Source organism: Sorex fumeus, unplaced genomic scaffold (genome assembly GCF_029834395.1).
Source record: "Sorex fumeus unplaced genomic scaffold, SorFum_2.1 ptg000265l, whole genome shotgun sequence".
Taxonomy (NCBI): Eukaryota; Metazoa; Chordata; class Mammalia; order Eulipotyphla; family Soricidae; genus Sorex; species Sorex fumeus.
In genome coordinates, this window is record NW_026606322.1 from 577,141 (window position 1) to 649,229 (window position 72,089).

The 72,089-nt window shown below is 43.0% G+C and overlaps 2 protein-coding genes across 2 annotated transcripts; one reads left to right on the forward strand and one right to left on the reverse strand.

Annotated features, from left to right (window-relative positions):
- Positions 1–223: 223 nt before the first annotated feature.
- On the reverse strand, positions 224–29,217 carry FAM162A (family with sequence similarity 162 member A). The gene is made up of 5 exons (XM_056109434.1): positions 29,091–29,217; positions 8,371–8,496; positions 5,940–6,048; positions 2,736–2,844; positions 224–489 (listed from the first exon to the last, which is right to left on the reverse strand). Exons 1-5 carry the CDS (start codon positions 29,122–29,124, stop codon positions 397–399), a joined length of 471 nt encoding a protein of 156 aa, XP_055965409.1. The 5' UTR covers positions 29,125–29,217; the 3' UTR covers positions 224–396.
- Positions 29,218–29,586: 369 nt separating this feature from the next.
- Positions 29,587–56,315, forward strand: MIX23 (mitochondrial matrix import factor 23). The gene is made up of 5 exons (XM_056109436.1): positions 29,587–29,859; positions 39,624–39,749; positions 46,033–46,179; positions 53,276–53,335; positions 56,019–56,315. Exons 1-5 carry the CDS (start codon positions 29,809–29,811, stop codon positions 56,067–56,069), a joined length of 435 nt encoding a protein of 144 aa, XP_055965411.1. The 5' UTR covers positions 29,587–29,808; the 3' UTR covers positions 56,070–56,315.
- Positions 56,316–72,089: the final 15,774 nt, after the last annotated feature.

The window sequence follows — 72,089 nt, forward strand, 5'->3', positions numbered from 1 at the left end:
TCGAGAAGCCGACTTCACTGATGCAGCAAGGCAGTATATTCCACTGGCTTTCCTTCTCAGAAATGAGTACCAGAAGGGAAAAATAAAAAAGCTAAATGCTATTTTGGCTTTTGGGGAGAAATCACTTTAATATTAAAGTTGAACTCTTTTTTCATTTTTATTCTCTCCAAAAAACTGAGAGATTGCATTTTTCTTGAAGCAAAGCCACAAAATATACACAAGCCCCTTTTGAAAGAACATTTATTTATGCCTACAGAGCAGAAATAGAGTATTTGTGTAAGACTGCAAACCATATTTCCATGAAATGGATCTCGTACCACATTCTTTATAATACAGGCTTGACTCAGCAACGTTATCCTGAACTGTGAAAAATCCAGTCAACAGGGACACCTCTCCTTACTCGGTTTTGGCCTTCAAAGCTGCTTCCTCTCTCAGACGAGCTTTCTTTTCTAAGTTCAGGCTTGTTAGAGTCTCATGTCTTCTGGCAGCCTACGAGAAACATATTTGAACGGGTGATTCTAGAAGTTTGGGGAGGATGGTATTTCCTTGGCCTAGGTCAGCAGATTAACTAGGCAATATACACACCGAACAGTTTGCGCTTGCACGCTCCAGCTGTCTTGAATGCTTTGCAGTAGGGTTTCAGATCATCCCTACATTTCCTTCAAGAACAACAGAAAAATGCCTCTATTTTCTCTTCCTTTCTGGCCTCTAGGGAATGGGAGGAGATCCCAGGGGAGCAATTTATTCTTAGCTATTTAAACTCAATTAGTATACATACAATGCATACTGGACCAGAGAGATAGCACAGTAAGTAAAGTGCTTGCCTTACATGTGGCTAGATTCAATCTTTGGAACCCCATAGGGTTCCCAGAGCCCTGCTTGGAGTGATCTCTGAGTACTGAGCAGGGAGTAAGCTCTGAGTCCAGCCACATGTGCCCCAAAACAAAGCAACGCCTATTTCATAAAACTCTAGATATCTTTATGTTCTATCCACAGCTGCGTGTTTTACTCTGGGGGTGGGGGGTAAAAGCCTGCATAAGGTCGAAGGATGAGACAAAAGAGAAAATGAAGAGGGGCAGGAACAGAGCTGTTGTTACATGCCATGAGTCTCCCCAAAGGGCCAATTTTCCGTAGAGACGAAAGAAACCTGGGAGTTCATTTCCTTTTTTTCCTGGACCCTCCGGGGAAAATAAATTAGGTCATGACTGTATTCTAAAAGCACTCAACTCATCAATAATAATAACATCAAAAGACATTAAAAATGGGCAGGTGAAAAAAGAGGGGTGGGAGAAAGAGAGAGAGGAAAAGTGCCTGCCATAGGCAGGTGTGGGGGAAGTAGGAGGTGGAACAGAAACCAGGGACATCAGCAATGAAAAATGTGCACCAGTGAAGGGATGGGTGTTGGAACATTGAACTCCAATCATGAACAACTTTGTAACTGAATATCTCATGATGATTCGATTAAAAAAAAATAGGAGTAGGAAATTTGAATACCTCTTCAGAGGTTATACAGATGGTCAACAGGCAGATGAAAAGACGTAGCGCTCATTATCACTGACCATTAAGGAAATACAAATTAAAACTACAATGAGGGGGCCAGGGACATGGCTCGAAGAGGTGGAGCACATTCCTTGCATGTGAGACCACATTTAATTTCTAAGGCTGATTCTGGAACTATCATCCTCCCTGGCCCAGCAGAGCCAGCCCCAACTCTCTCCCAGCTCTGCTGAGTGTGGCCAAAAACCTTCTTTACTTACACACACACACACACACACACACGCACACACACACACACACACACAATTGAAATGAGTTTGACCTGTGTTGCTTCATATGAAGGTATCTTAATAAGTTTGGCAGCTTGCAAACTTGGCTCTTAAGTGTTATTTTGTCACTAATGAGGAGCTATGTGACTTTGGGAAAATTAGTTAACATTTCTGTTTTTTTGGGCCATACCCGACAGTACTCAGGAATCAATCCTGGGAGTACTCTAGGGACCATATGTGGTGCTGGGGATCAAACCCAGGTTAGCTGAGTGCAAGGCAAGCATTGTACAGCTAGCTGTCCTATTGCTTCAGCCCCCAAAGTAGGTAACATTTCTAAGCAGGTTCCACTTTGACAAAGCTAAGCTATAATTTCCTCATCTAAAAATAAATCCTCATCATCCCCTGACTCTTACAATGTTGTGTGAGGTTCAAATGAAACAAGAGTTTACATTCTGGGGGGGACAGAGTACTCTGGTGATAAGGGTTAATAATGATCTATTATCACCTATGCTCAAAAGATTGCAGGACTAAATTCCTATGTATCTCTTAGGAGGGATGATCCTCAGACATACAGCCAGTCTGGCAGAGCTTGCAGTAGAGAACAGTGGTAAGTGTGATCACCACGCAGTTACAGTGAAGCTAAAGAAGCACATGTATTAGAGCACTTAAGAGACATGAAAAAGTTGTCGCAGAATACTCCATGCCATTCTTGTTTCGCGTTATTTATGACATCTCCATAACGCTCTCCCCTCCCCTCCACTTTACATGCAGCGAGTTCAGTTCTTCACAACCAATTAGGACTTACTCCTTATCCCAGGTTTGATATCCCATAAGACTATGCCTTATTTTGTTCTTCATCGTTTGTCATGAAGAAAACAGCCTCCTTTTCTAATACAATAAACACAGTGCACAGCGATTTCTTTTAAGTGCTTTTTGGAAAACAGAGACAGAGAGGAAATGTGCTCTTACCTTCTTGCCCTCAACAACCATGAAGATGCATCCTACCACTGTCAGGGCCATCATTATATAGCTGATCTTCACCCGCATTCTGTTCTTCGCAGCATCAAGCATCTCAAACCTAATAATACAATGAGATCATGACAAAAGTTAACTCTTCCCTTAAGCTTCTGATCTGTGCATCACAAGCCAGAAGTGCAGTGGTGCCTATAAAAGAAAAAAAAAAAGATGTGGTACCTGGAGGGGCACAACTATGGTAGGATAACACACATTTAAAATAGGAAAAAGGACGACAAAAGTGTAAAGATAGGCTGCAGATATAGCACGACGGAGATAGTGTACATCCTGCACAAAGCTGGTCTGGGTTTGACTCTGGTACTGCAAGAGGTCCCCCAAGCACTGCCAGGAGTGATCCCTGGGAGCAGAGCCAGAAGTTTAGCCTTCAGCATTACCAGGTCTGACTCAAAAATAAACAAGAAGTGAGTGTTAAGTGTGAATGTATTTTATGGGGCCCGAGAGACCAAACGCTTTATAAACTGCCAAGTCCAAACTGATCCATGGCACCACAAGCTCCCCCAGGAACTGCTGGGGAATGACTCCTGAGTACAAGAATAGCCCCCGTGGCCCAAACCTCCTCCTGTCAAGAGAAGATACTTTGTGATATAAAAATTGAGCCACATCCTACCAATACACAATGGGCTTCATCAGTTTCAACACAAAGATCAAGTCAGAAATGAAAGCGGCTATGAGAGAGCTTAATCTTTTCTGTATACCTGGCTCATGCTCTTTGCCTTAAACCAGGAAAAGACGAGCATGTCTGAACTAGCAGAAAGACCCTTTAAAGGATGCTCCCTTGATGTTTTTAGTTTTACTGATGTTTTGCAAAAACTAAATGACAATGAAACAGAGATTGTATTACTTGGCTAAGTGTCTTCTAACTTGTCTTCTGAATGCAGAACCACATGCCTTAACTAAGGCTGAATCATTACTGTTCTCTCTCTCTTTTTTGCCAGGTGGTGGTGGTGGGGGGGGTGGAATCTGGGAGTCACACAGTGGTACTCAGGGGACCATAGCAAGTATCCTCCCCACTGAACTATCACTCCAGCACAGGGGAAGATATTTTTAAATGCTTGGAAGGAGGCACACAGTTTGGGACAGAGTAAATATAGGTACAAGACTTTGAAAGCATATAAGAGGCAATAGACAGGTCTGAAGAGATAGTACAGCTGGTAGGGTGCTTGCTTTGCATCCAGCCAATCAGAGTTCAATACCCGGCACTCAATATGGTCCCCCAAGCACTGCCAGGACTAATTCCTGAGTGCAGAGCCAGGAGTATCCCCTAAGCATCACCAGGTGTAGTACAAAAACAAAACCAATAAAAAGGCAATGTGAGAATAGGGACTCCGTGAAGAAGCAGTCTGGCCGGAGATCCTCAGGTACTGACCGTGGGTCTACAGGCAGGGCGGGCCATGGTACCACTGCTAAGATCAGTGACTTGCTCAGTTGAAAACATGTGCAATCCCACCAGTCACAAACTTACCACCCATGTAGACAGTATTTTAGATGAATTGGTGTTTATATGGAAAGTGACGGAAATCTTTAAAAAGAAAGAAAAAAGTAAAATGCACTGAAATAAGGGCATGAGGTTGTCCCATATTCTGTTGGGGACGAGAGTGGGCAAGTGAAGCAGAGCCTGGTCAGCTCCCTGGGGCCAGAGGCAAGCTCTCAGAATGGCACTGCAGGCAGGACTTGGTGGGGTGAGTGCCTCTTAGAAGCACCTCCCATGCTGACTGAGGAGGAATTCCCACGGCAAAGTCTACTTGGGATCTATCAGGATCCCAGGCATCTACCAATTTGTTTTCTTCTGCAATAGTTAAGAAAACAGGAGGGTACAAGCACAAACTTTCTGTCATTATTTTTTCATCATGCTCTTATTCTCTCTCTAGTACACTGTCACTTGAGCTATGAAGCAGGACAATTGAAGTGAAACTAAGCTAGTTGGACGGGAGAAGCAGAAGGGCTCTCTCTGTTGAATAAAAACAAATAGTTCCCAGGAAAAGAAACCCTGAATGAACCCAACTCTTTCCCAGTCATGACTGGAACTGGAAGCCAGAAGGTTGCAGGGGCAGTTTCTTGCTAGAAGGGAATGTCCAGCAGCTTTGTCCTGAGTTCCCGTCTCTGAAGAGGAAGCCCCACAGGAGAGAGAGCTTCCATTTCTCACACTCTCTTTTGGCCCAGATACAAGTCAATTCATCTTAACATTATGCCTAAGCAGGGGTTCTTAACTGGGGAAATTTTGTCCCAAGGGGACATTCGGCATCATCTGAAGACAACTGAGCACTACTGGCCTCTGGAGGTGGGGACGCTAGGAGTGCGGCTAAACATCTTTTAAAAAAATAAACAAACAAAAAATGATGTTCTTTTAGTTGATGTGCTGTGATTTTTACAAAGATATCCAAAGTAGGGAGGAGGTTCTTCTGTTGTTGTTTTATGGGGGGCCAGACCCAGTGTGCTCGGGGCTTACTCCTGGCTCTGAGCTCAGGGATCACTCCCGGCAGGACTTGGGAAATCATACGGGATGCTGGGGATCGAATCCAGGTTCCCATCAAGGCGAGTGCCTTACCACTGTACGATCTCTCTGGCCCCAAAACATCTTCTAAAGGCAGGGAGCAACTGTGAACTACCCACAACGTTCATGTGGGGCCTGAGACGCCTGGACGCTCATCCTCCACAGTTGCTGGGAAAATCCCAAGACCCTGGCTGGTGCTGGGACCAAGGAGGGCAGCAACGGGATGCACTGTACCAAATGCAGGAGCTGTCTGCTTTTATAAAGATACTGATGTCTACGCTCGAGCAGTTGGCTAGATTTTTTTAAGGGTACACATTATTATCAATATCTGACTAATTTACCTAGATTTAAAGCAAAGTCAGAACAGTTAGTGTCAGTATTTGGTCATACTTCTGGAGCTAAAGGAGAAAATCAAACTGGCTGTCTTGGGAGCAGCTCCACACAGCACTGGGTAACAAACCCAGGATGAGACATCGCAGCCCAGCCCAGCACTGTTCTCACTCCTGGTGTTTGCCGAAGAGGAGACACCCGGAGAAGGGAAAAGGACGTGGTGGAAAGGTGGTGGAAATTGACTCAGAGGAGCTGCCGTTCCTTTGAAACAGCCCAGGGAGAAATAAATCTGCTGCAACACGAAGTTCAGCACTCACGAGATCGTCTCTGGAATTTCCTCTTCCTTCTTGAAGCGACCTGACCAGATGAGGATCTTGCGCTCCCAATCCGTGGGCTTGTGCAGCGGGACTCGGTGCCTGGGCGCGGCTGCAAGCAGAGTGGACAAGAGACCTTACGTCACTCGCATCGTCACTCTGAATTCCACAATCAAAGCTGTTAACTGTGCTTCTTTCACACCAGAAAGGAAAAATGGAGAATTCGAATTTCAAGCTAATTAGAATTTGATTTAAATGGATTCTCTTCAAGATGCCTCATTTCTAAAAGGAGATTCTGATATTCTGTGAGGCTGAGGTGAAATAAAATCATATTTCCTAATATAGGACTGAGGTGTAGAAGCTGAAAGCACACCATGAACAAAAATAGGATGGTAAGGATTAACTAAGAAGAGAACGGAGAGAGGAGTTTGGTTTGACTTCAGTAGAGGAAGAAAAGGACTGTAAATGTAAAGTAAAATCAAATTATTATAGATCTTAAAGGCCAGACTAAGGTTTTTAGATCTTACTTGGGAACCATTATACACTATGACGGAAGGGAAAAGATAAGAAAATTAATCTTTACAACAGATTGACGAGAGAAAGGAAAGATACCATGGCAACAAGTCAAATGGGGCTGTAATGTAAGGACAACAGGAGATGACACACAGTACAAAACTGTAACACTGGAAAACAGGTAAAAAAAAACCCATCTCAGGGTGCCAAAGAATTTGATAATGATGAAATTAAAGGGCAGCCAGGGAGACAGGACATCAGGGAACCCCAGCACCACATGTCTCGCCAAGCAGGGTTGGGGGTGGCCCTGGTGGCTCCAGCACCAAAATGCAGGCTCACTGCACAGAGCTGAGTATTGTAGGGAGTGCCCTACCACACACACCCCACTTCTAAGCCAAGCATGAATAACACAGGACCTCAAATCACACTGTGAAGCAAAATAAAGAGACTGTGCAAGGAATCAGCAAGAAAGAAAGTGGGAAAAGTCATTTTCGATTCAGCGGGTCTAACAATCCAGTAACACACTGGGGCAAAGAGCCAGGGAGGAAGGAAGCGCACAAGGGATGCCCCGAGAAAAGAAGGGAGGAGGCGGCAGAGGGGCAAGAACGGCGCAGAACCACAGGCCGCAAGAAAGGCTCCCTGAAAAGGAAAATTAGAGGAAAAGGAAAAGAAACCCCCCAAGAAACCCCATCCAGTTCCCACGAACTGCCTTCCTCTCCCCTGCACACACACCAGCTCTTTCACTGTTCCTTCCAGTGTTGGCCCTGGCTGTTCCTTCACTTAGCCAGAAGGTTGCCACGTAATACTAAAAGCACTCAAAAAATATCCCAAGACTCAAAGGCGAGGGAAAGGGAGAGAGCTCAAGGGTAGAGAGTGCTGTAAGTCTGCAAGGCAGGCAGGAGATCCCTGGGACTGCAAGGACCCCGAACACCACTGGCCCTTGCCCCGCTGGTCCCCAGCTCCCCAGGTGCCCTTCTGCTCCTCAAAAGAATCAAAGTGCTTGAGAGACAGTACAGGAGGCAAGATTGCCTGAGCACCATCGGGGTTTACTCCTGCACAGAGCCAGGCACAGCACGTGTGGCATACAACAAAACAAATCAGAGGCGAGAAGAGATATTTAGAAACACAGAGCATTGCTGCAGGGACTTTTGGCTTTTTATTTAAAATTGTTTATTATTATTTTTTTCCCATTGTAGGTTTATCTTTTAACCTTTCTGGCATACAACTTTCTAAATACAATCCTCTAATTACATATTTGGTTTTTTTTTTAAGAATGATAATTAAAGACAATTCGGAAAGCATAGATGTAGAAAGAAAGAAAGAAAGAAAGAAAGAAAGAAAGAAAGAAAGAAAGAAAGAAAAAGAAAGAAAAAAGAGGCGCAGGAGAGACAGCTCCAAGGGCTGAGCATATGCATAGCAGGTGGAATCCGTGACACTCTGGCCCCCAGTACCAAGCCAGGAGGAACACTGGATCTAAACCACCTGTTACCCCTGCCCAAGGAAACCAAAAATCCACCTCCAATTCTCCTATTAAAGCATAATTTACTGTGCTTTTATCTTGGTGCTTTTCCTAAATCTTATCTCAATCAGTATATATGTACATGTAATTTAAATGATTCTTTTTGGGGTCATCACAGAATTTGGTATCCTGCATAAGCTCATCAGTATTATGCTTTGCTTCTGGTTCACATTGGCTATGTCTGGGTGCTACTCTCGAGCTTGGTTCTGGGGTTTGGAGGTGGGGGTGGGGAGCTCCCAGCAGTGCTAAGGGCACAGCTGACAGGTGCACAGCCAGACTGGGAGCTCTGAGCTAGGATAGGTCAGGAAGCAGGAAGCCCTGTTCTCATTTCTTTGATTCCAATGCTGTCCTGATCTTCGGGAGCTGCTTCATGGTCAGCTAGAAAAACAAATAAGAACTTACAGGATGGAGTTGTTTTCGGGCTTTCCTGTGGTTTGGTGCAAAATCCATTCATTATCTTCAAATCAGAGTTTCTGGAAAGCCGGGGAGATGAAGAAGCATCTCTTCCAGGTACCCTCAAACAGCTTCCTAGAAAAGAAGAAAATAGGCTCAGAGAAAGAGAACTTGGCACTGTTAAGTACACATTTCATTTTATCAAAATTAATCCATTTGAAAAATCATAGTACAGCAGTTACGGCACATGTCTGACACGCACCCAAGCCAGGTTCAATTGCCAGCACCACATGGTCTGCTGGGCACCACTGGGGTGGCCTGGGTGTCCCCGACCTGGTCCAAGCAGCATCACATTTTCAGGTCACTGCTCTGAAGTGATGACCAGGTTAGCCAACGACTACCACACTCACAAACACTTCTTGGGAAGCTTTCCGGTAAAACAGTAAATCAATAAATATTTTGCTGATTTAAAAAAAAAAGGAATTTATAACAAGCAGCCGTTTATAGCAATTTAGCAGTTGTAAAATTTCATAAAAGTCTAGTTCGTGTATCTTGTCCTATGGCAAAAATGGTTTTCTGGTGAAATTGTGTCTTAGGGCACCTGATGGTGGATTTATTTAAAAAAAAAATCTTACCCCTAACTGTGGTACATAATTGAGAATATGGTTGACAAACTGCACAGCTTTCTGTTCTTAGTCCCCCTCCACTACCCCCACCTTGTGTCACGTGTCTGTTAAAGACACTACATCACTTTTAGGATTTCTGGCTTTCTGGATTTTGCCTAATTTTTCTAACTCCTGTGTTTTCTACAGGCAGATTTTTGAGGATGACTGGATTCAAGTGAGTTTTTATTCTTTCCTTTTATTTAGCAATCCTCAAATTGGTTTCCAGGCAACCCATACAAACTATTTTTTGTTTAAGGTACTTTGGGGAACCTTTGGCTAAACGGTCCTATGTTCCGGATCATTTCAGTTATTCTTTCTCATCTTTAGACACTGAGAACTCTTCTAAGTCGGCACCTGAGTTCTTTAAGCACATCTGCTCATCAGAGTTTCCTTCCTTTCTGATGCGGTATTCCAGGCTCAGTGGGAAGCTTCCTGCTCCTGATCTGGAATCACACATTCCTCCAAGGGGTCCCTTTAAAGAGGGAAGGTTTTCAGGGAGGATCCTTGCTGCTGCGTTTGTCATTCTTTCCAGGCTTTTTAATGAGCTAAGCAAGGAAGGACATGATTTTTTTGTCCCTGTCTGTCATGCCTCTTCATCTATGAAAGAAATGCGGGGGTGGGGGAGGGAGAAGGGGACAGCGCTGTAAAGATAATACCGTAGTAAGGCAAGTACTTTACCCTGATCCAGTTATGTTCCATCACTATGTTCCCCCGGGCATCATCTGGAGTGTCACTGGGCAGAAACGGGAGTACACTCTGGCACTGCCGTCTGTGTTCCACTCCCTGATTCCAATTGTTTTTGAGTTCCTATCAGTTTCTTGCAAACATGTTTTAGGCTTCAGGTATATGGTTTTATGTCTCGACATCTTATAGACTACATTCTGATCACCAACAAGTCCAGTTTCCATCTTAAAACAGAAGGACGCTTTTAAGCTTAGTTTTGGATAAAGGTGGAGTCAAGACGCCAAATCTGGAGAACATATATTCATATCCTCCTGGACACCTGGCCAAGGAGACAGCACATTTTCAGCTGGAGTTTCAGCTATTCACCTTGTCCTGCTCCCATACCAAACTGTGAAATCAAAAAGTCCATCCTGGACCACTAAGTCTTAATGCCCTTCAAAATCTACCTGCCTTTCTGTGCACGCCAGTGACTTAAATTTATATTTTCAGGCACCAGGGATAAATCTGATGATGGTCCTGGTATTTCTGAGATAAAAAAAAAACGGCATTGGGGTGGAATAATAGTATAGCAAGTTAGGGTGCTTGCCTCGCATGTGGCCAACCCAGATTCCATCCCTGACACCCCATATAGTCCCCCAAGTTCTGCTAGGAGTAACTGATCCCTAAGCCCTCAGCACCACCAGGTGTGACCCCCACCCCCAAAGAAAATAGAAGAGAGGAACGCCCAAGACCGTGTTTGTTTATTTGTTTTTCCTTCATCAGTGCTGGATAGCAAACCCAGAGCCTCACACAAGCCAGCCAAGTGCTCTACCCCTCAGCCCCAACCCGCTCTAGGAGAAGAGTGCCCTCCGAGATTCAAAGCTCAGAAGAGAGTTCAAGTAATTTTAATAATATTTTTTAGAGACAATCTGCTTCTTTAATTCCAAATTCATACCTGAGTGTCATTGCAACTTCACATCTTGGAGCAATAAGGGAAGGCAAGAGAGTATAAGAGCAAAATACTGGTTATGGAGATGGGCTCCCAAAGTCAGTTAAAAATAGCAAGTCCTTACTTTTTCTCATGCTATTAAAAAAAACCTTTTTAAATATCACAATTTATATTTGTATAAAGATTTTTAAAATAACACTTAGCAATGGGGTTGGAAAGACTACCCAGTTCAATCCCTAGCACCACATATGATCACACTGAGGCCTGCCAGAAGCGATCTCTGAGCAGAGCCAGGAGTAAACACCGAGGACCATCAGGTATGGCCCAATCCTCCCATCCCCATGGAAAAAAAAATGAAACTTAGTAATGTTAAATAAACCTTATACTTAAATTTAAAACTTTTTGTATAATCTCATCATAAAATTCATTTTTTCTTTTTCTTTGCCGCTTCCCATTTTTATTGAGGTACCATGCTGTACAATGGAATTCTTTTTTTTTTTTTTGAATGTAATTAACTTCTGGAGCTAAAGACACCTGAAAGTCCTTAGCTATTCAGAATTTTATTTTTTTAATTTATTTATTGAATCACTGTGGGAAAAGTTACAAAGTTTTCAGGTTTAAGTCTTGGTCATGCAAATATCAAACACATTTCCCCTGACCAATACTTATTTTTCACCACGGAGAACCCCAATAAACACCCCCCCCAACCCTCCCAATGCCTGTGAGGCAGATGAATTCTAGTTAACACTCTATCTACTTTGACTCGATTCATTGTTTCGACAAAGGATGCACCATTACTATTTAGAGTTTACAACCCCAAATCAGACATGCTGAAAAGGCATTGTGAAATAATTAGTTTTCTAGAACTGGTCACAAGAATTAAATTATGTTGCACGGCCACAATAGCGGCTGCATGATTTTGGATTTCTGGTATTTTATTTATTAACCCTGGAAGTATTTCTGCTGAGAGTCAGATAATTATGAGATTGGTTTCTGTGCTCTGGAGCCATGGCCGTGCCGGAGAGCCGCTCGTGGGGGGCAACTCGTGATCTCAGTAGGGCGTGAAGGACGAGCCGGGAACGCCCCCCTTCCCATGAGGTTTCAGTTGCCCCATCACGACCAGCCAGCTCATACCTGGCTTTCCACAAAGCTCCCAAGTGGCTGCCATCTTTCTTTCCAGAGGGAAAAAGCATCCTTTTCATTTTAGATGCCTTTCAAAATCTGCCTGCCTTTCTGTGCATGCAAATTTAAAAACTACAATTCAGTGACTTATTGTTATATTTACAAAGTTGTGTATTGATCACCATCTGATCCCGGCAGATTTTTTTTTTTCCCCCTTTATTTTATTTTATTTAAAGTTGTAGATTTACAATTTTTTGTGCTTTGGTTTCAATTATACAATGATCAGATACCCATCCCTCCACCAGTGCCCATTTTCCACCACCATGGATAATATCCCTCCCACCCCCATCCCCCCATCCCCCCATCTCTGTGGCAGGGCAATCCCCTGTGTTCTCTCTCTCCTTTTGGGTGTTGTGGTCTGCAAAAGAGGCATTGAGTGGCAAACATGTTCAGTCCATAGTCTACTTTCGACATGCATCTCCCCTCCTGGGAGGATCCTCCAAACATCCTTTATTTGGTGCTCCCTTCTCTATCTGAATAGCCCTTTCCTCTAGGATACCCGGCTGGCCTCTAAGTTATGGAGTAATCCTCCTGGTGCTGATCTCAGCTATTCTTGGGTATTAATCTTATACTTTGTTACTTTATATCCCCCAGATGAATGCAATCTTTCTATGTCTATCCCTCTCTTTCTGACTCATTTCGCTTAGCATGATACTTTCCATATTGTACCACTTGTATGTAAATTTCATGACTTCATCTTTTCTAACAGCTACATAGTACTCCATTGTGTAGATGTACCAAAGTTTCTTTAACCAGTCATCTGTTCTTGGGCATTCAGGTTTCTTCCAGTTTCTGGCTATTGTAAAGAGGGCTGCAATGAACAAACAAGTGCAGATGTCACTTCGACTATACATTTTTGCCTCTCTGGGATATATTCCCAGGAGTGGTATTGCTGGGTCAAATGGGAGCTCAATTTCTAATTTTTTGAGAATCGTCCATACTGTTTTCCAGAAGGGCTGAACCAGTGGACATTCCCACCAACAGTGAAGGAGTGTCCCTTTCTCGCCACATCCACGCCAGCATCGGTTGCTTTTGTTCTTTTGAATTTGGGCCAGTCTCTGAGGTGTGAGATGGTATCTCATTGTGGTTTTGATCTCCGGCAGATTTTTATCACTATCAATCACTACCTACTAGTTCCCTGCCCACATCCTAGGAAACCATGAATCAACCTTGCTCCATGGATTTGCATATTATGAATATTTTATATAAATGCCAGCTTTTGACTGACTTTTCCCCCTTGGACAGGTTTTCAATATTTATACAGTTAGTGATTATCAGTATTTCTTCCACGGACAAATTTCATTCCATTGCATGAATACTGCAGTTCTTGTTCATGCATTAATCAATGGATAAAATTTGGATGATTTCTTTTGTGGGGAGGGGGTACAGCCCCTTTTGGCTATCCTTTCTTCTTTCCTTGGCAATTCCCAGTCACATCTGGAGGTGCTGAGGGGAAGGCAGTAGTGGGATCATCCTCAGGGCTATGTGAATGCTAGGCATGTCCTCTACCAGCTGTTTCGCCAGCCCTCAGTTGCACTGCTGACTCACTGAACTCTACCCAGTCAGTCAAGGAACTGCTAGACTGTCTTCAAGGAGCTAAAACGTTTTTCTCTTCTACTAACAATGTATGAGAATTCCAATTTCTCTACATCTTGAACCACATCTTTTTCATCTTTAAGGCCATGCTTTAACTTCCGTGAAGGATGCCATCATCTTATTCTTGGCCTGTAGTTCTCCTCTAATCAACATTATGAATCCCTTGTGTGGTTAATGGCTGTTTGTAAGTTTCTCTAGAGAAACGTACATGCTGTTCCTTGCCCATATTTTATTATGGAATTTTGCTTTGCTTTTTGGTTGCTGGGAATTAAACCCAGGTCCTCATACATGCAAGGCATGCACTCAGTGCTGAGCCACCTTCCGGACCTCCTCTACTCATTTTTAACTGCATTGTTTTTATTACTCTTGAATAGTAAGAATTCTTTATATACTCTGTATATAAATTCCTTCTCTGAGAGCCAATACGCAGATATTTCTTCCCATTTCATAGGGCATTCTTTCATGTACTGATACTCTTCACAATTAAGTTTGAATGAAGTCCCAATATTTCCCTTTCCTTTTGCCGCTTGAGCCTGTGATCACAGGCTTGATCACCACTGCCTGGCACAGGGCTTTCCAGGCGGTGTTCGGAGGCACAGGGTCCCTTCCAGCAATTCTCCGCCAATCTGCAGTGGTTGAATGCACTCGGTTAAATGCCAAGGGAGTGGTACTGGGGGGTTCCCCAGGCCACCCTAGAGGTACTCAGGGTCCTCTGGGCTATGCCCATCAGTGTTCTGGGAACCATGTGTGGTGCAAGGGATGTAGCCAAGGTCAGCTGCATGCAAGGCATATGCTTTAACCTCTGAACCATCTCTCTGCCTCCAACTTGATCATTTTTCTTGGATAAATCTTATTCAGATGTCGCAAGTCTCTGCTTATTTTCTAGAGCTCTTAAAAAAAGCAGACTTAAATTTTTTGGAAATTTTTTTTTTCACATAGAAATGGATTTTCAGAGGTCTTTACTATAATATACCAATAAAATTTGGGGGTGACCCGCACCCCCAAATTTTCTAGGTTGCTGGGAATTAAACCCAGGTCCTCAGTTTTCTAGGTCTACAATGCCAATTTTGCCTGTTTGGGGATGTGCACTAACAGTGCCACCTAGTGGCAGAAGTGCTCACTATCAGGAAAGCAGATTTATTATGCTCTATTTCCACATTTTAAATGCTAAAATGTAGTGTTCACCAGTCAGATTTGATGATTTAAATAGAAAAACAAGGGCTGGAGAGGTAAGGGCTGAGTACATGTGCTTCCCACAAGAGGCCCCTGTCAATCACAACACCACATGGACCCCCAGCAATGCTAGGGGCTGCCAGGGAGTACTTGTAGGCGTGGTCTCCGACCAAAACCAAGTGGTCTGGAGGATGTTTGTCTTGCATGAGCCAGACCCGGGTTTGATCCCCAGCACCAATTATGGCCCCCGAACCCACCAGGAGTGATTCATGAACACTGAGCTAGGTGGGAGCCCTAAGCACTTCCAGTGTGGCATTAAAAAAAAAGAAGAAAAAGAAAAAAAAATATGAGAGCTTTTGATAAAACCCTTGGAACACAGATTTGGAATTTGTTTTAGTTTGGGGGCCACTTCTGGCAGTGCTCAGGGCCTACTTTGGGTTCTGTTCTCAGGAGTGACCCCTGCAGTGCTCAGAGGACCACGGCAGGGATTCAAATCAGGGTAATGCAAAGCAAGTGATTCTCTTGTACTACCTCTCTGATCCCATTAAACATTGATTTAGTGTGGTTTTTTCTTCTTTTTATAGAATCACTGTGATAGAATGTTACAAAATTGTTCACGATTGAGTTTCAGTCATACGATGTTCCAACGCCCATCTCTCCAGTGTGATTTTCCAACACCAGTGTTCCCAGTTTCTCTCCCACCCCTTCAAGCCACTCCCCACCCCAAGGTGTTTTTCAACATGATAGAAAACATACATCTTCAAAAATATTTCTTAAGCACTTCTCAACTTTACCTCTAGGATAGTCAGAATTTCTGACAAAGGTAATTATGGAGTTCCCAGAAGAAAGGAAAGCCTTTGAACCCCTCCAAGAGTATTGCATAGCATGCTAGACAAAAACAAAATTACTTACGGCTGGGATTCTCAAAATCCCTTGGCAGCAGAACCATCCCAACCCAGCCCATCGGGGTGCTCCAACTCTGATTTCAAGTCCCTCAGTGGGTGCTGGGATCCACGTTTCCTTCTGAGATTTTTTTTTAAATTAGTGAACTCTGATTTACAAAGTTATTGATAGCTGAGTTTTAGAAATATATTTCAACATCAATCCCACCACCAGCCTCAACCTCCCTCCACCAGTGCTCCCACAGTCCATCTCCTGATGCCATGCACCACCCCATGCCCCATCAGGCAACTTGACAGGAACAATACAAAGTTGATAGGAACAGTACAAAGTTCAGATCTCAGAGTCACTTGGATATAGGCTACACCACTCACCCATATCACCAGTATAACTGAAGCCCTGATGCATGTTCACCATTACTTCCCATTCTCTTCTTCCTCCCTTGACTTCTTTCCTTCTTTGTCTGTCTCCTTTCTACTGGGGCCCAAGGTTATCTAGGCATCCCTCCTTTACTACAATACACTTCCTCATTTTTAAATTGTAAAATACACATAACACAAGGCTTCCCACTTAACTATTTCTTAAGTGCCACTATCACCATCACCCATCTATCTCTGGGACTTTTCCCTCTTCTCCAGAGAACAGTGGTAAGATGTGACCTGAAAGGTCCCAATTTCATGCCACCCTGTCCCCTCTCCTTCTGCCAGGGGCTAAGACAAAATGATCAATAGGCAGTCAGATAAGACCCTGATCCTTCAATTCCTTAAATAGGATAAGTAAAAGTAAAGTAAAGGCCCTCCCGTTGATCATCGATTTGCTCGAGCGGGCCCAGTAACGTCTCCATTGGAGACTTTGTTGTTACTGTGGATGGAGAAAATAAATCAACCAGCAGGCGCCAGATAGTACTGCAGGTAAGGCGCCTCCCTTCTTTCTACTCAGCTGCCCCAGTTTGATCCCTGGGACCTCTCATGGTTCCGAGTCCCTCCAGGACCCACCCCTGAGCACAGAGCCAGGAGTAAGCCCTGAACACTGCCAGGTGTGGCCATAAAATAAAACAAAAAAGTAAATAATTTCTGTAGGTAGTTTTCCTTCCCTGTTCTCCAAGTAGTTTAGAGGAACAGTTTAGTTCAGAAGAGAGAGCTTCAACCAGAAGACAGGGGCCTCTCAGCTCAGGCTGAATAATAAAAATCAAAAATGGCAACACATACACCTAATTTCAGAAATGCTAGAGAAATGCATGTTTAATTGAGTATCTATTATGTGTCAGCATTTTACAAAACAAAAACCCTAAACCAACAGAACTTAGTCTATGGAGAGCCAAGTGTGTGGGGGCATAGTTTAGGCACCAAATGCCAGTGAGAAAAATCAATAATGTGGGGCTGGAGCAATAGCACAGTGGGTAGGGCATTTGCCTTGCACTTAGCCAACCCGGGTTCGATTCCCAGCATACCATGTGGTCCCCTGAGCACTGCCAGGAGCAAAGTCAGGAGCAACCCCTGAGCATCGCCGGGTATGACCCCCCAAAAAAAGCAAAAAAAAAAAAAATCAATAACGTGGACAGGAAGTGTCCCTGTGCTCAGAATGGGGATTGAATGAAATTGTAAGGTAAGCAGAGGAGTTATCCTTGAGAGTTCCACATCTGACGAAAGTGAAGGAGATACCCCAATGAAACAGAACAGAAGAGATAGCACAGGGGTTGAAGGCCGCATGCAGCTGACACTTGTTCAACCCCCAGCATGGCATGATCCCCTGAGCATCTCCCGCAGTGACCCTGAGCAGAGTAGGGAGCAGACCCCAAGCATCAGTGTACTGTTCAACCCATCCCCACCCACCTCCCAAAACAGTAAGTGCAAAGGCCCTCAACAGTTTAAGAACTGCAGACAGGAAGCCATGTGGCTGCAACAGATGGAATGATGGTTGGAAAAGAAGCAGGACCGGGTCACAGATGGACTTGAGCAGTGGCAGAGGCCAGAGACTCAAAGGCACGAGAGGGTTACCTCAATTCGAAAAGTCCTCACACCTTTCCTCACACCTTTATCACTAAAAAACATGAAGTATTTGACGTGATCTCTGTTTCTATTTTGTAATTACCAAAAATTAAAGCCGAAGAATGTTTCCGTATCATAAAGATCTTCTACTCAAAGAGGTAGAATACACTGTATACACTGTGCCAGGTACCTAACTCGGAAATGTTCCAGTCTCTCCTGGATCACAATTATTTTATTTTATTCTTGCTTTTTGGGTCACACCTGGCAATGCACAGGGGTTACTCATGGCTCTGCGCTCAGGAATTACCCCTGGCGGTGCTCAGGGAACCATATGGGATGCTGGGAATCGAACCCGGGATGGCCGTGTGCAAGGCAAACGCCCTACCCACTGTGCTATTGCTCCAGCCCCTCCTGGATCACAATTTAAGGCCCACAAATCAAAAGGAGACTGGCCCTTGAATATCTGGCTGTGCGTGCAAACTGTCCAGGCCCTCTGCGTCCCCAGGGTCCTAGCAGGAAGTCAGGATGAAGCCTCACAGCTGCTGCTAAACTCTGAGCAGTAAAGCAGAGATTCTCAACTTGAATGTGCACCAGGCAACCTAAAACCCTAGAATATAGAACCTAATTTCCAGAATGTGAAACATTATTTCCATACTGATTACATACAGATGGAGCTTAAGAAATTGCATTTCTAACCCCTTCACAAGTAATGGGGGGTGGTGGGGATTTTCTGTGGGGGGGGAGGGGCTCAGACCACACCCAGTGGTGGTCAGGGCTTATTTTGGGCTCTGTGCCCAGAAGATCCCTCTCCATGTGGTGCCAGGGATGAACTTGGGTTGGATCCCAACTGAAAGCCAGGCTTGGGAGCCAGATCAGCTGGGAGGAGGCCGGTCCAGACACTGGCTTCAGCACTTTTGTCCAGTACTTTGCATACAAAGTAAAAGTCTAACCAATCCCATGATGGCAGAGAGGTGGGAGATGGGATGTCAAGTCTCAACCTTTCCATGCCCCAGGGATAACCATCAGTGATACAGCAGGGCGCTTAACAATTCAAAGGTCTAATGAATGCTGCAGGAGAAAGGGCTTTATTAAGATCTATCTAACTTGTTTTAGTTTGGAGGTCACATCAAGTTGTGCTCGGGCTTACTCCTGGCTCTGCACTAAGTGATCACTTATGACAGGTTTGGGAAGAGTTTGGGGGTCTAACCCAAGTTGTCACATGCAAAGCAAGTGCCCTGCCCGCTGTATTATCTCACAGGCCCCTAACTTGTGTTTCTTAATCTGGGTCAAGATCAGTTGTCAAGAGTGTGGCAAGTACGCTGCCAGCATGAAAGTTTACCAATGTTTTGTTTAAAAATAAAGCCATGACATGTCAAAAGCTATAAACTGCATTTCACAGAGTTTTAATATAAGCAAAGCTTGTGCCGAGAGATAATACTGGGATTAAGTTACTTGCTGTTTATGTGGCCGGACGCACTTCCATCCCCAACACCTCATGGTCCCCTGAGCACTGCCCAAACCTCCTCGCCCAAATATAAACACATTTTGTTTTGTTTTAGGGCCACATCCAGCAGTGCTCAGGGCTGATTTGGGTTCTGTGCTCAGGGATCACTCCTGGCGGGTTTCAGGGACCATGTGGGATGCTGGGAATTGAACCTGGGTTGGCTGTGTGCAATGCAAGAGCCCTACCTACTGTACTATTGCTTCAGCCCCCAGAAGTAGATTTTAAAATATCAAACAGGAAAATTATTACAAAACAATTGCTTAAGGAGGTGGGAAACTTGAGTATTCATCATATCTCAGTTTTACTTTATACATATATCAAACATTTTAAATATTTTAAACATGAAATAATTTGCGATTATCAAGGTAAGAGTGACTAGAAAAGTGAGCAGGAGTGATAGTCCAGTGAGGGGGGCATTTGTTTTGGATGTGGCCCACCTGGGTTTGTTCCCTGGCACCTCTATGGAACCCTGAGCCCTACCAGGAGTGATCCTTGAGCACCAAGCCATGTGTAAGTAAGTCCTGAGCACTGCGGGGGGGGGGGAGGGGGGGGGGAGAAGAACCCAATACAAAAACAAGAGTGACTAGAAAAGAGAATGACTAAAACTATCACTGATTTGTATTTCAATTTGCTTTTGGAATGGACTACAAAAAGAATGGCATGGGGTGTAGCAGGAAGTATGCTGGGTTCTGACAGAACAAAGATGTGAAGGGGAAGGCAGTCAACTTGAGTTCCCTGGGGCAAATGCCTGATGCTGCTCATCCTCTCACATCTCCCACTCACACTGTAGTGGTATCATCTGGGAGCTTGCAAGAAATGCAGACTTGGGCCCAGAAGATGGTCACACACACGCTGTGCTTGCACAGGCTCTAAGCTCAACCTCAGCCCCCACAACCCCAAGCACGACCAGGTGTGACCCGAGAGAGCAGTGGGGCCATGTGTCACTGGAGTGAGCCTTGGGCCCTCTCAGCTCACAGGATGCACCCCCATGCCACCCCAAAAGCATAGTCTCTAACCCCCTGCCCTGGAACTTAAGAATCTGAACTTTCTCCCCCCACTTTCTTTACTCTGTTGCTGTCTCTGTTACAATGAGGGCGTGGGGGGCGGGAGGGGAGGCATGTTGCATACTTGAGGCGGAGGGCCTCAGTTCAGGTTGTGATGCACTAAGAACACACACGTCAATAGCAGTGCAGCCTGATGGCATAAGATGTGGGGGTGGGGCGGAGTGCTGGTGCTCTAACTTTCGGCCTCACACCTGGGCTCCGCCACTGGGCCTCATCTCTGCCCCAGACTCTGTGTTTTTAGTGAGAACAAGTGATTCACAGGAACGTTTAATTCTGAGAAGCCAACTGCTGAGTACTTACTGTGTAACTGACACATGAAAACCAACAGCACTTACTCTGAAGCAGAGGTTCCTACATCCATCTGGTCTACCAGCCTCTTTCCAGGGAAAAAAATACATACATACATACATACATACATACATATACACACACACATACACACGTGCGCGCTCGCACACACACACACACACACACACAGGAGCATGCACGCATCCTCCCCCCCCCGCCCCCCAAATGCCCCAAATGAATAAAAGGAAGTTTTCCCAATTGTACCCAAGTGTACTCCCCACTCCTTTCCCGTTCCCCTGGTTCCATCACCCTCTCCCAGACCCCAGCAGGAAATATCAGGGAGGTATTATCCACCTTGGGAAATACTGCTCTGAAATCTAAAAGGTTATTCAGTCTCTGCTCAGTCTCTGCTAGGTGCTTGGGAATCTCTAAGAAATACAAATTCTCAGATTCTACCGTGAACCTTTAGAATTTCCTGTGTGGGTCTGGAAAGATAATTTCAGAAGCTGCCCAAGTAGTGTTTATACATAAAAAATTTGAGAAGAATCCTGAAGGGCAGATTTCAAACCCTAATAGAATCCACAAAATACCTTAGACAAACAAGCAAAATCAGTGCACAAGGCCAAAGGAAGCCCCTTACTATCTAAGGACCCTCAAAGTGCTGTTGGCCATTCAACACAGGCAATGTGAACTACCTGGAGGTCACTCGAGGTCACTTAATACTTACATGTCTCTGTCTGACTTAGACACTTCTCTTTCTCAGCTCACTGCCAATAAAGCAGTCCTGCCTCCCCCCCCTTTCTTTTTTAATTTTTGATTGAATCACCATGAGATACACAGTTACAAAGTTGTTTGTGATTGGCTTCAGTGATACAATGTCCAACAAGGGTCCCTTCACCAGTGTACATTTCCTCTTACCAATGTCCCCAGTTTTCTCCCCCCACCCCAGTCTACCTCTATGGCATGGCAGACACTTTTCTTTTCCTCCCTTCCTTCCCTCCCCCCCCCACCTTCTCTCTCCCTCCCTCCCCCACCCCCCTCCGCCCCTCCCCCTAATTTTCCTTTTAGGCACTGTGGTTTACTAAAAGGTACTGAAAGGATACCATGCATATCACTTTACCTTCTTTCAGCATTCATACAGAGTCCAGAATGGTCACTTTCAACTATCACTGTCACAGTGGTCCCTTCTCTCTTTTTACTGCACTCACCTCCCCCCACCCAACTTTGTCGCCAGCTTCCAACCATGGACCAGTTTTCCTGGCCCTGGTGTCTACTGTCTTTGGTTGGGGTCTCCTTTCTTCTTAAGGGCTGCATCAGCTTGTGCATAAGCTCTGTCTCTCAGTACTTGAAGACACACAATAGGACTCTTCCACAGCTGCCTCTGTCATGGGAAAAATGTTTATTGCACATCCCCTCTGCCGCCATGGTTATACAGTCACTTAGGTCATGTCACAATCAATGACCTAAGAGCCCACTGTTCGTCTCGTACATGCCTTGAGGTGTTTGCCCAACTCCTTCTCTTTTCCCTGACTTCCAAAAGGCCAGTTACCATGACCTTGGCTGCAACAGGAAGCTTGTTCTGGCGGCAACAAGCCTTTTTTTTTGGTTCCTTTTTTTGTGTCCCATGGGAATTTTTATTTTTTTTATCTAAATACTAAAGCTGTTCTCACATTCACCCACAAATGCCTATTTAATCCTTTTAGAACTGAAATAGAATATTGCTAGTCCTTAAATGAGTGCTGCAAGTCACAGAAAGGAACTCTGAACGTCTGTTTTGTGAATCAGAATCAATTTGAAGTCAGAGAAGGAAAACAACCAAACGGATGCAAAGTTCACGCACATACTCTTCATCAATACTGGATTGCATAACATGAAGTTCTATGACAAATGACTGTGACAACTCAGTAGATTTTGTAGGGAGGATTATTGGGCTGTAGAAATGGGGCTCTTCGTTCACCCTAAGAGTTCACTTAGAATGCCTGAAAAGCACGTATGTGGTTTCCTCTTCACATGTGTATCTAGTACCTTCAAGACTTTCCTGCAAAACAAATGAAACCACCTCAATACTGACTTGCTCTGAGCTTTTTCAAAGGTAAGGCCTGAAGAACATGGTACTGACCCTTTGTGAGTACTCCAACAAGCAGGGACTTCCTCTTTCCTGTGCCCAGGTCTGATTTGTGACAGAGATACAGAATCTACCTGGGATGACACGGACACCTGTCACTCCACAACCTAACCTGTCTTGTTGATGAGGTCCCTGCTGATGTTCTGGACTCAGAATTGAAATGAAGACACTGGCCTACCTCCCTGAGGATGTCAGGGCTCCTGTTCATTCCCCTACAAAGAAAGCCCTCTGGTCGGCTGGTACCCCTAAAAGGCTTTGGGAACAGAGAGAACAGTCATGAAAAGGAAAACAATAGGAAGGTGGATTGGAGGGCAATGTGTGGGCCAGGCAAGGGGTATGGGTTGAAGGTGGGTGAAGAGAGCAGGAGCAGGAAGACAGGAATGGGGGGCTGGGGGGTGAGTGGGGTCTCCTTTCAGGTGCCTCCACAACAGCATGGCTGAAGTGGGCTATGTGAAGCAAGCAGAGGACAGAGCACATGCAAAAAGCACACAAGAAAAAACAGGCGAGGCAGAATGACATGAAGAGCATCAGAGTGTTAGCTAAATATTGTCATTCACAGCATTGTTTCTATGAGAATAAAAGCTTCAGCTCAAAAACGAGATTTATGAATAAACCCTTGGAATTTGGCCAATTGTTAAGTTAGTGGGATGGAGGGAGCCTGGGTTCTAGAATTTCAATTCTATGTATCTGGGAGACAAACTTCGGTGTGATGTGACCCTCTGTGATGACTTTTCTTCCCACCAACATTCCAGAACACACCCAACAGTGGTTCTCTGAAACTCTCAGGGTCACAGCTGTTGACATAAATCAATTTGTCACAGAAACAGACTCACAAATCGGTCCAGCTGTTTTCTCATCCTGCCTTGCAGACTCCCAAGAACACCGGACCTTCCTGCTCTTTGAACTGCTGAACTCCATCTGTGATGTTTTTACTGAAGGATGCTATACCAAGCCTATCTCAGAACCTCTAGAGCCTTCCTTCCACTGCCCTTTTTGCCAAACAGATAGTCCAGGAATACCCCGGAGATAGTACCCCAGAGAAATAGTATAGGGTAATGGAAGGTGAGTGCCTTGCATACGATTGACTATGATTTGCTCCCCCGTACCATATACGCTCTCCTGAGCACCACAGGCGTCATCTCTGAGCTCAAGACCAGGAGTGAGCCCTGAGCATTGCTGGCTGGGTGTGGCCCAAAATAAAAAAGCAAACAAACAAAAAGATGCCATGCTGTATTAGAAAAGCAAGATTTGCTCATTTCAGGAGATCTGGAAGCTATAAAAATCACGCGGGCTACAAATGTGGTTCAAGTGGTTGAGCACCTGATTGCACATGTGAGCACAAGTTTACTCTGGGTTTGATCTCCAAGACTACATGCTCACCCCCACCCTCCTCAGCATTGCTAAGGATGGCTCATATAATAATAAAAGATTTAAAAAATTAAGAAAAAACGGGGCTGGAGTGATAGCACAGCGGTAGGGCGTTTGCCTTACAAGCGGCCAACATGGCCGACCCGAGTTCGATTCCTCCGCCCCTCTCGGAGAGCCCGGCAAGCTACTGAGAGTATTTGATATGCCAAACACAGTAACAACAAAGTCTCCAATGGAGACGTTACTGGGCCCGCTTGAGCAAGATAAAACAAAACTGCCCATAATAACCACACCACCCAGGAGCACTATTTCTTCCACCTTTTTATGCTTATATACAATATACATATTTTTCATAATAATACATCTTGCTCATGTAACAAACACATTCATAAAATATTAATTATAATGGTATACAACACTACGTGGTACCACATAGATTATCATCAGAATTCAATAATTCCCTATGACCTATTCCCATTTTTTTAATGTTAAAAATAGTTTGGGGTGGGGAGTGATGGGAGGGAAACTGGGGACACTGGTGCTAGGAAATGTACACTAGTGGAGATGTGGGTGTTGGAACGATGCATGACCGAAACTTAATCATGAATAGCTTTGTAAGGGTCACAGTGATTCAATAAAAAAATAATTTCTAATAATAAAAAAACTAAAAAAATAGTTCGTAAGAATAGCTCTCTACATCTTTGATGGCACTTCTGATTACGTTTATAAATTCTAGTAGTGAACAACAAAAGGGTGTGAGGTCTAGAAGAAACAATCACTTTAAGATTCTTAATATATATTACAAACTGCTTTCCAGGAAGGCCAGATCAATTTACATTTCCACCAGTGGCACTGAGAAGACCGTATCTGCACACAACATGCACTCGCTCTTAACAGAGCCTCTCAATAAAGCAGCTTTATTAAATAAATAAAGGCCTTCCAAAGTGCAAATGACTCAACCAGCATCTATCCATTACCTTCACCTCACATTTTACATTTCTTCCCCTACCAATGTTTACAATTTCACTAACATTAGTAAGCATGTCATATAAACCTATTTTTAGATTCTCAACCATTGTTCATTGGACTCCACCCAGCTCATCCTTCTGCAAGGACCCAGTTCTTTCTCACACGAAGTCACCACATTTACCCTTCACCTACGTCCTTTAATGTCTTTCTTATCCTTCCTTACTACTCACTGCCAGGCATTCAAAGGTCAGTTTTGCTTATCTGACACCACCCTCAAAAGGACCCTTGTATTCTGTCCCCACCGCTTTTTCCTTCCACTCACTGTTGCTGCAGTGAAATAAAGTGTGGAACACATGCCTGGCCGGGGGGCTCCGCACAGTATGCCAAGGGCTCACGTGCTGGGGCTCATTATGTGGTTGCAGTGTTTGCCTGGGCGTATAGTGACGCTCACACACATGTTCTCCAGCAGCTGCACTTCCTGGCCGTGGTGCTCATCTATCTTTTAGTTGTGGTGATCACGAGGGGAATGGAGGGAACACGTCACATCCAGTAGCTGTGGCGCTCATACACACCAGGCTGGGGTAGGGTCAGATGGCATGCAGCACCAGTAATTACAGATAGGAGAGCTGCCAGGGCAGGACTTGGGGACAAACACATGACCCCATGCTTGCCGGGCAGCCACTCTAAGCCACTGAGCTACCCACTGCCCACTCCATTCTGCTTTCTAAGTTCCATACACCGGGCTTCTCTGTCTTTCCTGAATTCGACCCCAGCCTCGTCTCCAGTCTTTGACTGAGATTCCACCCTTACCTCTAATTCCAACTCTACTTACATTTTAATAATCACCAGCCTCTTGGCACACCAGTACTCCTTCCCCACGCTCTCCGGCAGCAGAGGCACACTCCTCCAGTCCTTCCTGCTCACAAGGTTCAATCTTTATGCCCTTCCTTAAAATAACCGTTGTAGAACATACTAATAATTTCTCCAACACACTTCCGAGAATATTCCTTTCTGGTCATTTCCCCAATCACTTCCCACATGGATGACAATAGTATCTTCACAGGGAGCAACAGTAACAACAATTTTCTGAAATGTCTCTTTAATGATTCCCATTTGAAGGCTTCCTTTGTGTTCAAATCCATGAGACTGAACATCCTCCTCTCTGTGCTGCCCTTTCTTCCTGCACAACCCCATAAGACTCATGGCTCCTACTTTGCTCTCCCTGCCTCTTTCAGGAATCTTCAATAAGCATTCCTAATCTATACTACTTTTCTTTATTCTGGGAACTTTGCGGGGGTTGGGGAAGGGGGGGAACGGGTAAAGTCCCCAGCAGTGTTCAGGGCCCCCAATGCCAGGACTGAAGATACATGGCTCAGCTATGCCCATCTAACAGTGCAATGCTAGGGCCAGGCAACACAATATTGGGCTACTAGGGCTATATCTGTTCTTGTGAGGGATCAAACTCAAGGCCTCACATATGTGAGACATGTGCTCAACTACTTGCTATCTGAGTCAGATCCTCAAACCCTTTTTTGAATCCCCCCCCCACTTTTTGGGTCACACCCAGCGATGCTCAGGGGTTACTCCTGGCTCATGCACTCAGGAATTACTCCTAGCAGTGCTTGGGGGACCATATGGGATGCTGGGAATTGAACCCGGGTCGGCCGCGTGCAAGGCAAACGCCCAACCCGCTGTGCTATCGCTCCAGCCCCTGTTTTCTGAATTCTTAAAGCCAGAGGTATGCGGGCTCTCAGGAGAGGTCTGGGGGAAGGGGTGGAGTTGATGGGAAGAAGAGTCAGTAACTTCCACCATGGCTGATTTCAAGCTACCAATGTACCATCGCTAGTCATGAAGTTGGGAAGAGATTGCCACAAAATCAGTAGGAATTGGCTCCAGGACACCATGTGGCAGCACTGAAAAATCTGTAATCTACAAGATTATAGAATGCCTTGGATAAGTGCTCAGAAATAGTATCCAAGTATGCTTATCCAATGCAGTAAGCGTGAATCCTAGTGATCCCTAAGTGCAGAGCCAGGAGTAAGCCCTGCGCACAACTGGTTCTAGAGTGAAGAAAATGTTAAAACAACAAATAAAATGAAACCCCCACAAAGTTCCGGTCCTAAAAAGACTGATAATCCACTAACTTTTGAACTTTCACAAGGTACAGAGCACTCAATATACCTAATAAAAACACACTGACCAGACCCGAAGGAGTGATAAGCAAAGCCAAAGATTGGAGCAGTAAAACTGGGCTTGTGCTCTTTCAGTGTTGGTTAACATGAGAACAAGAAGACCCATGAAGAAGCAAAATGCAACAGAAATAAAATCTGAATGCGAGCCTACAGTTGTGTTTCAGCTCTGTCTATCTGTGACCCTAGGAATCAATTGCCTTCCTGGACCTTAGATTTCCTTATATGTCAAATTAAGGTAACTGGACAACGTGACTTCGATTTCTTGATTCTGATGTTGTGGGATGGATTAAATAAAAGATAATGCCCAATGATCCACTGCACTGCCGTAATAAAGACAATAAATTTATTTTTAAACCGGCCAATAAGTCAGAGTATAACATATGTGCTTGATGGCGGTTCCTTTCCTTTGATCTAATCACTATTCTGTGGAAACTATAACTGAAAGGTTTATTTAGTCTATTCTACTTTCTACTTCCATTAAGTAAAACCAAAAGTGACCCAGTTCTACCCTCATGGAGTTCAGGATGTCCTTTAGTTCCAAACCATCTCTGTTAGAGATATTCAAAAGAGAAGAGATTTATCTGAGTCATGGATCCAAGTACAGACTCTCCCAGTATTACCTAGGGAGGGGTTCAACAACCATTATTAACTGTAAAACAAACAAGTTCAAATATATAAAAGTATTTTGTTTGCTAAGGAAACATAGCAAAGATTTCTTTTGTTGTATTTGGGGGGTGGGGGGGAGGTGCACACCAGGTGGTGCTCAGGACTTAGGGCTGGCTCTGTGCTTGGGGAACATTCCTGGCAGGTTCAGAGGACCATATAAGGTTCCTGGGATCGAACCCGGGTCAGCAGTGTGCAAGGCAAGAGTCCTACCCTCTGTACTATCTCTCAGGCCTCAGCAAAGGTTTCCAATAACACAAATAAATGGAAAGAACCATTAAAGAATTTTGGCTATTTGAAATTATACACAGAATACCTTATCAATTATTAAACTGATAAAGGCTCCATTTTAGTTTTTATACAGAGCAATGATTCACTTACCTTGCTAAAAAGCTTTATAACAAGTAACAATGTTTAGAAAACACTTTATGCAAATTAAAGTTAAAGCCGAACAGATCAATTACATCCATCTCTTTTAGTGGAGAGGGTGCTTGTTTAAAAAGATGTAGATAATGTCAGTTTGTGATGTTTTCAAGTTCATTCTCCACTGGAACAAAAAATAAGCCATGGAAAGAATAACTTTTAGGAGGCTTACATTACTTCATTTGCAATTTAAAATTGTTACAAGAGTTAAGTTTGGGGCTATTTTTTTTCTCTAAATTTCTAATTTAAGAACTCTTGTTAACAGGCATCATGAAACAAAAGATCAATCTTTATATCTATTTAAAGCTCATAAGGTAATCAATACGCATGATTTTACCTGGTGCCAAAAGGCTAAAAGCAATATTTTCTCAGCATTTGAGGGTTTCTCGGCTCTTTTATGTCAAGACTCTACTTGTTCCTTTAAAAAGTCAATTAAACTGATTTCAAATACACATTACAAAAATTTCTCCTAGAAAACTAAGTGCACAACACACAACTCCACGAAATTTAAATTGCTTAAAATTGTTTAAAAGTCCCCTCATGGGTTCCCAACAATTTTAAGAAAATAATCACAATTGCTCTGTGAAACTAAGCCTGTTCTCTAATCAGACATGGGTAGAAACACTAATTTTTTTTTCCCTCTGAATGCAGGAATAAAAGGAAATTTGGGAGCTGGAGAAAGACGAGGCTTAGGACTCAAGTATGAATGAAAAGGAGAGGGTAGACTGGAAAAACTCGGGGTGGCAAGCGTTCTGAGAACACTCAGGGGAATTAGGGGTGGGGGCGGAAAACGGGGAGCAGAAGCTCGCTAAGTCGGTGGGAGCTGGGCGGCGGGAAACTCGGAGCCGGCCCCCAAGTCTGCAGAGCCAGCGGGCATCGACTCGCGCCCTCCGCCCCGCCACCCGCGACGGGGCAGGGCTGCGAGCGACTCTCGGGGTGCACGGGGCCTGGGACCCCCGCACGCGCGGCCGCGGCTCCCGCTCCCGCCCGCCCGGCCCGGCCCGGCGCGACGCTCACCCGCCAGCAGGCGCAGGCCGCGGACGCTCCCCATGGCCGCCGACTCGCAGGCCCGCACGGCGCGTCCGGGGTGACGACGCGGCCCGAGCGTTCAATGTCACCGAGAGCCCCGGAGCGCGAGGGCCGGCGCCGCGGGGCGGGGCCTGGGGGACGCGGGGCGGGGCGCGGCGAGCCGGGGCGCGTCCGGGACGGGCGGGCGGACCCGGCGTGTGGCGCGTGAGGGACGTGAGGGACGCGCCCGGCGTGGCCGCGGGCCTCCCGCGCTCGGGCCGGCCGTCGTTGCGCCCGTGGGAGCTAAGCGTTTCCTCGCGGTGGAGCTGGCGTCCCACGGGCGCCTGAGCTCGCGCTGCCCGAGAGCGGCCTGCTGCGGCAGCCACAGCGTGCCTGGGGGAGGTGCCCTGCACGCTGGACGGGGCAGCGTCCGGCCTGGCGCCCGAGGCTTCGCGGCCACACCCCTCGCCTCCCCAGACCGCCCCCTCCCGCCCCCGTCCTGCCCAGAGTCCTGAAAGAACAAAGGGGCGACCCTGGACCCCGGCGCGCCCGGCCTCCCGCCACCCTAGGATGCTCGGCGGCGTGCGCGGGCGGCCCGAGGGAGGCAGGGGCCGCCGCGGCGCAGCTGCCCGCCCGGACGCCCGCGCGGCCTGTTCTGACAGGCGGCGCGGCGGGCACCTCGCTCCGCGCCGATTGGCTCGCGCCGGGGACCTCGCGCTCGTCCAATATGGCGGCGCCCAGTGGCGGTGTGAACTGTGAGGAGTTCGCCGAGTTCCAGGTGACGGGCTTTTCCTCTCGGCGCGGGCTGGTTCCTCTTCCCGTCCCCGGACGTGCTCCCGCCTCGGGGGCGGCAGGGGACGCGAGCCCGTCGTGGCAGGAGGGGGCCGCTCCGGGCTCCTTTCCCGAGCGGCTGGAGGTCACGGGGGCGCGGGCTTGGCCGCGGGGAGCGAGCGCTCCGCGAGGAGGGCGGGGGCACGACCCGACCGGCGCCGGCCGGCCGCCCGCCCGCGAGCAACCGCCGCGGGGGCCGCCGAGGGCTCGCGCCGCGCCGAGCCGAGCCGAGCCGTGCGCGCGCGGCGGCCGCCGAGGGAGCGGAGCAGTCCCGTAGCCGCCCCTCGCCCTCCGCCCCTCGCCCGGCGCGACCCCTCCTGCCTGAAGCTGAGCGTTGGCGGGACGGGGCAAGTGAAGGCGGGCGGGTCGACCTGCCCGACCCGGGGTCTGGGTAGAATGACTGCTGTTTGCACGTGGAAGAACGTTTGCCGACTGGAAGGGGCGCTTCAGTCTGGCGCTGCTGGGCTGCTGCTGCCCAGTGAACCCCTAAACCTGAAGGGAAAACGGGACGCTTAAGGAGAAGGCTGATCTTTCAGTTCCGCAAGCGCCCAAGGGCTGGGGCTAATTATTAACGGATGAATGAAAGAACTGGGAGCGGGAGTTTTGCCAAGTTGCAGTGAAACTTACTCGTCCCGACGCAACTATAAGCGGGCTGCTGGAAATGAAGTTTAAAATGAATTAAACCGTGAGCTTACGAATGTATTCTTAGGGGCCAGAGAAGCAGGACAGAGCATAGGGCGCTGGCCTTCTTGCGGGAGACCCCGGCTCAGTCCCCGGCACCGCGTAGGACTCCTCAGGGCCTTCCAGGAGCGAGCCCTGAGAGCTCAGAGGCAGAAGTAAGCCTTGAGCACCACCGGGTGTACCCCCCCACACACACACCAAAAATTTAAATTTTTTTAAACGTATTTTTTAACAGTCGATACTGAAAGATGATTTTAGGGTGTCATTGGCACGTTTGTAGTAAGCTTTGGTGAACTTTTGTGGAGAGTGGTGGTGTTTTGTCGGTCGAGGAGGAGTTTGGGGACTCCGTGCCTCAACAGATGCAAAGCATATTCTCTTTCACTGGGTTACATTCCTGGCTTGAAGTGATGTTCTTGAAGAAAAGCTCAGCAGACTTGATTACTTAACGAACGTATTTCGCCAAAGTTTTGTGTGGTGCTTTGCACCATTAGTTGCCTCGTTTTCACCATCTTGAGCTCCTCCTCGAGTTACATCAGTACAACAGCATCTTCAGATGTGATCCAAGTGCCCAGCAAACACTTGTAAAAATCTTTAAGAAGAAAAAGACTTTTGGATGTTTCAGCATATGGAATATTTAAAGCTGACTCGTCTTACTTCGCAGTGTTCTCCATCACATAGTATCATGATTTAACTTGAGTAAATGAGCTTTTGGAATTGAGTAGTCATAGTCCTAAGGTTTGGGAAAGTACCCTGCTTAAGCAGTTGAACATTCAGGATTCTAGTTTCAGTTTCTGCCTTTAAGAGCTTTGAGATACTGAGCTATTTTTCTAATCCCTTTGGGAACTAACTTGTATCTCTGAAATAAGATTTGTTATGTCTGGTGGAGAACTTGTACAAGGGTTAAGCACTTGCTTTGCGTGCATGGAACTTGCTTGCATTATCAGCACGGCATACGCATCTAGTCCTCTGAGCACCACTGACTCCTGCCACCAAAAAAAAGATGTTTTTTTTTTTTTGGCAGGAACACAAAATGTAATGTGTTTCCCAAAAAAGATTGTTAACTCTAAAACTTCTTCCCTGTTTATAATTAACTAAAATCTCTAAAGCTAATTTCGAAGTATTTCTTAACCGCTAAAACATCCAACTCTGCTTTAAAAACTTAGATTTTTCTTTTGGAACTTCAAATAAGGTGTTATGACTGGAGCTATGGTTAAGCTGTCTTGCAGAACCCCTCCATTCAGAGAGATCATGTAAATAAAAAGATCATAGAGACCATTGGTAGAGAACATAACTTGCATGTGCAAGATTTAGGGTTCTGTTGCCCTGGTAATTCCCGTAGAACCGCCTGGAATCATCTCTCTCTCATCCTTCAAGTACTGCTGGCTCTGGGCTCTGCAATCCTGCAAACACTAATCCACCCTCAAACCCCCAAAAAGACCATAAAATGAATCTTATTGGTTAAACCTAGAGTAATTTTTACATAGGTTTTCTAGGACTTTACCAAATTATGTGTTTTATGGTGGGAGAGACCTTGGGCTTAGAGTTACTTTGGTAACATCTGGTTTTCAAGATTTGCCTTGGCATATCTTTTAATGTAGTAGATGAGTTTGAGAACATTTGCCTCTTTCAGGCACACAACAGCAGGTGTGAAGCTGCTGTTAAAAATAATTTGGTTTCTTTTGTTTTGGGAACCACACCCGGAAGTGATCAGAGATTATTCCTGGCTCTATGCTCAGGGATCACTTCTGGTGATGCTGGCATCAACATATGGGGTGCTGGGCCAGGGATTGAACTTGGGTCTGCCACATGTAAGGAAAGTGCCTTACTGCATTATCTCCTGCACTCTCCAAAAATGTAAAGATTTACATAACACTTGGATTTAGATGTATTTGTCCAAATTATATAAAAAATAATTAACTGATAAATTCACACAATGTTATTCACAGTTGCTATCTTTTAAAGCTATGAAACTGGTCCCTCTTGAGAGATAGTGTAGTGAGTAAGGCACTTTCCTTGCATGTGACTGACCCAGGTACCCACCTATGATCCCTTGAGCCTCACCAGCAGTGATCCTTGAACAGAAAGCCACAAGTAAGCCCTGAGAATATCTAGGTATGCCCCCACCCCCCAAAAAAAAGGAAAGAAAAACAGAAATAAGAGGCTAACATTTTCCATGTAGTAGGTTAAATATGAAAAACACTGCACTGAATACTGCAGAGAAACTGGAATTAATGTACTTTCACTGTAATGATTAGATTTTTAATTTCAGAATGTGAAAATGGTTGAGCAGGTAAAGTTGAAAAATTATGCAATGAATACTCATGCACTCATCATCAAACAAATAGCACTCTCCCTTTTTAGGGGAAAAAAAACTTACTCAGTGTTCCTTCCCAATCTTATTTCTTTAGGTGAGCAACAGAAAGTGCTCCCCACAAAAAGTTGGTGCTATCACCCCTCTTGGATCTTTGGGAAATACTGATTTAGATTCTTGTGGTTTGCTGTATTTACTTTAACGCACCTCCATCACTCATCATTGAGCCACTCTTTTTTTTTTATTAGTGAAACACCATGAGGTACAGTTGTTGACCTTACAAGTTTTTGTGCTTGGGTTTCAGTTACACAATGATCAGGTACCCATCCCTCCACCAGTGCCCATTCTCCACCCCCAATGATCCCAGTAACCCTCCCAACCCCCCCATCCCATCCCACCTCTGTGGCAGGGCATTCCCTTTTGTTCTCTCTCCTTTTGGTTGCTGAGGTTTGCAAAAGAGGCATTGAGTGGCAATAATGTTTGGTCTATAGTCTACTTTCAGCATGCATCTCCCATCCTGGGAGGATCCTCCCAACACCCTTTACTTGGTATTCCCTTCTCTGAGCTGCCCTTTCCCCTAGCATGTGTGGCTGGCCTTCAAGTCATGGAGTGAACCTCCTGGTACTTATCTCGACTATTCTTGAATATTAGTCTTCTATTTTGCTACTTTATATTCCCCAGATGAATGCAGTCTTTCTATGTCTGTCTCTCTCTTTCTGACTCATTTCACTTAGCATGCCACTTTCCATGTAGTACCACTTGTATGTAAATTTCATGACTTCGTCTTTTCTAACAGCTGCATAGTACTCCACTGTATAGATGTACCAAAGTTTCTTTAACCAGTCATCCATTCTCAGGCACTCAGGTTTTTTCCAGATTTTGGCTATTGCGAACGGTTGAGCCACCCTTTTTTGATGCATTTCAAACTAACCTGCAGCTATATAATCTTCACCCCCAAATTGTGAGGTCATCACAGAATTCATGTGATCATTAGATTTCAGTATTTATTTACTTTATTTTCTTTAAACTCGGGCTGGAGCGATAGCACAGCGGGTAGGGCGTTCGCCTTACAAGCGACCAACATGGCCGACCCAAGTTCGATTCCTCCGCCCCTCTCGGAGAGCCCGGCAAGCTACCGAGAGTATTCGATATGCCAGACACAGTAACAACAAAGTCTCCAATGGAGACGTTACTGGGCCCGCTCGAGCAAATCGACAATCAACGGGAGGGCCTTTACCTTTTTTACTTCTTTAAACTCTGCATACAATGATATGCCTAAATCTGAAGAGTACTATACAATAAGATTTGACAGTCATATACACCTGTTATGCAAACCTCAATCAGCATCACCTCATAGTTTCCTTATAGCATACCTATTAAAAAGACAGTCATTCCTTGTCTTACCTCCTTTCTCTTTCCTTTTTTTTTTTTTTTGCTTGTTTTGGGATACACCCGGCAATGCACAGGCGTTACTCCTGGCTCTGCGCCCAGGAATTATGCCTGGTGGTACTCAGGAGACCATATGGGATGTTGGGAATCAGAACCGGGTTGGCCGCATGCAAGGCAAACGCCCTACCCACTGTGCTATTGCTCCAGCCCCTCTCTTTCCCTTTTATAATTACTGTACTTACATGACAGTTTTCTATGTAGTTTCATATTTTAGAATGTAAGGGTTTTTAGGTTTTTTGTTTGTGTTTGCAACTCTTGCTTGTTAGAAAGTTCATTGAATACTTCCACATAACTTGATTTAATACTTCTGGAAAATCTTGTCTCCAGGGACCCAGAGAAATAATACAGGGGTTAAGGCACTTCCTTTGCCATTTGGCCAAAGCTGGTTCAAACTCCATCGCTTCATATGGTTTCCTGAGTGCTGCCAGAGTGATTCCTGAGTACAGAGCCAAGAATAAGCCCTGAGCACTGCCAGGGGTCCCAAAAATAAGAAAAAAGAAAATGGTCTGTCAATTAAATGAGATAAAATCAATGGGATCTGAGAGATAGTACAGAGGGTAGGGGTGATTACCTTGCATGCAGCTGACCTGAGTTTGAACCCTGGTATCCCTTATGGTTCCTCGGACACCACCAGGAGTAATTCCTGGGTGCAAAGCCATGAGTAACTCCTTGACCATAGCTGAGTATGGCCCAAAAAATAAAAAAGTAAAAGATAAAAATCTGGAAAGTGCTTAATAGTATTGTCTAGAATCCCATTGTAACAATTCAATAAGTGTCACTATTAAAGTGTTAAAAATACTATGAATTGGGTAGCTTAAATAATAAAAATTAATTTTTTTATAGATTTAGAGACTTGATAGGTCCTCTTATGGTTGATTTTGATGAGGCTTTTCTACTTGGCTCATAGATGCACATTATTATGGTCTCCTCACATCAGGATTAGCATCCCACCCTGATGGCTTAATTTGGTGGAGCCTCCCTAATAGTCCTATCCTGTTCAATCCATAATAGGTAACCTCATAGTATCAGGTACTTGGGCAATCTGATGGTGCATTTAATGTATGAAAGAGAAATTGGGAAATCAGTCAAGAGAGTAATTGAGTTGGATCTTAGGTATATAGAAATGGGAATTCTAGGTAGAAGGAACAAATAACAGATTTTATGTATTTGGTAGATGGAGCAAATCACGCTGGAATTCTGAATTTATACTCGGTCATCTTGGAATTACCCCTAAAATTGGAACCAGATTTAGGAAGACCTTGAATGCCAAGTGTACAGTCAGGGTGTCATTTTTGAGTGGAAGGGATGAAAAGATTCATCTTTGTTCTTTGTTTAGACCTATTTTTTGGTAGTTTGTTTTGTAGGAGGTCTTATATTTCAGGCCTCATCTTAAATGCAGTGACCTTTTTGACCTGCCTATCTGCTCCTCAACCCCACTCTTTTTGTCAGTTTATTTTCTCTTTCATAGTATTTCCCTTTACAAATATTTATCTTATTCACGACTGTCTCCCCCACCCCCTTAAATGTGCTTCTTAAGAGCAAAAACCTTGTCTGTTTTATTTGCCTTGTATTCCTGGTGAGGATTCTGAGCCAAGCAAAGTGGTAATTTAAACCTTGGACTTAAAAATATATATCTTGATTTCGAATTAGTTTGATTTAGAGTGAGAAAAGAAGAGATTTTAAAGGCAACATATATTTAATAGTAGGTTGTAGGAGATAAAGTTATCAACAGAAATCCCTGTCTGCAACTTATTGCTGATTTATATAATCCACTATATATAAAACATTATTTAAAGTGATGGGTTTAAGTAAATGTGTTAAGGTGATCCCCTAAGAATTTCAATATAGAGAGAATGATATCTCCAAAAATAGAAAAATACAAGAGAAGAGAAATCGGGAAGTTGTTTTAAAACCTGTTTGTTTTGTCTAATGAAATTGAGATCTAGTAAAGGTCACCTCATTGCTGATTAAAGATAATGGTAGAATATTTGCCTTGCATATGTGAGGCCCGGGGTTCAGTTCCTGGCATTGCTAAACAAAGTAATCATCTGATAAGAAGCAAAATCTGTACTACAGTTTACTACTGTTGAGTCTGAATAGCCTAACTTGTCATTTCAGTGGAAACAAAAATTAATGAGGGAGGAGCTGGAGCAATAGCACAGCGGGTAGGGTGTTTGCCTTGCACGCGGCCAAGCCGGGTTCGATTCCCAGCATCCCATATGATCCCCCAAGCACCGCCAGGAGTGATTCCTGAGTGCAGAGCCAGGAATAACCCCTGAGCATCGGCTGGGTGTGACCCAAAAAGAAAAAAACAAATTAATGAGGGAATAGTTGAATTCATTGTGAACCTTCTAGAGAATAAAATAGTTTTATTAATTTTTTTGGAGGAGGTGTTGGGGGACACATTTGGTGGTGCTCAAGGATCACTCACTCCTGACAGGCCTCAGGGGACAGTATGAAGTGCTGGGGATCAAACCCTGGTCAGCTGTGTACTATCACTCTGACACTTTAAAATTTCTTAAATTTTTCCAAAAAGCAAAAAATAAATAAAATAAAAAGCAAAATGGGGCTGGAGAGATAGCACAGCGGGTAGGGCGTTTGCTTATACCCAGCATCCCATATGGTCCCCTGAGCACCGCCAGGAGTAACTCCTGAGTGCAGAGCCAAGTAACCCCTGTGCATCGCCAGGTGTGACCCAAAAAGCAAAAAATAAATAAAATAAAATTTTTTAAATTTTTTCTGAAGTTGAATGTGTGTTGAATGTGTGATGTCTAATCACAACAGGCATTTTTTATTTTAACAAATGGATAGAGAAGGAAATGAATTAATTTAAATTGTGAATTTTAAGTTTAGCAAAGGAAAAAAGTAATTGTGTTCAGGAGGGAGATAGAGGTACAAAGTGGCTTGAGTTTACTTGGAAACATTAGCTGGAGTCTAACTTTATATACTCTTTACATTTCTATAGTGAAATATGGTCACGGTCCTCCTATTGTTCATCGATTTGCTTGAGCGGGCCCAGTAACGTCTCCATCGTGAGCTTTGTTCGTTACTGTGTTTTGGCATATCAAATACGTCACGGGGAGCTTGCCAGGCTTTGCCGTGCGGGCGAGATATGCTCGGTAGCTTGCTGGGCTCTCTGAGAGGGGTGGAGGAATCGAACTCAGGTCGGCCATGTTGGCTGCGTGCAAAGCAAACGCCCTGCCCGCTGTGCTATCGCTCCAGCCCATAGTGAAATATACCCTAGTCAAAATGAGAAGGGATTATACTATGTAGATATTCTCACCGGTGTCTTAATTTCCCTCCCCTCTTGATATCATTTTTCTTTTAGTTGGTTTTTGAGAACTGGAATTTCTTTCAGTGGGGTCAATCCTTAAACAGTGTGAACTAGAATTACTAAGAAAAGATACAGCTACTTGTTTTTTGAACAAGAAAGATTTTATTTCTACTCTTGGAGCATATTTTGTTGTACTTGTTCTTATTACCAAAAAAAAAAAAAAGAGTGCACTCAGTTAAAAAGAGGATATAGATTACTTTCTGCAAGCTAACCACTACTAATGGTTTGTTGGATATCTTTCTAGATACTTTTCTAAATAGAATCACCTTTTAGAATGATAGAGTTATGATCGGTTATGATCAGTTATGCTGGTTGTTCTGGAAATTGATAATGAAGCTCAGTAAACTATTGGCCATATGCTAGAGAAGGAAAAAGCATAGCTGTTTGCTGAACATGGTGCTGGCAAATGGATGTTAGTAATGAGTGAAACAGCCTTTAAGCTTGTTAACCTTTCAGTAAGAGAACAATTAGAGTTATCCAGCAGTCTGAATTGCATTTGTTTGGAATCAGAGAATTGCAATTCAGGCTTCAGTGATTTAAGCAGAAACCTAAAATATTTCCCAAGAGAAACCCAGGTGAGGTGTGTGTCTGGACAGGGGTAGCAATGAAGGTGGATGTTCATATATAGAGAAAAAGAAGGATGAGGTATCCTCTGACATTTCTTTTCAACGGGTTATTCTTGTTCTTGGTGGCTTATTAGAATGTTGGTGATTGAGCCAAGTCCAGTTTAAAGTGAACAATAAAGTGGCTTTTTTTGCATCTGCTTTCTCCATCCCTATCTTAATATAAATCTAATACTGCCTTTTTCAGGACCCTGGGCTAACTGTGGGTAGTTACCACAGTTAGAATAGCTAATGTACCTATCCTTCATCACGATCACAATCACGATCATTTTGTTGTTCATCGATTGCCTCGAGCAGGCCCCAGTAACGTCTCCTTCATCCTAACCCTGAGACTTATAGTGCCATATTCAAGTCTCTTTCAGGGTCAGGAGAATAAGACCCATAATTGTTACTGGTATTTGGCATATTGGGTACACCATGGGGAGTTTGCCAGACTCTGCCGTGTGGGCAAGTTACCTTCAGTAGCCTGCCAGGTTGTCCAAAGTAAGAATGCGCTGTTCTCTTCCGGGAGCTGGGCTTTATAGTCTCTGGGTCTTGGCTGTTGATGGGATTACACGGCACCAGGGGGTCAGTTGGTGGGTGTGACCCCTGCCTACTGGAAGATGGAGGATCCGGGTGGAGGATGCTCAGGCCTGATCCAAGCAGGCTTGGAGATCTCAGCCCTGGGACCCGCATGCCTTTGTTCCTCTTCCGGTAACTTCATGCATGTGGAGAGTGGTCTCAGCATGGTTGTGGCTGGTTCTGGAGGTCTTCGGCTGCCAGAGCTCTGCTTGGGGCGGGGAGGGAAACTTGACTCGCCCCCCAGCAAGGGGCCCCGACAAAGAAAGCCAGGTGCGGGGGCAGGAGACTCTGCCCTTCCTTCATAACAAATATCTTGCGATTATAGAGAGAGCACAGTGGGCTGCTTATACAGTCTAACCTAAGCCTTTGCACACAAGGGGCCCAGGTTTGATCCCCTGTACCACATGGTCCTCAGAGCACTGCCAAGAGCCAGCACAGAGCCAGGAGTAGCCCCTAAGCATGACCAGGTATTGCCTCCCCCCTGAAAAATAACAAGGCATAATAATAAAGATCTTGTTTGTTGCATAGCTCAGTAGTAAAGCATCTGTCTTGCATGTCTGAGGTCCTGGGTTCAATAACTGGCATTGCAAAAAATAAAAATAATATTTCCTGTGTTTACATTTTATTTGGCATGATTTTGCCATTCCGAAATTCCAGAGTTGTCAAATATCCAAGAGCTGTTTTTCTCTTTAAATGCTTTTTTTATTGCAACTTTTCATTGAGGGTATTATTATTTTTTTTAATATGTATAGGAATTACTCAAGGTGATGAGGACGATTGATGACAGAATAGTACATGAATTAAATACAACGGTTCCAACAGCTTCCTTTGCAGGGAAAATTGATGCCAGCCAAACCTGTAAACAGCTGTATGAGTCTGTAAGTGTATCTTTTGAGTCTTTCTTTTGTGCTTCCTTTATGCCTTCTTTTGCAGGCAAAATAAGAAATTGGTTGATATGTAATTAAACTGGATAAAAGAAATGACATCTTCATGTTTTCTGCCCCGTACCTAATTGTCTGTATAAACTTTGATCTGGTTTCTACGAAGGCAAGAATATGAATGCTTTTATGCATGAACAAGTCAGTTAAGAAACAGTTTTAAGGAATTTGAGCAGTCATTTTTTGGCCCCCTCATTAGCTTAAGCTTTGCACACAAAGGAATGAAAAAGAAAGTGAGCCAACTATGTAAAACAATTAATGAGAACACATGCTTTCTATGAATCAGTTCATAGAGACCATACAGCTGATAATATACAAATTTGAAGCCTTGGTACACTCTACACCTTACTTTTCCCACTTCTAAAAGGACAGGGAAGAGAAACTTTTGCCTGTGATAAAAAAGGAAAGTCACAAGTAAATCGGCTTTTCCTAAAGGCTTTTATTTCTTAAGTATATGTCTTTCATCGCCTCCTAAAGATTCCTTTAATTTCTCTCTTTCACTGCCCAGACTGGAAAGAGTGGTACAGTTAAGTATTATTTCTCTGGCCTTCCTATTTATTTTCATTAAGTAGCCTGCCTTTTCTAGGATCTGTGGCAGGATTATTTAGATTAATATTCCTGTTAAGATGGTAGGAACTAATACCTAATTCGATTTATCAGTTGTGAAAGAAGGATCAGTTTTGTAGATTTCCTCGTATCCAAGCATTAACTGCTGATATTTTTGTTCTGCTTTTATATTAAAGTGGTTATTTTTTTTAAGTGATTAGGTAATTCTGATGTCTGGAGAAAATTAGCAAGGTATGTCTTATTATAAAGAGCACTGGAGTAGGGAGCATGAATCTAAATCCTAATTCATTGTGAAGTTGACAGTTTACTTAATTTCTTTGAGTAGATCTTTCTAAGAACTGGAAATTTTTAGTCACTTCAGTGTTTCCTCTTCCTGCTTACAATCTTTGTGTGATCCGTTTTTTGTTTATAATCTTCCTTTTAATTTAAAAGATTTTAGTAAACGTCATGGATTCCAGATCTGTTTAAATCCCACCTTTGCTATTTTCTAGTTGAGTGGCTTTAAGATAAAGTTTCGGTTGTACTAAACATTTCAGATATTTTTGTACCTGAAATTGGCTTTATCAAGCACACCAAGACTTATGGCTGGAGAGCAGGAAGGTTTATTTGTACCAGCTGCCTGAACTGGTGGACTGAAGCTCAGCAAAATCACTGGAAGCAATTGGTGCTTATCAGGGTCTCAAGAGCACTTAGAGAGTAATCATGCAAGCTCAGCATTGTTTCACACTCACCTGTTACACATCAGCTAGGTGGGAGGATTACAACATCGCATTTTATCTCATCATGAAACAGGCAACACAGCTCACAGCAAGGGCAGGGAGTTTCCTGGAACCAGGATCTTGTGCTTTGTACAAATTGCAAAAAACTATTTCTCAAAGCTAAAATGTTTCCACCCATACAAATAAATTAACAATTCAAAGAATATGTGTTATGAAATCAAAATGAAATCAAAACTACATTATTATAATTTATACATCACAGTACAAATGCTTACTGCATTGGTTATAATTTTTCAGCCCTTTCTTGAACCAGGAAAGCCTTGTTATATACTAAATTTGGAGGCTTTCTGTTTGCAATGTAGGGGTGTGTGTGTGTGTGTGTGTGTGTGTGTGTGTGTGTGTATAAAGCCTTGTATACTACTATTGGAGGCTTTCTGTTTGCGAAAAGTAGGGTGTGTGTGTTAGTTTTTGTCTGTATCCTAAAAGGATACAGCAATGTGACTGTTGTGTAAAATGTTTTTTTATCATGTCCCTTTGCTTTGGTGATCAGACTTTAGTGGAATGCCCAGGCCACTGACTACCACTGGGTTCCTGGGTTCCCTTGACTATTGTTTCAGTGAATCTCTATGAAACATCCAAGTTACTTGTGGTCACCTTTACTGACTAGTCCCAGTTTTTTTTTTTTTCTGTACCTAGAGAAAGATTTTTTGCATTATGTAGTAATAACACTTTTTCATAGAAGATGATCAAAATTTTTAATTTTTCCTTTTACTGAGACTAAAATAAATATCTTCTTGTTATAACATGCTCATCTTGTTTCCAACAGAAGCATAAAAATCAATACCAAACAAAAAATCAGTGAACCTGAGACTATGCTTTACAAATGTAAAACTTGCTAATTTCAGTAATTGATTTAAGGTAGTATCTCCTTGATGTAGAACATTTGGAACATTTGTTTAAATGTTTGCTTCCCCTTTTATCCTTTGTCAGAAGTTCTAGGAAAGGTTAGAATTAAAAAATTCCCATTACAAAAGTATTTTACAAAGTCTTGTTTCTAATGATTAGGCCAGTATTATTCATTAAGGATCCTAAAGTGTTTTAAAATTGGGGTTTTAATTTAGAGTTAATTTAGAATTGCCCTTTGTTTTGGAAACAGCACCAAAATACTTTTATCAGACAGGGTGTTCGCATTGTATTTATCTTAAAGACAAAAAGCATTTTTTAAAGATGGTACAGAGGCAGTATAGGAGGAGGCAGTGGATAAGGAACTTGCCTTGTACATAGCGGATCCTGGTTCAATCCCCGGCACCTCACATGGGCACCCAGCCTGCCAGGAGTGATGCTTGAGTGCAGAGCCAGGAGAAAGCCCTGAGTACTGCCAGATGTGGCCCAAAAACAACAAACAAAAGAGAATATGGACAGACAAGGCACAGTGGTAGAACACCTGCCTTGCATATGTTATGCCTGGGATTCGTGATCCTGGATGGGGGCAAACATTCATACACACACACACACAAGTGAAAATCTTAGAACAGAAGTTTCTAACGCCCTGGTAAATTAAAACTGGAAAATGTGTAGGTGTGTGTATACTTCCTTTAGATTAGGTTTTGAATCATTCCCCTGTCCTACCCCAAATAGCTTTATTTCAGATTGCTTCCCCCAAATCAAAGAAATTATGGTTATGATATAGGTATTGCCGGTCAGAATTTTTCTTCTATGATCAGAGACCTTCTCTTTCACCTTGCCAGGTTTCTTAATAAATTTTATCTTAACTCCTTTGATAAACACTTTGTGTAGGAGAAATAATTCTCATGTGACTAACCTCTCAAGCATCTGAATTATTAATGGTAATTCTGGTTTTATGCTGCAGTTTTCTCCCTTAGACTCATATCACATACTCTCTATTATCAAGCATTTATTTCACATACGTGTACATGTACAGAAGTGCAAGCCTATTTGTTTTGCATATCCACTGAATTTTATAAAATTTGTTTTATTAATGAATTGTCAGTCCTGAAAAGCAGACTGAAGTAATAATATTGAATTGAAGGTAATTTTCTCAGTATTTTCTGTGCACAAGGCAGGGCTCTTAGTGGGGCCAATGTGAAGGAAAGTAGAATGGTGAGTGTAGTGGGAATGTGGTTATATGTGCAATGTACAATTATAGTGTAGCAACAGGAAAAATTGCCAAGGGACAATAGTGGTGAATGAGACTGAAAAGAACATAATGAACATGAAAATAAAATGTACACAGTGTGAGGTTTTTTTTTAAGTGCAGATAGGGAAAATGAGAATATTTTGATAAAGTTCTAGTTGGTGGGCTCTGCGCAAGGCAAACACCCTACCTGTTGTGCTCTCTCTCTGGCCCCCAGCATACTTTATTTTATGGTAATATTTATTTACTGATAGTGATAGCACAGCAGGTAGGACATTTGCCTTGCACATGACCAACCTGGGTTCCATTCCTCCGTCCCTCTCGGAGAACCCAGCAAGCTACCCAGAGTATCTAGCCCTCATGGCCAAGCCTGGCAAGCTCCCTGTGGCGTATTCGATATGCCAAAAACAGTAACAACAAGTCTCACAATGGAGACGTTACTGGTACCCGCTCGAGCAAATCGATGAACAATGGGAGGACCGCGCAGTGCTACAGTGCTTGTTGGTATTAGTTTCATTTTATCAGTTGCGGGAGGGTTAAACAAAATGTCAAAGTAATTAACACCTGACATCTAAGCTGTATGTTAATTTTCCCTTAAATTTTAGAGGTGATTGCCGGAGGATAGTACAGTGGGTAGGATATTTATCTTTCATGCAGCCAACCTAGGTTTGATCCCCGGTATCCCATACGGTGCCCTGAGTACCACCAGGAATAATTCCTAAGTGCAGAGACAGGAGCAATCCCTGAGCATCACTGGGTTAAAAAAAAAATTTTTTTTAGAGGTGAGACGGGATTATTCGATTATAATTTTTCAAAAGAGAAAACTAAAGCCTGAAAATGCTAATTAATTATCCAGTTATCCAGTTCATCTCTCTTTCTCTCCCCTCTCTTCCTCTCTCCCTGTTTCCTCCCGATCTCTCTCTCTCTCCTCTCTCCTCTCTCTTCTGATGGTGCTCAGGGCTTTTTTCTGGCTCTGTACTAAGCGATCACTCCTGCTGGGGTTTGAGAGACCATATGTAGTGCCAAAGATTGGACTTGAGTTGGTTGTATGCCTGGCAAGCTCCCTATTCACTGTACTATGGCTTCGGCCCTGTTTCTTACTCTGTTTTGGGAAGATTTCCCTACCCCAGATGACTCCTTGATTTTCTGTAATTGTACCTAAAGGTGTGAACAGATTATTAAAGTAGCATGGGAAAGTGTCCCTGTGGGAGTGGGTCCACTGCATGACCAGTGAGAATAAAGGTGGATAGGTGAATGGAGGAGTGTGGTCTGCAGCTGTGAAAGTAGCCAATGAAAAATGCTCTTGGAAACACTGGATGTTACAATGCAAAAAGAATGTACATATTAGAAATTCACTGTAGGTGGAGTTAATGTCTATAAGGCAGTAACTTTTATTCTATTCACTTGGATAAAATTTTCAATTTATGCTTTTTTTTTCCTAGAAAAAAAGTTTTGTTCTCTCAGTATTAGACCAATAGTTTTTAACCATAGGACCATAGTATAATAATTTGAGAGATATATTTCAAGTAAATTACAATAAAGAGTACTTAAAAATGGTTGACTATCCCTACGTATGTTGAATGTGTAATAATTAGATTATTATAATTTCACTAGTGTAAGTTATATAGTATTAGGATATTCTCTCTTTTTAAAATTTTCTTTTATTTTTATAAAGGAGTTCACAATTGGGGTTGGAGCGATAGCACAGTAGGTAGGACATTTGCCTTGCACGCGGCTGACACAGGTTCAGTTCCCAGCATCCTGAGCACCGCCAGGAGTGATTCCTAAGTGCAGAGCCAGGAGTAACTCCTGAGCATCGCCAGGTGTGACCCAAAAAGAAAAAAAAAATTCACAAATTTTTATTACATTTACTATCAAACACCAATCACACCACCATTACACATTCTCACCACCATATTTTGGATATTTCCATCCCCAACCCCTGCCCCAAAGCGAACAGGAACAACTTATTTTGTATTGTTTGTTATGAGTAAAGCACTGAAAATGCTCCAAAAAACACCTGAGAGAATGTGTGAAGATAATTGTCTTTCACCCAGGGGCCATTAAGCCCTTCTATAAGAGATTACTAATATGTTGTTAAGGGTTGAGCCTTGTGTGCTTAGGATATTCTCTCTAAAGGGAAGTGATATTAAATGATTACATGGAACATGTTAACACTTAATTTTGTTTGGAAGTGAACAACTTTTTTTGGTACCATTCAACTCATGGTCTTTTTTGCCTCAAATAGATAAATGCAACACCCTTCATTTCCTCTAACTGGGGCTTCTTTGCATTACTTAGTTTATAATTTCTTAGACGTGGTGATAACTCAAGGCTGTAAGAAATGTGAAAGAACCATAAAAAAAAAGTGGGGACAGCAATAGGAAGTGGTCCAACAGATGTATAAGATGCATGTAGGATCGAGGAGCGCATGGATAGAATACTGGGGGTGGTTGATGCGGGCACAGGAGGCTGAAATGAAAGCCCAGTGGGACGAGAAACAGGGTGCATGGGAGCATGCTTGGAAAAGAACCCTTGCTCACACCTTTTATCCTCGCTGGTGACTTGGTTTTAGATGACTTAGCCAGGCCAACTCAGTATTTTTCTTTGTAGATATAACATTTTAAAATTGTTTTCATTGAGTATATCCGAACACCCTAAGTTAAAAAGCTATTTTAATTGGAAAATACTATATTTCTCTAGTCTAAAATAAGATTTTATTAAAACACTAAGATGTCATAAATTGATGTGATTTTTTTTTCCTTTTCCTTTGTTCTTTTAGTTGATGGCGGCTCATGCCAGTAGGGACAAAGTCATTAAAAATTGTATAGCTCAAACCTCATCAGTAGTAAAAAGTCTCCGAGAAGAAAGAGAAAAGAATCTGGATAATTTAACATTATTAAAGCAACTTAGGAAAGAACAGACAAAGGTAAGTCAAGTAAGATTCACATTACTAAGCCATTGTTTCTAAATTTGCCTTCAAAATAAAACTAGTTTTAAATATGAAAAATTTAGACTGAGATATGATTCCCAAAATGTACAGGGGTCACTTTTGGTGGGCTTAATTCTGTTATATTTGAATATTGTAAATGTGTAGTTCATGAACATATGCATTATACCAGCTTTAGCTAAAGTCACCATACAGTCATTTTATTTACATCCTTTATATATTCTTCATTTAGTGCAGCTGAACATCACCTCCAGAAATTGAGAGAAATACTACCAATGACTGCATTTTGAGAGTTGACTCACAAGAAAACTTAACAAGACATTACAACCTCTTTATAATGCATTTTCTCACTGTGCAGAAGTTGCTGTGGGCCCTCAATCTCGATTTTTTTTTTTTAATTTTTATTAGTGAAACACTATGAGGTACAGCTGTAGACTTACAAATTTTTGTGATTGGGTTTCAGTTATACAGTGATCAAGTACCCATCCCTCCACCAGTGCCCTTGATCTTTTTGAATCCTTTACTTCCATTTTATCTCTTATCCCTGTGTTGTTTTTGTTTTTAAGAAAATAGCAAGTGTTCACTGAGGGATATGGCGAGGGGGCCCTTATTTTCTCAAAGTCATCTGTAGCAGCATTCTTTAACCTCTCCATACCTGTGGACTTGTCCACAGATCAGAAATAACCAAGGTGATAGGCCTTGGTTATAGTGGTTTGAACCTTTTGACATCTCCAGACTACCTTACATTGATCAGTAACGTAGACCTCAAAGCAGATTTAATGAAACAGAATCTCACTTAAATGTGACATGTCAAAAAAACAGTTGAGGGATAACAGCATATTTTATTATATGGAATACATTACAGGTTTTTCTTTTTAAGTGTAGTCTTATGGAGTAACTATTTGGGACATCTGGTGGGCACATTGTATGTACACTTTAATTTTGATAATTTAAAATTTGTAGAAAAGTTATAACAATAAAAGTGCTCCTATGTCCCCTTTATCTCAGTTTATCTGTTATTTACACTCAGTATCTGTTTTGTGATTTTAATTTGTGGGGCCACACCTGGCTCTATGCTGAGGACTAACTCCAAGCGAGACTGGGGTATCATCTGTGATGCGGTGGCGGGGCGGGGGGTGTCAAAGTGAGGTCTGCTGCTTGCAAGACAAACACTTTACCCACTGTACTACCTCTCTTGTCCCTTCACTCTCAGTTTTACAGTTTATCCTCTCCTTCTTCCCTCCTACTCCAGAACTCCATTCTCTCTTTCCCCACTTTCTTGTCTTCCTTTTCCTCCTTACCTTGCCCCTTACCCCCATATACCCATTTTCTCTCAGAATTAATTGGGATATCTGGTGGGCACATTGTGTCTTTTTACCTCTCACACATTGATTTTTTTCCTCAGAACAGAACCTATTTTCTTTTGTGACCACTGGACAGTGATCAAAATCAAAGCTATGACTATGACTATGGCTCAGTAGTCAGTGACTAAAGGTTCAGTGTGAGATAGAAATGTGTTATTTAAAAGAAAATATAACTCTCCCCCCCAAAAAAAAGCACAAAACCACAAAAAATAAGAAAAAGAAATGTGATGTTTATCTTCAACACTCATTAGTTTTGCCCTTTGTCTAGTTGATGTGGCCAGACTTTGAAAGGGTTTTTTCTCTTCTTCAAGCCTTTAAGGTGTTTGCTTCTTCAGTCTTCAGGTTCATCCTGGCTTCCTCCTCTGTCTTTGCCACCTTCTTGTTTCTCTACCATACCTACTCTCTTATTGGCCAGCGCTGGTGGTGACCTTATTGAGTGAGATTATACCAAATTGTCATCTCACCCTGCCCACAATTTTAATGAAATTATCTAAATATAGATAATTTGGAATCATATTTCCCAATGTGGACCATGCTAGATTTCAGGAAATGGGGAGTAGATGTAAAAGTAGTTAAAATCTGGTTAATTGGGGGGTTTGTATTTAACAGGTTTGAAGGTATTGACAAAGGAAACCTCCGGGCAGGGTGGGGCTGAAAAATCACTATTAGCTAGTTGAGTCAGACAGTGAATAGGACAACTCCTGTTTGTGGAGAGCAAAGTTCAGAAAATCCTGAACATTTGGGAGCTTTGGAGTCCTGCCTTTGTTTTTGCTCCTGTGCCTTTCAGGCGGAGGGAGAGTGGATCAGGATGTCAGCTGGAAAAGGGTTTTTTAGAAGTCAGTCAAGTGAGTTAGTTCTGAAAGCCTTTCTAGCCTGATACTGAATGACATGAGCTGGTAACCAGGCATAATTAGACAAGGAAGAAAACTTTTCAAATTTACTGTGAGGATAATGAAATCAGAAAACAACAGCTGCCGGCTCTATCTCTCTATTTTCTGTATGAGGGTACTTGGGATTCAGAGACATGGACAGACACTCCCAATATCTTTCCCAGTTAGTGGGAGAACTGGTGCTTTGACCTATCTCTTGTGACTGTGGGTTCAGTCAGTGTTTTTGCATTAAATTGTGTCTAACAGTCGTTTTTACATAGATTCTAGTCCAATGGATAGGGCATTTTTCTTGCACGCAACTAACCTTGCTTTCATCCCTGGCATCCCATATGATCCCCTGAGCAGCGCCAGGAGTAACCCCTGAGCACTGCTGGATGTGGTTCTCAACCAAAATATAAAACAAAACAAATGAGGAGAGGTTCTAGTTTCAAAGTCTTAGATTCTGAGAAAAAGCACACTCCTGAAATGGAAGATATAGATATATCTTCCATTGTGACATATATACGTATGTGTGTGTGTGTGTGTGTGTGTGAGAGAGAGAGAGAGAGAGAGAGAGAGAGAGAGAGAGAGAGAGAGACTTATGAGTAACCTTTTTAGGGATGTTTAAGATTCAGAACTCAAAAACAATTATTAGAGTTTTGTTAGTGGTACTGAAATTACATTAGAAGTTGACTGACTGTTTGGGACCGGAGCGATAGCACAGCGGGTAAGGCATTTGCCTTGCATGCGGCTGACCCGGGTTCGATCCCCGGCATCCCGTATGGTCCCCCGAGCACCTCTAGGAGTAATTCGTGAGTGCAAAGCCAGGAGTAACCCCTGAGCATTGCTGGGTGTGACCCAAAAAAGAAAAAAAAATTAAATGAATTGCCTTCTTTTTAAAAAAAAAGAAGTTGACTTTTTTTTTTTTTTTTCGCTTTTTGGGTCACACCTGGCGATGCACAGGGGTTACTCCTGGCTCTGCACTCAGGAATCACCCCTGGCAGTGCTCGGGGGACCATATGGGATGCTGGGAATCGAACCCGGGTTGGCTGCGTGCAAAGCAAACGCCTTACCCGCTATGCTATTACTCCAGCCCCAGAAGTTGACTGCTTTCAAGAATAGAAAAATAGAGATTATAAAGGTAGATAACCCTAAAGAAATCTTATCTGCTACTAGTATAGTGTGAAAATTGTTTTTTGGTTTTTTTTTTTTTAAATAAATTTATTTATTGAATCACTGTGAGAACAGTTACAAAGCTTTCGGGTTTAAGTCTCAGTCATACAATGATCAAACATCCATCCCTTCACCAGTGCACATTTCCACCACCAAAACCCCCAGTATACCCCCCATCCCATCCCTACCCCTACCTGTGTGGCAGATAATTTCCACATTACTCTCTCTCTACTTTGATTACATTCAATATTTTGACACCAGTCCCACCATTATTATTTGGAATTTTCCCCCTACACTCAGACCTGCCGAAAAGTCAACCTTAGGCAATTTGTTTTCTGTTGCTGATTATGAATAGCATATGATGTTGCATAGCCAGCTGTGTGATCTTGGAATTCTGAAATTTTAATAATTAATTCTGGAGCGATTTCTGCCAAAAGTCGCTGGGTTCTGATATTCGTGTGTCTCTGGGATCATGACCGTTAAGGAGCTTAATAAGTAGCCAAAGAGGCCATTTGTGGGTGGTATCTCGGGGTCTCGCTGGGGCAGGAGAGGAGAAGGACCAGTTCCACCCCTATCCCGTGAGGCCTCAAGTCTCCTCACCGATGGCCTATACCTGAATGTCCAGCAGGTTCTGAAAGATGGCGGCTGTCGAGCTGCCAGAGGGAATAGGAGGAAGGACAACACCTTTTCCCAATGGGGTGGCCCAGCGCTGCTGGCCTAATACAAAGTCCAGATGCGTTTCTACCAAAAGCCACTGGGTTCCGAGATTCGTTTGTGTGTCTCTGGGATCATGACCATTAAGGATCCTGAAAATTGGTGGGTTTTTTTTTTTTTGGAGGGGGGGGGTTTGTTTGTTTGTTTGTTTGTTTGTTTTGGTTACTACTGGCTCTGCACTCAAGAATTACTCCTGGTGGTGCTCAGGGAACCAGATGGGATGCTGGGAATTGAACCCGGGTCAACCGCATGCAAAGCAAATGCCGTACCCGCTGTGCTATCGCTCCAGCCCCCAAAGATTCTGAAAACTGTTTTAAAGCTTCTGATTTTCTCTTTATAAAGTGGAGTTGTTATTTAATTTTGAACCTTTTTGTTTGTTTTTGTTCTGGTGAGGATTAAGGCTAGTATATTAACTGATGCAAAATAACATTTTTCTCTTCCTTTTGAATCAGTGGGGCTCCATCTTTGTTACATAAATCCACTTTAGAACATTCCCAACCATTCCTTTCTCTTAATGGTTCCTACTACTTAAGGGAGTAGATGAGTGTAGGTTCACTGTCCTCTCAGTGCTTCAGTGCTTTCTCTAAGAGGGGGGAATTGTAATTGTTCAGTGATTTTCTTGTATGTTATAAAAATCTGCCTCCCAGCACTTTCCACTCCTTAATCTTTTCTGTGTAGAGGACAAGTCTGCACTGATTTCTGCTTGACAGCCCTCTAAAAATTGTTAGTAACAAAGACCTTCTTGGTGGCATGTTATGACACTTCTTTGAAGTTTTTACTTTAGCATTATGTATATATCAGAACTGTACTAGCACAATGAAATTTAAGTGATTTCTGGTCTGTAAACTGATTCAGATCAGAAACTGAGACTGCTGTGGTGTGAGGGAGTCAGCTTCTGTAGTGCTATTCCAGCTGGCAGAATGGAGTCTGCTCCTTGTTCGGACCTGTGAGCTTTCCTGCTCAGACACCAGCTCAGCGTCTCAGAGGGAGTTTACTGACAGGAGCCACCGGACTAGCAGCAAGTTTCAGTCTTACTCATTTAACGTGCGTTTTTCTTTTCAGAACTGAGCCATCTTCCTAATCGGGTTGTTTGGCCTGGTTCCAGGTCTTGTCTAGCTTGCTGATGGTTCGTACCATCTTTTGTATGTCTTTTGTATCATCTTTTCGTACATCTTTTGGCCTAAATCAATTTTACCCTAAGGAAATGGTCCTGATTTTAACCTCTTGTCGGCCTCCAACTTTTAGCTTTTATTTGTGGTAGTAGTTCGAATTTTCCTCAGTATCTTCATACCTGGGCTGGAGCAATAGCACAGCGGTAGGGCGTTTGCCTTGCACGCGGCCAGCCTGGCCGAGCCAGGTTCGATTCTCCGCCCCTCTCAGAGAGCCCGGCAAGCTACCGAGAATATCTCGCCCACACAGCAAAGCCTGGCAAGCTACCCGTGACGTATTCAATATGCCAAACTCAGTAGCAACAAGTCTCACGATGGAGATGTTACTGGGCCCGCTGGAGCAAATCAATGAACCTTGGGAGGACAGTGCTACAGTGCTATCTTCATACCCTCTTCTGGGAACGTGGCTTTTTTACTTTCTGAAAAGTCACTGCATCAGAGGGATGACCAGGAATCCGATGGGCAGTGAAATTTGCTCCTATCTGATCATTAGTTTGCCAGTTTAAAGATAGTTAGAAAAATCTCGGTGTTTTTGTACTATTTTTTTCTGTATGGTGAGCAGGTGTCTTCCAACCTATGTTTGGCATGGGGGCGGGGGGCACTCCCAATGATAGAACAGTGCCAGGCAGTTCAGGGCCCAAAGTGTGCAACTGTTAATGCCCTACAGTGGTGAGGACAGGGAACCACCACGGGCCACTATGTGGTGACCTGCAGAGCTACATCTGGTGGTGCCAAGGTTTGAACTGTTTTCCCCAGGGCATGCAAAACTTACACCCCTGATGGGTGAGCTGTCTCCCCAGGGCCAAAGTCTAAGTATTTTGAACCTTAGACCTTTGGCCATAAGGTCCAGGTGTGGGGAAATCATGCTCTTCTGGATCATCTGGGCCTGGTATATTCCCTTTCCTCTCTGTTTTTTGTTTTGTTTTTCCTTTATCCAAATTAGGTTGCCACCTCTTTGTCACTTTCCCCTCTTTTGTTATTGTTTAGATTTCTTATTTTAGGATGAGAATCTAGAACTGGATTGACTGAGGTTAAAAACATATGAGTTTATAATTTTTATGTCTTAGCAAAATGCCCTCCATAGAGGTTACAGCAATTTATATTGCAACTAAACTCTTTCATTTCATTGCTTTTATTAGACTTCTTCATTTTAAATAATTTTTGACAAATTGTGCCTTAATTCTCATTTATACATGAATAAGTACTTTTTGCACTTCAGAAATAAGTTTATTGACCATTTGCATGTGTGTGTCTTTTGAACTACCTGGGCTTGAGACTAAAAAACATTTAAATTTTCGGGGCTGGAGCAATAGCACAGCAGGTAGGGCGTTTGCCTTGCACGCAGCCAACCCAGGTTTGGTTCCCAGCATCCCATATGATCCCCTGAGCACCGCCAGGAGTAATTCCTGAGTGCAGAGCCAGGAGTAACCCCTGAGCATCGCCAGGTGTGACCCAAAAAAGCCAAAAAAAATTTTTTTTAATTCTCTAGAAACGTTATACCTTAAAACAAATAACTTTTACACTCATAACCTAAATTTATTTTAAAAATTTAATTGAATTTTTAATTTAATAATACTTTGAATTGAATTTACTGATTTTTTTTTAAATAACAGTTAAAAAAACTTCAAGGTTACAGGATTTAACAATTGATTAGATATGGGGAGGGCGGGCTTACAAAGTTCTGAAATTCATCAAAGAATATTGATGCAGCAGCTGATTTTGTGAGGAAAACATGATAGTTTTTCATTCATTTTTCATAGCTTTGATTCTTTTTCCTTACTTGCAGTTGAAATGGATGCAGTCAGAACTAAATGTTGAAGAAGTGGTGAATGACAGAAGCTGGAAGGTAGGAAACAATGGTTCTTGGAGCAAACTAGAAGAGCAACTGAACGAAAGGAAAGTGAGAGGAGAGCTAGGAGAACTTTGAGACTCTACAAAGACAGTGAATGGGACTTCATGTAGAGGCAGGGAAGGTTTTAACTTTGGTGGAAGAGGGTGCTTAGCTTCCAGATAGAGCCATATTATCAAAGTTAGCTTCACAATCGTAGAGTAAAATCATATCACTTACTTTGATAGAAGAATTGGAGACAATTTGTGTGCCTTCTAATACTAATTATGGAGTTATTTGGATGGAATCTTTACTCGGGTTAATTCAGAACCTCTGTTAAGATTATTTGTTGAAATTAGCCTTTCTGAGCCTAGTTACTTTCCATATATTTCCATGTCCTTAGCTACCTGTCAGAGTTGCTTGAATTCTAACATCTGGTTATAAAACTTTTTGTTTCTGTAGCTTACTGTATCTGATGATAGGGATTCTTAGAGCTTCTCAATTTAACGTGTTGCTTATGCTATATACATAATTAGGAACTAAACTGGGCAACCAGGATTCCAGGAATTCAAATGCAGTGGAGAAAAAAAAAATCTGACTGTATTTCTGAAAATATCTATCTCTGACATCTCTCTGAAAGATCATATATTTCCAAAACTTAATAAAACTGAAAAAAATAAACTGAAAATTTGTTTATCCTTTGAGATTAACTAATGGAATACGGTTAAAGCCAGTAAGAGATTAATGGAATAGGGTTAAAGCTAGTGAGAGATTGAACTAAATGAACCAAAAATTAAATTGGTTTTTAGTTTGCAGTAACAGAAATATTTACTTAAATAAATTGCAAAGTACAAAATGATTTGTGCAAAAAAGCTTCACATTTAATCTTTGCTAAGATTTATTTCTGCCATTTCCGCCAATAAGATATTTGCTATTTAAAAGATTTTGGCAATTAATTTTCAGGAAAGTTAATATTTACGGGTTGAGATAGGGAAGAGGTTACAGTGGATATCAAGGGTTTTGGTTTTGGTTTTGTTCTGTTGCATAGAAATGCCATAGTTTCTTTAACCAGTCTTTTCTGGGGCACTCGTGTTGTTTCCAGATTCTGGCTATTGTTAACAGTGCTGCAATAAACATACAAGTGCGGATGTCATTTCTGCTGTGTATTTTCACACCCCCGGGGTATATTCTAGAAGTGCTATTGCTTGGTCATATGGAAAAGGTCAATTTCTAATTTTTTCACAGAATGCCCATATTGTTTTCCAAAAAGGCTGAGCCAGTCAGCATTCCCACAACAATGAATGAGAATCCTTTCTCCCTGCATCTGCACCAGCACTGGTTGCTCTTGTTCTTTTTTATGTGTGCCAGTCTCTGTGAAACTTCTACATGTATTTTGAATTTCACACTCTCTGGGGATTGTACACTGTAGTTATGGTGCTCCCATACATCTGTTTAGTGCTCCAGAAATTCCAGAAAATGGCAATGCTAGGGAGATGACACCTGGCACATGTGAGGCTGTGCCAGGGGTTGAATTTGGCCTGGCTTTTTTAAGAGTCACTGTCACTTAACTCTCCTTGAGCTCTCATCAAAATATATGTTTCAGGGCCAGAGACATAGTACAGAGGGTCGACTGCTTGCATTGCTGTGACTTACCCAGGCTCGATCTCAGTGCCCCATATGATTCCCTGAGCCCCACCAGGAGTGATACAGAGCCAGGAGTAAGCCCTGAGTATAGCTGGTGTGACCGAAACTCCACTTACCAAAGCTACATAGGAATTTTGTAAAGGATATGCAGTTAAAATTCTTTTGGCCCCTTTTTATAGCCACCACCTTTCCCTCCTCTCCAAAAGGATGGGATATACCTCATAATGTTTGCGCCTTTTCTAACATGATATACTACTCAGGCGTGTCCTCTCAATGTACGGATACACAAATGTAAATTTACTGTCCATACTTTGGAGTTTTTTACCCCTTACTACATTTTGAAGGTCTTTAATAAATAAAATAGTTTCTTTTGTTATTAGTGATGTGTTATTTGTGTCCACCCCCCTTTTAGGATAGGTGGGAGGTTGGGGGGCATACCCAGCTATACTCGGAGCTTACTCCCGCTCTGTGCTTTGAGGGATCATTCCTAACTGTGCTCGGAGACCATATGTGATGCCAAGGAATGAACCTGGGTTAGTCACATGCAATAATACCTGTATTATTTCTCCAGCACCTATTTGTTTATATTTTGGGGAAGTATGTTAAAAGAATAAATGTATGTAAATTTACTGAGCTTAGTAAAACACTGATCTCCCTTCAGGTATGACCACTTGTGAGAAGGATTTGGCACGCACTTAGAAAAGCATAACAGCAACCTAAATAAAATGCCTTTTAAGGAGTGAAAAAAATTTATCTTAAACTTATTGAGATATTTTTGTCTGTTTCATGTCTAGGATATGCCCTTGTGCTAAATTGTGATTTTTTTCCCCCTGTGAATAATTTGAATTTTATTAAAATACTAATATTGTTAGTAAATGATGTCACAGCTTTCTGTGTTTCTGGCACCTGGTAAATTCATTTGACCTGTTCTGTTCCTAGCTTTGCTGATCTGGGACAAAAGTGATTAGATCCTTGTGACTGTGTCTAATTGATTTAATTCCAGTCCTGTCTGTTATCGGATGAGTCAGTGACTTACATTTCTGTTTAAATATCTTAGGTGTTTAATGAGCGCTGCCGAATTCACTTTAAGCCTCCAAAGAATGACTAGAAAGAAACTTTTTCTAAAAGGACCGAGTCATCGCCTAAGAGCTATGAGCATGACAGATATCAACAGGGTGGGCTTCCTAGGATGATTTCTGAGCCAACAGTCCAAGACCTTTTGTTGATTTCAGCCCCACTTAACCAAGACCTCAAGTATAAATAATTCTGATAATTATGGAGAAATCAACTGCTATTTTATACTGATTCTGTAAAAAAGATGTTTTGTAACTATTAAAATAATTTTCTGACTCAGTGTACATATTTATTTGATTGTTTTTCAGGTTGACACAGTAACTGTAACTATTTGAATATAATTTAGTGTCTGATTTTATTTATATTATTGATTTTTTATTTTTACACGTTGATATGATGGGATATTTTTTGGTCGCGATGATTTTTTCATAATATTTATGTATTCCTCTTAAATGAAAGTGGTATAGGATGGATACGTACTTTATCTTGGTTTTTGTTTTTATATGCAAAAATTAATTTGGGGTAGAATTTTTTTTCTGCACCAGTATTTTTATAAGCATTGAAAATGAAAACAAATTCAGAAAAGGGAAAGGAAGAGGAGTTTTGTGTGATAGTATTCAAATCAGCCATAAAGAAAGAAAACTGTAGTTGAAAAATCTGGACATTGCTTTTTTTAAAAAAGCACATTCTAGTACAACATGATTGATTAACTTTCTATTGCTGCTTAACAAATGACCCTAATTTACCAGCTTTAAATTGTATCTATCTATTTCATTTTTGTCTGTCACAGTCTTGATTGGGTTCTGGCTTGTGCCTCACAGGCTGAGTTAAGGCAGCAGGGTGTGACTCTAGTCTGGACTCGGGAGAATCTGCGTGTTGAATGTGTGTGTAAAATTCTGGCGGTAGGACTGAACTGCTTATTCCTTTGCTGGTGTCATGGAACCACTCTAAACTCGATAGATAACTACCACATTTCTTCTTCAAGTGGGCAACAATAATGCGTGGAAGCAATAGATTCTTGGAATCTGACTTCCTTTCCTGCTTAAGGTAAAACTGCTTTCAAAGGGTTTGTATGACTAAATTAGGACTTGCTTTTGATTAACTCAGAGTCTGCTGATGATAACCTCAATTCTATCTGCAAGTTTCTTTTGTCAGGAAAGGTAGCATCACATATCTCACCACACTTGGGATTAGGAATCCGAAGTCTCGGAGAGCCGTTTCTGAATTCTGCCTCCCATGGTGTAAGGCTCCAAGAATCTCACACTGACCACTGGGTCTTGGGTACGCATGTCTTCAGTATGCTGACCAGATTATGACCTTGGAAGTGAACAATAAAAGTGTAAAGTATTCATTATTCAACAAAATTTTTGAGCACTTAATTGAGTCAAGGTACTATTCCAGTTCTTGGGCGTATCGATAAGTCCTCTTCTGTGAAGATTATTACATCTCAGGTTTCTAATTAATGAAATTTGTTTTTCTGTAAATTTACCTATTAGTGGTAATTGGGCTAACTTGATGTTTATTACTAGGTGGACGGTGATATAAAGAATACTGTAGCGCTGTCCTCCTGTTGTTCATCAATTTGCACAAGCGGGCACCAGTAACTCATAACAAATTGTGAGACTTGTTACTGTTTTGGGCATATCGAATACGTCATGGGTAGCTTGCCAGGCTTTGCCGTGCAGGCGAGATACTCTCGGTAGCTTGCCGGGCTCCACTCAAGAATAAAAACAAGACACCCTACATCTCCTGATGCTCAGGAGGGCATTCAGAATTCTTAACACCAAACAGCTTTTCCAGGATTTCAGATATGCCAAAAATACTACCTAGCTAATCCAGTTACATTAATAGGACGCCTTTGCATTCCAATGTAATGGGAAAGGTTTACTTCCAGCATTGGAGAATGAGTTGTAGTATATATAGTTGTTCATGACAAATGGCATTGAAAGCCTCAATCATGAAGAGAAGGATGATGAGTGTACCTTTCTTGAAAGTTGATTTGTCAACTGAAACTGTCTTGCATGTAATTGCTGCTTTGTAACAGTTTTGTAAGGATCTGTAGGATTGAGCCAGAAGAGATTGCACTAATTAGTGATGAGTTTGATCCTCAGCAGGATGAAGGAAATACCAATGGTAATCCAATTGCAAATTTTTTATTTATTTATTTTTTTTTAAGAAAAATAAAGTTTAGTTTCTGTGGAGGCCACAGTTAGTAGTTTTGTGGGACTGTTCTCAGTGCAGTGTTGGAGAACTACAGTACTGGGAATCAAATCTGGGCTCCTACAGGGAATGCCCTCCAGCCTTTTGAGCTACCTCCCTGGCCAATTGCAGGTTTTTTAGAAAGTGTCTGTGTAGTCCATGTTCTATCACCGTTATCCCCTATGAATATCACATAACAAAATGTGCAAAAATACTTTCTCCTAAGGAATTTCATGTAGTATGAGGAAAAATAATAGTAAAGAAGTAAATTGTCCAGTGTGCTGAAAGATGATACTGGCCAAAAGGAATCACATGGAATGTGGGGAGTGGGTGGTAACTGGCTGCTTCCAGTTTATTAGAAATTATAATGCCTTTGTCTTTGAAAAGTCAATTAGCAACAAATACAAGAACAGTAGAGTTTTCTAATAAGCCACAAACTTTCCCTTTTTTTTTTTTTTTTTTTTGCTTTTTGGGTCACACCCAGCATGCTCAGGGGTTATTCCTGGCTCTTTACTCAGGAATTATTTCTGGTGGTGCTTGGGGGACCGTATGGGATGCTGGGGTTTGAACCCAGGTTGGCTGCGTGCAAGGCAAACGCCCTACCCGGCTATCGCTCCGGCCCCAAACTTTCCATTTAAAAAATATATATATATTGAATTACAAAGTTATGCATGATTTTCGGTGTATAATGTTCCAGTACCAATCCCTCTGCCAATGTTTCCAGCACAAACGAATTTCAAGTTATACTCCAAACTCAGTGCTGATCTTAATCTCAAAAGAGCCAACGAGGTCCATAATCTCAAGTACTAAAATTCTTTGTGATTAAAATCTCCAATGTGACATTCTCCAAAGATCAGAATCCCAAAGTTGAAATCCTGAAGGTTGGTTTTCATCAATCCCTTGCCCTAAAGGTCAGAGGCGGAGCCTTACTGGCCACCACTGGGACACACACACACACACACACACACACACACACACACACACACACACACACACACCCGGCCTGGGCAGCCCTGCAGCTGAGGTGGGTAGCTCTCCCTTCTGCACTGGCTTCTGGGTCGTACTAACTGGCTGGCATCTGTGATGTCTTGCTGTGTACTCCCTGGACTTGGTGCAGAACTGATCCACCGGGTACTGCTGTTCTCTCAAGGAGTTCCTCTTTGCTTTGCCCTTCGCCTGCCTCTCCCAGAAACTCCTAGGGGCACCCAAGTAACCTTCTGTTGATCCCTTGCTACACTGCTTTCCCCCTTCCTGTCCCCTCCCTGCATCTCTCCCTGAAAGAACAGATTTCTCCAGCTGGCTGATTGCCTTCAGGATCCCTCGTTCACTTTTGTTGATGAGAGAGTCCTGTGTGAGTGTGTGTGTGTGTGTGTGTGTGTGTGTGTGTGTGTGTGTGTGTGTGTATTCTGACATCACCTTGTTGCAATTCCTCAGTACATGTATTTTCTTTCTTGATTCCACAAAAGCGTATTGTTACAATGTGGAGTTTGTGTGAAAGCACTGTGTGTGTGTGTGTGAGAGAGAGATGTTGAAACTTTCTAAATAATGACTGGAATGTGCTTTGTACATCTTCATTTGTAAAAGAACACTTTCTGGCAAGCCTGTTCTTTTATGTGACCTATGAAATGTCATGTTTATGTTTCTCAAATGAATGCCCTCTTTATAAATTGATGTCCCTTTTAAATTTTTTAATAATTTTTTCCAGAATTACATATTTGGAATCTTTTGATTTTTTTTTTTATGTAGGAGTACTGCTATTTATTCAGCCACTGATTAGCTGATTGAATTGTGCATGAACTCCACCTTACTTTTTTTCATTTTTTATAATTTTATTTATTGAATCACCATGAGAGCAGTTACAAAGTTTTCGGGTCTAAGTCTCGGTCATACAGTGAAACACCCGTACCTTCACCAGTGCCCATTCTCCACCACCAAAAACCCCAGTATACCCCCTGGCTGTCCAATTGCCTCTGGAGGATGACGGCCACTGAGCCGCCAGGGGGAAGCAGGAGGAGGGACAACACCCTTTCCCCCCTGGGGTGGCCCGGTGACAGTAACATACTGTGGGGTCCGGACACATTTCTACGAAAAGCCACTGGGTTTCAAGATTTGTTTCTGAGTCTCTGGGATCATGGCCATTAAGCAGCTTGATCAGGGGCCAGAGAGGCCGTTCATGGGTGATGACTTGGGGTCTCGTTGGGGTGGGGAGGACAGGCCCGGCTCCCCCCTCATCCCGTGAAGCCCAACATGTTTCGTCACTGCAGGCCCAAGCCTGACTGTCCAATGGCCTCTGAAGGATGACGGCCACCGAGCCACCAAGGGGGAGCAGGCGGAGTGACAACACCGTTTCCCCCTGGGGTGGCCCGGCGACAGTAACGTACTGTGGGGTCCAGACGCATTTCTACCAAAAGCCACTGGGTTTCGAGATTTGTTTCTGAGTCTCTGGGATCAGGGCCGTTAAACAGCTTGATCAGGAGCCAGAGAGGCCGTTTGTGGGCGATGACTTGGGGTCTCATTGGGGTGGGGAGGACAGGACCGGCTCCACCCCCATCCCATGAGACTCTGCATGTCTCATCACTGGGGGCCCAAACCTGACTGTCCAGCGGCCTCTGAAGGATGGCGGCCACTGGGCCAAGGCACAAAACCTATCCCCACCTGGGTTGACCCAGCACCGGTGACCTACTGCAGAGTCCAGATGCATTTCTGCCAAAAGCCTTTGGGTTTCAAGGTTTGTTTCTGAGTCTCTGGGATCATGGCTGTTAAGCAGTTCAATCAGGAACCAGAGAGGCCACACCTCCAAGTATAGCTGAGCCGGAGGTGATTTGTGGGTGTGTTTCCCACATTAACTTTTGGCTGCTTACTTTCTTGGTAAACTTTGCCCCAAGTTTTTGGGGTCTGGCCAAAGGCACAGCAGCAATTTTGGGGTATCTAGAAGTCTGAAGGCACCATTAGGCTGCTGATATACTCGCCTCACAGGTACAGATTGACCTGCTGGCGGCACCATACCCCCTCTTTTGATCATTTTTGATCTTTCAGGATGTGATTTGGGCGGGTTGTCTTTTTGGATTTCAACATTTAGGATTATGGTTGAGGATTGTGTCTTTCCTGATATGGCTCAAATGCCTCCCAGGATACTTGTTTGGGAAACTGATAATGTGCCCTTTGCTTGTAAACGCAGTCACCTCTGGTAATGTGTCAATTGCTGTAAGTTAAATAAGGTCTTAATGTGCCTTAAGTTGACCTACTTAACACCAATCACAATCAATCACAACCATCCTGTTATTCGTCGATTGCCTCGAGCAGGCCCCAGTAACGTCTCCTTTGTCCTAGCCCTGAGAGTTTTTTAAAAAGTGCCATATTCAAGGCTCTTTCAGAGTTAGGAGAATGAGACCCTTCATTGTTACTGGTATTTGGCATATTGGGTACGCCACGAGGAGTTTGCCAGACTCTGCCATGTGGGCAGGTTACATTCGGTAGCCTGTCAGGTTGTCCAAAGTAAGAATGCGCTGTTTTCTTCCGGGAGCTGGGTTTTATAGTCTCTGAGTCTTGGCCATTGATGGGATTACACGGCATCAGTGGGCCAGTTGGTGTGTGTGACCCCCGCCTACTGGAATTTGGAGGATCTGGGTGGAGGATGCTCAGCCCCGATCCAAGTAGGCTTGGAGATCTCAGACCCGGGATCTGCGTGCCTTTGTTCCTCTGGACACCATCTAGGAATAAGATGTAAACTGGGAGATTAAATCACTTAATCACTTAACTTCCCGTTAGTCGTCGATTTGCTCGAGCGGGCGCCAGTAACGTCTCCATTTGTCCCTGTCGCGTGCTAGTGTAGCCCAATGGCATCTGTTCGCTCCGGGAACATGCCTTATTTCAAGTCAAGGAAAAAAAATATTCTGCTTTGAGTAGGTGATGTAATCAAATGTGTTGTAGATTTCTTAGGTTATTCATGACTTCCTGTGAATTCAGCCTTATAGTAGAGGCATGACTGGTTTTAAAAATACAGGATTGAGTGTGAGCACTGAAGAACAAAAAATAGTCCAAAAGTCATTGCTCCCCATGTGAGCAGCATTTCCAGAAGAAACCTGGTTCCTTCCACACCCACCATTCCAACCCCCCAGCATTATGTTGGGAAAGAAACCGAAAGTGTTAAGTTTAGGCATTAAACAACTACCTTCCAAATGCAATGAACCAGGGGGAGCACTCCTGTGAAGGGGCAAGGGCTTGGCCTGGGTGAATGTGTGGGTTCCCCATAGCACATAAGGCATCCAAATCTATCAGCACCTAAACAAATTTGCTATTGGGGCTGGAGAGATAGGACAGTGGGTAGAGAAATCGCTTGACATGTAGCTGACCTGGGTTTAGTCTCTAGCATCCCATATGGTCCCGTGCACGCTGCCAGGAGAACAGAGAAAGGAATAAGCAAACAAGCACAGCCACTGTGGCAAAACAAAAGAGAGGGAAAGAAGAGGGAAGGAAGAAGAAAGAAAAGGAAGGAAGGAAGGAGGAGAAAGATTTCTGTAGATGAATCACTTTTTAATCCAGTTTTAATATTTCTTATTATTACATTTTTTGTTATTTTGCTTTTGAAAATGTTGGTACCTAATTTACAGTAATGCCAAATGTTAGTGTTTCAGGAGTACAATGTTGCTACAGCACAGAGTTCCTCTGTCCCCTCCCCCCATCAACAAAACAGTTCCAAAAGCAGATTCTCAAGGTCTGCTTTTGACCATAAATTACTCCCTTACTATGTTTCTCTATACTCAACAAGTGTAACTTATGTTTTAAAAAGTAACAAACAATATCTTTGTCTGCCAGAATTTCCTAGATAGGCTCTGACAATTGAAGATAGTACCAGTTCCTTCAATTGGCTGAAGAAGTGAAGTACTGAATTCAAAATAAAAACCCAGCAAACTCTTCTGGGCAGGAGCTGTTGAAAATGTGGAGAAAATTTCCTTTACCTTGTCCTTCCCCCAAAAGCCTGTCACAAGAATAATAAGACCAGCTGAGCCCTTACTCAGAAACCTTTGTCTCAATTTGCCGGTGTCTCAGAGTGTGCGAAATCTGCCGTTTAGAAATAGATTTTCTTCTTTTTCTGTGTAAACTACTTGTGACCATCCTGGAAAGATGGTTCTCTAGGACATGAGTCTACCCTCTCCCAACCTACCCTCTTGTTGCTAATGAAGCTTCCTCCACCATCACCTCCTCTCTCTCAATTGATTAGCCCCTGAGCAATCATGAAATTGGACCTTCCTGACTCTCCATTTCTTGTTTACCTCCAACTTTACCACTCTCTCCAGTGCTTTCTCTTTTTCTCACTGCCGGGAAATTAATTTGCTTCCAGAAAAGACTGTTTAATCTATGAGTTTCTGTTCACTCAACCCTTTCCAATTCTTCGCTGTGTTCATTTATCAGCATGCCCTTCAGCTACCAAATTCCAATTAGGTTCCCTTTTATGTGGTCCCATGATAAACACTTTGCTTGATCACAATCTCTATCTCACTGTCCAGTTGCTACTTAACCTCTTCTTTGCACCGGTTGTTGACAACTGCTGCCACGGTTCTCAGTGCCATGGTTCTCAGTGTGGATAAACCTGGGACAGTGCTGTTTTACCCTAGATCCATCTTTTCCCTTTATGATAAACGGAATATTGTGTGTGAGTGTTAATCTTCAACCTAGATTGTAGAGAGGACAAGAAAAGGATGCTGACAACTTGCCAATGTAGAAAAAAAATAGAACACAAAGATTAAAATCACATGAAAGGTGACTGAGCAGAAAAATAAGACATTGGCTCTTTGATAGCGTTGTAGACAGCTCTCTAAGTCTGTCTCCAGACTTCTCGAATATGTGGAGGAACTAACATAGGGATATAATGGAAGTGGCTAACCAGTCTCGTTAGATTGCACCTTGCTTCATTGCACTCCACAGACACTGGTTTTTATGCATTGAAGGTGTTTTCCCCTCTTTGCTTGCCTTTGTTGTGATGTCTGGGGAGGCACACACACTTGGGGTGCTCCCTGTAGATTGCACATTTTAATGAGGTGCTCACACACTTCGATAACAGTCTTTACTGGAAGTTAAACACCTGCTTGCGTTGCTCCCACTCTTGGTTGTGGCACCAACGGCTGCTCTTGGATTTGGGTGGTGACAGTGATGTAATAGGTGTTCTCTCTCCCACCACACTACAACCCTAGGCTGCTGTACAGCAAGTCAGCTAGTGCTGTTTTTCCCGATAGCATGTACTCGTTTTGTGTCTCTGTCACATCTTGATAATTTTCACACCATCTTATCCTTCTGTGGGGAGAGACTTGGGCACGCCTGGCCATAGTCTGGTGCCCGGCAGAGCTGGGAATAAAAGTGGTACTGCTTTCTCTCTGTGATTCTCTGGCTCTTTATTTCTAGCCTGTACATTAGTATTCAGTCTGTCATGGCAATCTATGAGCATCAGTGTTATTATTGCCATTGTTTTGAGGGGCTATGAACTATGCCCACAGTATATTTCACACTTAGTTTTTTTAAAAAAAAATACTCTGTGTGTTCTGGTTCTCCACAGATCACCAGTTTCTCTCATGCCCTCTCTCAGATCTTCCTATTTCCTGAGGTAATACCGAAACCAAGCAAGCAATGATCCTGCAGTGATTTCACTGTGCTCAAGCAAAATTCCTCCTGTGTCCCTCTTAAAATAAAAAGCTGAAGGCTGAGAAAGGTCAGGGAGCTGCATAAGTATGAAGTATGAAGCCAGCACCAAGTGCTGATTACTGTGGTGTTACAGCTGATTATCCAGAAAATCCATTAAGGGGGATGCTTACACCAAACAATGGAATTTCAATGAACACAAAACAATCTTCTATTGCAAAAAGAAACCATCAAGAATTTCAGAGCTAATGAGAAATCGGTATCTGACTTCGAAATTTCAAAGGAAATGCTGACTATCTTGTTAGAGACACAAAACGTCTCTCAGCCTTCATGGAATTCAAGAGAGTTAGGACCTTGCTCTGGATAAAATTTTGACTTAAGAGAATGTTGTGACTTATTTCATAATCTATACATACCACTAAAACATATATATATATATATCAACTATAAGGCTGTTTTGTTTTCTTTTAGAGTCTGGGGACTTAAAGCACTTGTGATTTTAAGCTGAAGCCAATCCTAGTGCCTTTAAGAATGAGGCAAAATCTATTCTAAATGGAATAATGAAAACTTGACAACAGTCCACATTATTTTGTTTGTTTTTATTCATGAGAGGAAGGGGATGTGTCACTCCTGGCAGTGTTCAGGGGCTAATTCCTAGCTTCGCATTTTGGGGACCCATATACTGTGGCCAGGGGTCAAACCTGGACCACCTCCTGTAATGCAGAGCATGCACTCAGCCTGAGGAGCTATCTCTCCAACGTGGCAGTCCACTATTCATAATAGGGTTTACCATATTTTTGAAGAATACTGTTGAGACATACTGTTTAGGTGAAAAAAACCACTTTTTGAAATATTGTCGATTATTGACCATGCACCAGGTCACCCAAGAGATCCAAGGAAATGTGCAAGGAGATTAATGTTTTCTTCATGCCCATACAAACATATCTGTTCTACATCTGATGAATTAAGAGTTGTTTAGACTTTCAGGTACTGTGATTTTAGAAATGCATTTTTTTATAAGGCCATAGCTGCCATTGGTAGTGATTCCTCTGATAGGTAAATGGTCAAAGTCAGTTACAATACTTATGAAAAGGATTAAACATTACAAATACCACTAAGAACATTCATGGTTTGCGGCTAGAGTGATAGTACAGTGGGAATGGGAATTTGCCTTGCATGTTGCTGACCCAGGTTTGTTCCCTGGTACCACATATGGTCTCCTGAGCCCTCAAGGAGTGATCCCTGGGCACAAAGCCAGGAGTAAGCCTTGAGCACTGCTGGGTGTGGCAATAAAAAAGAAAAAGAAGATTCATGAATTGGGAGGAGATAGAAATATCAGCATGAACATGAATTTGAGAGTTTATTCCAACACTCATAGATGACCTTGAGGGGTTAAGACTTCTGAGGAGTGGGGGCTGGAGAGATAGCACAGCAGGTAGGGCGTTTGCCTTGCACGCGGCCGACCCGAGTTCGATTCCCAGCATCCCATATGGTCCCCTGAGCACCGCCAGGAGTAACTCCTGAGTGCAGAGCCAGGAGTAACCCCTGTGCACCGCCAGGTGTGACCCAAAAAGAAAAAATAAATAAATAGAGTTCTGAGGAGGAAGTAACTGCATATGTATGGGAAATGGAAGAGAACTAGAATTATAAATTGAGCTTAAAGATATGACTGAATTACTGCAATTGCTGATAAAAGATAATAGTATTACAGATAAAACTGGCAGATGAGAAGTTGCTTCTTATGGATGAACAAATAAAGTGACTTCTTGAGATGAAATCTATTCCAGTGCAGATGCTATGAATATTGCTGACTCACAAAGGACTTGATTAATGACAGAGTTAATGAGAGGCCATTGATGACAGACCCCTTAAGTGAAAACCCACCCTATAGCTTCTCATGTTCATAGAGCTGTTTGGATTCCAATTTCTGCTATGAGACCCAATATTGTGCAGGTTTGGCTTCTTCATGGGATCAGATTGTGTGGTATTTTCTAGATTATTAAACGGGTGCATATTTGTGAAAATCCCTGCATAAATTACATTAAAATAAAATATATATAAAAAATAATCCTAGAGAGCCAGGTAGCCAAAAAGGATTTCTCTTTTTAAATAATTCACTGGCTTTTGGATATTCTTTCCTCATCCAATACATTCTCTAATTATTGTTTAGAGAACCAGCAATGTGCTTGGAATAATTCCTGGGAAAACTCTCCACTATGTCTGAACTTCAAGTTCAAGCAAGCATACTTTGGGAACCTCCAGGCACCAGGATGGGTCTTTGGCTTCTGATGAATTGAAAGTTAGGCAGAAAATGACGGATCAATTCCCTCAGGTAAGTGAAGAAACCTGTTTCCCAAGAGAGAACAAAATAGGTATTGTCTACAAGTCTGGACAGAATCCCTCTCTAAATCTTCACTAAGCACAATACCAGCTACTTTAAAACAGGGTATGTACTAGAGGTTGGTGACATTAATAACATAAATTTTCATCAAAGAATAAATGGATTAAAAAGACTGTGGCATATGTATAGGCTGGATCTTGTCTGCATTAGGAGAAATTAGCCACATGTTAGTGAAGGTGTAGACAGAAGGGAGCCCTGTGCACTTGTTGAAAATGACTACAATAAAACTGTGGAAAATAGTATGGAGAGATTCAAAAAATAAGTAAATAGAACTGCCAAATGCTTTTTTTTTCTGGGAATAAAATTTATTTTATTTCCAAAGAAATGAAAATACTAATTCGAAAAGCTTTCTCAGACTGATGGATCAGTGGTCAAGTACACACCATCCATAAAAATTCAATAGGCCCTGGATTCAATACCTAACACCACACCAGACCACACACACACACACACACACACACACACACACACACCACAAGACATCTGCATTCCTATTTTCGTAGCAACATGATTTATACAAACTAATACATAGAAGTAACTTTCACCAATGAATAAATGGACTTCAAGAAGATGTAGCACATATACATATGTACACACACACACACATATATATATAATGGAATATTCTTGAGGTATTAAAAACAAGAAAATCCTACCATTTATGACAACATGGGTGGATGTTGAAGGCATTAGGATAAATTAGTCAAAAAGAGAAATACAAAGACTGCTTAATATTTCTTTTTTTTATGTAGGAGTACTGCTATTTATTCAGCCACTGATTAACTGATTGAATTGTGAATGAACTCCACCTTACTTTTTTTTTTCATTTTTTATAATTTTATTTATTGAATCACCATGAGAGCAGTTACAAAGTTTTCGGGTCTAAGTCTCGGTCATACAATGAAACACCCGTACCTTCACCAGTGCCCATTCTCCACCCCCAACAACCCCAGTATACCCCCATCCCACACCCTCCCCCTATATGTGGGGCAGATGATTTCCACATTACTCTCTCTCTACTTTGATCACATTCAACATTTTGACACCAGACCCACCATTATTATTTAAGATTTTACCCCAACACTCAGATCTTCTGAAAAGGCAATAGTAGATAATTTGTTTTCTATTGCTGGTTATGAATAACATATGATGCCGCATGGCTGTAGTAGTGGCCGCACGATTTTGAAATTCCGAAATTTTAACACTTAAATCTGGAGGGATTTCTGCCCAAACCTTCTGGGTTCCGAGATTTGCTCCTGAGTCTCTTGGATCATGGCCGTTAAGCAGCTTGGTCAGGAGCCAGAAAGGCCGTTCATGGGCAATGACTTAGGGTCTCCTTGGGGTGGGGAGGACAGGACCGGCTCCACCGCCATCCCGTGAGGCCCAAAATGTCTCGTCACTGTGGGCCCAAACCTGACTGTCCAATGGGCTCTGGAGGATGACGGCCACCGAGCCGATAGGGGGAAGCAGGCAGAGGGTCAACGCTCTTTCCCCCCTGGGGTGGTCCAGTGACAGTAACCTACTGCGTGGTCTGGACACATTTCTGCCAAAAGCCGCTGGGTTTTGAGATTTGTTTCTGAGTCTCTGGGATCATGGCCATTAAGCAGCTTGATCAGGAGCCAGAGAGGCCATTCGTGGGCGATGACTTGGGGTCTTGTTGGGGTGGGGAAGACGGGACCGACTCCACCCCCATCCCGTGAGGCCCAACAAGTTTCATCATTGCAGGCTCAGACCTGACTGCCCAATGGCCTCCGGAGGATGATGGCCACCAAGCCACCAAGGGGGAGCAGGTGGAGTGACAACACCCTTTCCCCCCTGGGGTGGCCCAGCGACAGTAGCCTACTGTGGGGTCCGGACGCATTTCTGCCAAAAGCCACTGGGTTTCGAGATTTGTTCTGAATCTCTGGGATCATGGCCGTTAAGCAGCTTGATCAGGAGCCAGAGAGGCTGTTCGTGGGCGATGACTTGGGGTCTTGTTGGGGTGGGGAGGACAGGACCGGCTCCACCCCCATCCAGTGAGGCCCTGCGTGTCTCGTCACTTCGGGCCCAAACCTGACTGTGCCGTGGCCTCTGGAGGATGGCAGCCTACGAGCCACCACGGGGAACAGGCCAAGGCACAAAACCTATTACCACCTGCGGTGGCCCAGCACCAGTAACCTACTGCAGGGACCGGACGCATTTCTGCCAAAAGCCGCTGGGTTACGAGATTTGTTTCTGAGTCTCTGGGATCATGGCCATTAAGCAGTTCAATCAGGAACCAGTGAGGCCATGCCTCCAATTATATAGATGAGCCGGAGGTGGTTTGTGGGTGTGTTTCCCACATACCTAACTTTTGGCCGTTTACTTTCTTGGTAAACTTTGCCCCAAGTTGTTGGGGTCTGGCCAAAGGCACAGCAGCAATTTTGGGGTATCCAGAAGTCTGAAGGCGCCATCAGACTGCTGATGCACTTGCCTCACAGGTACAGATTGACTTGCTGGTGGCACCATACCCCATGTTTGATATTGCTTACATGTAAAATCGAAAAATAAAACTCACAGATAAAGAGATCAGGGGCTGGAGCAATGGCACAGCGGGTAGAGCATTTGTCTTATATTTGTCTTGCATGCGGCTGACCCAACATCTCACATGGTCCCCTGAGCACCGCCAGGGATAATTCCTGAGTGCAGAGCCAGGAGTAACCCCTATGCATTGCCAGGTGTGACCCAAAAAGAAAAAAAGAAGAAAGAAAGAAAGAAAGAAAGAAAGAAAGAAAGAAAGAAAGGAAGGAAGGAAGGAAGGAAGGAAGGAAGGAAGGAAGAAAGAAAGAAAGAAAGAAAGAAAGAAAGAAAGAAAGAAAGAAAGAAAGAAAGAAAGAAAAAGAGATCTGACTAGTGATCACCAGAGGGGAGAATGAATTCGAGGAAGTAAATCCCAAAGTGCAAAATTTTAGTTATATGATAGATAAGTATTTGAGGTGGTAGGGGTTTGGGGCCAAACCTGGAAGTGCTCAGGGGCTACTACTAATCTCAGGGGTCATTCCTAGTGGTATTCATGAAATTGAACCGGGGAAGTTGACCGTGTGCAAGACAAGCAACTTAACCTATATATCATCTCTCTGGCTTCAATAAATATTTGAGACACAATAGCTAGAGCTAAATAGATATATAGAAAAGTTGATACTAGACAAATCCTAAGATTTCTCAACACAAAGGGAAATTGATTTTTATATACCTTTTGAAAATTGTATATATGAAACAATGAATGTTATTTGAAACAGCTGTGACAAGTAATCATTTCACAATATATGTAATCCAACCCAAATTTATACAGTGATGTAAGCCAATTATTTCTTCATAAAACTGAAAATTTAAATACATAAAACCATGGTCTACGGCAGAGTTCTTGGCATGGCTGACAGAACTGGAGTGGAGTTCCTCATCCTTGCAATCAAAGACTTTATTTCTCCATCTTTATTTTTGATTTGGACAAAATAATGACCACAGTAGAATACAGGTTTTTGCTTTCAGATTCCACTTTAAATTTGATGGGGAAGAAGTTTCAGAAATGTTGTTCTCTTGGGTCAGAGCCACAGTACAGTGGATAGGGCATTTGCCTGCCTGCCTGCCTTCCTTCCTTCCTTCCTTCCTTCCTTCTTTCTCTCTCTTTCTTTCTTTCTTTCTTTCTTTCTTTCTTTCTTTCTTTCTTTCTTTTAGGCACTTGCCTTTCATGTGGCTGATCTGGGTTAGATCCTCAGCCCACATATGGTCACCTGAGCCCATGAAGAGTGATGCCTGAGAGCAGAGCCAAGAGTAAGCACTGAACATTGCTATGGGTGACCCCCACACAAACAAGCAAAAGGTAATTTTCCCTTAGGCTGCAAAGATACTATGGATTACAGATCCTTTTCTTTTCTTTTCTTTTCTTTTCTTTTCTTTTCTTTTCTCTTTTCTTTTTTTTTGCGAGTGGGGGGTGTGGAGGAAAGGAGGAGCTGGAGGGGTGAAGAGGTCACCTTCAGAGGTGAGAAGGGGCTATTCCTGGGTCTGTGCTCAGGAGTGACCCCTGGTGGTGCTCAGAGGATCATACTCAATGTCAGGAATCAAAGAGGGTCAGCTGCATGTAAGGTAAGCACCTTAACTCCAGACAGGTCTTGTTTGAGAAGTTCCAGCAGCCACCGCCCATACTCAACACCCTCCAACATAGAAATGGCTCAGCTCCACACTGAACCTCATCAAGTCTCTAAGTCTCATCAAGTTGTTCCAGCTCTACAGTACCCTGGACACCTGCAAATTTCACAGTACAGTAAGAGCCCAGCAAATTTGATGGCAAAGTTGCGTAAAGACCATCAAACTCAATGAGCAAAAAAATAAGACGGACAGCTCAACTAGCACCAAGCCTTAGAAAATGACTTTAATAACACCACTGTGAAATATAACAATTCTCACAAATTGACTTTTCTTGATCTATCCCTTGACAATTTCATTTGCCTTTTTATTGTAACAAGCAATATGAAGTAAATTATTTTGTGTCTGCTAATTATTTTGTGTCTGCTAAGGGGGCAGTCTTGGATGGTGTGTGGAAAACTAGGGACACTGGTAGAGGGAAGGTCACACTAACGATGGTATTGGTATTGGAACATTAAATGCTTGAAACAACTGTCTTATGAGTGTCTTTGTAAATCATGTTATTACAATAAAAAAACAAACAACAACAACAACAAAAAACCTCCTTTAAAGAGCTCGGAAGAGTCAATGAATCTTTGAACACTCTTGCCACTAATGATGTTTATACAGTTGTGGTCTGTTTTCCTTCCTTCCTTCCTTCCTTCCTTCCTTCCTTCCTTC

Excerpts from the sequence above, each read along its gene's own strand:
- MIX23 (XM_056109436.1), top strand. The coding sequence starts at position 29,809 with ATGGCGGCGCCCAGTGGCGGTGTGAACTGTGAGGAGTTCGCCGAGTTC. Across the intron at positions 29,860-39,623 it reads AGGAGTTCGCCGAGTTCCAG|GAATTACTCAAGGTGATGAG; the intron begins GTGACGGGCTTT and ends TAATATGTATAG. Across the intron at positions 39,750-46,032 it reads GTAAACAGCTGTATGAGTCT|TTGATGGCGGCTCATGCCAG; the intron begins GTAAGTGTATCT and ends TTGTTCTTTTAG.
- FAM162A (XM_056109434.1), bottom strand. The coding sequence starts at position 29,124 with ATGGGGAGCGTCCGCGGCCTGCGCCTGCTGGCGG. Across the intron at positions 6,049-8,370 it reads CCCGAAAACAACTCCATCCT|CCGCGCCCAGGCACCGAGTC; the intron begins GTAAGTTCTTAT and ends CTCTGCTTGCAG. Across the intron at positions 2,845-5,939 it reads GAAATTCCAGAGACGATCTC|GTTTGAGATGCTTGATGCTG; the intron begins GTGAGTGCTGAA and ends TTGTATTATTAG.